At 36.8% G+C, this 72,089-nt stretch overlaps 1 protein-coding gene and 2 pseudogenes across 1 annotated transcript in view; 1 reads left to right on the top strand and 2 right to left on the bottom strand.

The window, feature by feature from the left end:
• LOC149243238 (CBL-interacting protein kinase 18-like) overlaps window positions 1–1,793 on the bottom strand; it is a 6,751-nt gene extending 4,958 nt beyond the window's left edge. The window contains exon 1 of the mRNA XM_089367777.1: window positions 683–1,793. Within this exon, the coding sequence (XP_089223903.1) occupies window positions 683–1,774 (1,092 nt within the window). The 5' untranslated portion in view covers window positions 1,775–1,793. The remainder of the gene's footprint in view (window positions 1–682) is intronic.
• Window positions 1,794–50,770: 48,977 nt separating this feature from the next.
• LOC149243237 (chaperone protein dnaJ 10 pseudogene) lies at window positions 50,771–54,994 on the top strand (annotated as a pseudogene).
• A 4,539-nt stretch (window positions 54,995–59,533) lies between these two features.
• On the bottom strand, window positions 59,534–65,981 carry LOC149243236 (CBL-interacting protein kinase 18-like; annotated as a pseudogene).
• Between the last annotated feature and the right edge of the window lie 6,108 nt (window positions 65,982–72,089).

The following is a 72,089-nucleotide window of genomic DNA, read 5'->3' as shown; positions in this document are numbered from 1 at the left end:
TCAATCTTCATTACTGTCCTAGTTCCGAGCAGATTGCTGACATCTTCACCAAGACTTTCACTGAGTAGAAGTTTCGATTCTTGCGAGATCATCTTGGGGTGAAGGACACGACTGCCTAGCAGTTGTCTTTTCTCTACTTTTGCATTATATTTTGAGGGGGGGTTTTCTTCCCACTGGGTTTTCCCTCTTTCCTCCTTTTTATGCATTGTATATGGGTACCTAAAATGGCCGTGTTGCCGGGACTCATTCATTTTGCATCACACTCACCTAAGTTATGCTTAAGGGGGGGTGTTGGTGTACATGCACTTAGACTAGCTGTGTTGGTGTACATGCACCTAGATTAGCTCCAGTTGGTGTACATGCACTTAGACTAGCTGTGTTGGTGTACATGCACCTAGATTAGCTCCAGTTAACTTATTGCTTGCATGTGGCACATGTACACATAAAGCACACTTAGCTTTAGTTATTGCATGCACAACTAAGCTTAACTTAGTTGCTTTTATGTATTTATTCAAAAACTCATATTGTAGAATTAATTCAATTTTGTCATTCTTTTCTCAATTCTTGCTCGCTTTCTTCCTTCTCTTGCAAGCTTGTTATTGTTTTGCAGATCTAGATCTATCTGTGTTTCTCAAAAATCTTACACAAACGATACGATACACAAATGACCCTTCAGCCCCACCTCCGAACACTGGAACTTGATCTTGCAATCCTCAGTCTTCTCGACGCTGAATCTCAACACTTCGGCGATCTCCTCCAGCTTCGATATTATGCTCGACGCCGGTTGAGCTAATGTGAACCACAACTCCTGCTTCACGATCTTGTTGTTGAAGAGCCCCGACAAATTGAACGCCGACGACAGGGAGATTATGTCGAAGGCGTTGAAGCGGGGCGGCTTGGGAACAAAGAACGCCGACTCGACATCGTCAAGGAGGCCGACATCGACATTGTCGGCTTGTGGGGGTTTGAAGCCCAGCCGGAACCAGGAGACCTCCATGAGCTGCGGAACGGTGATCCTCGTCTGGGGATTGTGGTCCAGCAGTCGGAAGACGAGCCGCCGGAGGTCGGAGGAGAACCAGGGTGGGCACTTGAAGTTGCCCTTGTAGATTTTCTTATACAGTGCCATCAGATTCGCGTCCTGGAACGGCAGGTAACCCGCCCTGAGCACGAACAGTATGATCCCACACGACCAGATGTCGGCCTTGGCGCCGTCGTAGCCCTTCATCGTTATGACCTCCGGCGCCACGTACGCTGGCGTGCCGCATGCCGTGTGGAGAAGGCCTTCCTGTCTAAATTGCTCCGGCAGTGCGCTGAGGCCGAAGTCGCAGACCTTCATGTCACCATTGTCGTCTAATAACAAATTCTCCGACTTCAGGTCCCGGTGGTACACGCCCCGGCTGTGGCAGAAATTCACCGCGCTGATCAACTGTTGAAAATACTTTCTCGCTTCGTCTTCTTTCAATTTTCCCTTTTTGGCAACCCTGTTGAAGAGCTCGCCGCGCTTAACGCACTCCATGACGATATAAATCTTGGACTTGCTCGCCATGACTTCGTAAAGCCGAACGATGTTGGGGTGTCGGACCAATCTCATGACGGAGATTTCCCGTTTAATCTGATTTGTCATCCCGAGCTTCAAGATTTTTTCTTTGTCCATTGCCTTAATGGCGACGCTCTCGCTGGTTTTGAGATTTCTACCTTGGTACACCTTGGCAAACGTCCCCTGCCCCAAGAGGCGCCCTAATTCATACCTCCCCATCAAAATATTGGGCTTCATCTCAATCTCAAAACTAAAATCACAAATCCTTGTGGATTAAAGCTGCTGCTCAGGCGTCTTTGCTGTATAAGGCCTGTGAAGTTGCTCTCCCGCATCCGTTCCATTGCACGTGGCTTAGTCGGGATGTGTTCCTGTCGAGCCCGGCATATCCTGCGTACAGGAGCTCTGATAGCCTGTATTTTATCATGGAAGACAAGTCGCTAGTATAAACCTTTTAGATCCCCTTAATAATCAGGGAAAAGCCTAAATGTGGACGTATCCAAGAGTCATGTTCAGTAGAATTAGTTGAAGGAGGGACAACCTACCATGTTGGGCTCTTTCATTAAATTCACACCAGAGATACTTCATGTCTTTGTGTGTTGCGATTCATACCACCTGTCTTTCTATCGATTTCCTTGCTGTATTCTTTCGTCCCGTATACACAAAATCTCTCCAAGTAACTTGTTTGCCCGGCTTTCCTTTATCTGAATTACCCACGTTGGTGTGGATGTGGTGGCTTGGGAAGAGTTGGCATCGTGCGTAAACACTTTACCTTATCGGGCAATATATTGTTGTAGCCTTGGGCACTACTTCATGTTGTTTCATTTTGAAAATTAGTCCCTGAAATATTTTATTTATTTGAAGTTTAAATTATATTTTAGCTTTGTTTTGAAAATTAATCATTTTATTATTTTTATTTATTTATTAATTAATATATTAAAAATAGTAAAATTATTAAATTATGTTTTGTATCTTATTTTATTTTAACAACTCATTTTATCTTAAATTTAGATTTAGATTAAAAATTGTTTAACTTTATTAATATTATATTTATGTTCACATCGCATGTAAAAATGTAACTTGTTTTTACCTTAGATGCACGCATCATGACTTTCGAATTTGAAACTTTTTAGTGCTGACTTTTAAGGGCTTGAACACGTGATGAAACTTCAAGAGGTTAGAAGTTCATGACTTTAGAATTTTAAACCTTTTAGTTTTGGCTTCTTAATGCTTTGCCCAATTAATTTTTAAAACATGTGGTGAATGGTTTGCCCATTTAAATTTTAGGGGTTCAAGAGGTTAGAAGTTCATGCCTTTCGAATTTTAAACCTTCTAGGGTTGGCTTCTCAAGGCTTTGCCCATTTCATTTTTAAAACATGTGGTGAATGGTTTGTCCATTTAAATTTTAGGGTTCAAGGGGTTAGAAGTTTAAGACAACTTTAAGAGATTAGAAATTTTGAGATAAACTAATATTGGTTTATATAATTATATAGAAAATGATGAAATGTAAGATGGTAAGTGGGGTTGTTTATAATTTTCAGGGATATTATGAATTAATTTATTTGGGAGTTTGGTGAAAGTTTTAACAATTAATTAAGGTTATAAATTTTCATAATAATTTGTAGTTATAATAATTTTTTAGATTATTAAGTTTAGATGTTTAGCTGGGATAGTCGTCATCCTTCTTCTCTATGCTGACGTTATTGTTCTTCTCGCAAGGTGCCCATCTGACCTTGATAAGCAACTTAGGCTTCTTAAGGATTTATGCTCTACCATGGGTATGATTGTTAACACTACAAAACTAAAGTTATGATTATCAAATCCAAGAAGGACACTTACGCTAATTTTAAGTATGACAATAATAACTTGGAGGAAGTGTATTCTTACAAGTACCTAGGAATTGATATTCATCACAAGCTCAATTGGAACCATAGCATCGAGAAAAGGATTAATGGGGGTGGAAAGCTTATTTTGGTCTTGAAAATAATTGTAAAACAGCAAACCTCGTAATGTGGTATAAAAAGAATTTCCTTTTTGAAACTTTAGTCACTCCTGTTATCCTATATGGATGTGAGGTTTGGGGTTGCAGCATCTCTAGAGAATCCTGGAGAAATATCGGGCAAATCCAGAATCGTTTTATAACGTATAACTTGAAAATTAAAAACAATACACCCTATCCTATTCTCCTTATAGAAGTAGGTCTTGCCCCTATCGAGAGCCTAGCTATGATTAGGCTTTTGTTGTACAAGCACAAACTCAATAACATAGGAGATCATAGACTTCCTAAGCTAGCTTTAAATTCCAGCCAAAACCACCTAAGGCTCAAACGGGGGTGGTATAAAGACACAAGGGCCTGGTTAAACTATTGGGAGATCAACGAGAATGATGCATTGCAAAACATTAATAACATTAAAAATATTGTTACTTCTAAGTTCAAAGAAAAAATGTGGTGTGAGAAAGATTTAGCAACTAAAAGAAAATTAAGTTATTATAAGAAGGTCATCAACCCTACCCTAGAAGATCAAAAGTATCTCTCTATTTTAACTAGCTCAAAGAAGAAAATTAATATAGCAAAGATTAGAACAAACTCTCATGAGCTCCATAGTGAAACAGGTCGTTGGGCAGTTCCTAAAACACCATGGATGGAAAGGATCTGCCATCTCTGTGAGAATAGGAACATCGAGGATGAAAACCACATCCTCTTAGAGTGCCCCACGTACAACCACATTAGATCTCAGTTTCATAATCTTTGTCGCAATACTGACCTTCCTAGCCTTTTACGATGTCAAAATTATAGTGAGCTCGGGAGGCTTCTCTCCAAGCTTTTTGAGCATAGGAATAAAATCTTAAATCAAACTAAATAATTTGCTTTTTTAGGTCTGATAAACGAAAGTTTGGTCTCAGTGGACGTTAGCCATCATCATCATCATAGTTTAGTATAAAAGTGATATATGCTTGACATGTGTTATTTTAAAAATAAAAATATATATATTTTAAATGTTCAATATAAAAAACCAAACAAATAGAACTTAATTTCATTCTAACTGTGCTTTCTTTATTGGTTGTTGTTATAAATAAAATTGTTCCGTATCATATGAAATATGATAATTTTATATTAACTTTTAAAATTCTTTTAAAGTAATTAAAAAAAAACTACTAAAGTTCATATTATTTATATTTTCATATTTGAATGGGAAATGTAAATAAATAACTTTATCATGCATACTAACTAATTTAAATTAATATCAACTTTAGAAAAAACATACATATATATGTATGTATATCAAAAACAACAAAATATTTCTATGTGAAAAGAGAAGAAGTAATTGAAAGTAAAAAGATTCAAATTCTTTATAAGAGTAATAAGAAGGATATGTGTAATTAATTCAATTCTTAATATAAAATTAATATGTGACATTTCAAAAATATTAATAGTAATTGAAAATTTTAATGTGCATCATAAATAAAATATTTCAATATATAAAAATTAGTAATTTGAAATATGTTTAAAAATATATTAATAGAAAAAAAACATTGAATATGGACAATATCATCCATAAATAAAAGGTCTCAATGTTCATGTCAACTAAATTATTTCAATGTCAACAATTTACACATTATATATGGTTGAAAATAATAATAATAATAATGTCTATATATTATATAAAGCAATTGAAAAATTAAATTCTTATTGTTATAGCATTTAGCCTACCATTATTTTACATTTTGACTTTTAACCCCAATTCCACTTCAATCTTTAATCTCAACGCTGGTGTTTAGGCCACTGACAAATTTACGTGAATTCGAGGATAGAGCATCAACATCTCACCATATTCCTGCTGCATCGAACAAATGTCCATGTTTTAGGCCTGACCTCACAGATCCACCTAATGTCAAAGGTCAGGAGTCAGTGTTAGTTCACTAGTCGAAGGTCAAAACTTACAATACTCACTCCCAAAATACACAAAGGCTTGACTGCGTCGACTGGGGCCGACTCAATTTCCATGTGCCATTTGTGTTAAAGGTCCACATGCTCGACTATATCGGCCCCCGTGAGGTTGACGTCGACTTATTCTCACTCACCTTAAAGTCAACAGTGCTTGACTAGTTAGAGGCCTCGCTAGGTCCCCACATTGTCAGGCTCGAACTTTTCTCCTGGTCCCGACTACAATGAATAAGGTCTTGGATGCTTCAACGTCGTTCTCAATCCATACACACTTCCATTTGGCCAACATCCCACATTTCTCTACACGAAATTCCCTAATCCCAACTCTAGGTGCAACACAACACTCTCTTTTATTTTGCATACCGATATTCTCACCCTCTCTCATTAAGGTTCTTCAATTGGAAGCTAAAATTTGGACACATGATAATCACAAATATAGAGAGGGTTTGAGGCACACAATAAAACAAGAATACATAGATTCCAACACATCAAAATACTTTGTATTAAAATGAAAATGATTACGTATAACATCTTAGGCCTGACCCAAAATTACCCTAGTCGCTTCCCTAGGATGACCTTTTCAATGATTGGGCACCCCCTGATATCTTGCAGGATTCCTATTTAAAACAAAAACGCTAAAAAATGAGGAATCTCGCCCTCTGCCACAACATGCTTACAAATATTTGGTTAAAATATACAAAAAAATGAGAAAATTGTGTCCTTTGTTTCCAAGTGCCACGAGCTCCTTTTGAAGCTTTTGAGAATCAATTTTGGTTAGGAGTACATTCATGCCCCTGCGTCATACTCTTGTGCTTGAAATTATTCATGATTTCCTAATCATGTGCTTCATTGTTGAATCTCTTTCATCACCATCTTAGTCTTGAGTGTCCACATGTATCTCTAAGTGAGCTACAATCACACCTTACTAACACCTTGCCGACTCTCCTGCTTTGGCTCAGACTTGTTACATCTTGGTTTGCCTCCTCTAGAACCTATCGAGCTTCCTTTGCTCACTTGGATGTTGTACACTTTCTCACACATCCTTGGAAATTCTAACCACAACCCCAGACGTGGAATTTTTTCACAACTTCTACCCAATCACAACTAGAAGTTTTTCTCTACAGGAAATATTCCCTTTCCCTGCTTTGATACCACCTAATGCAAACCTATTTCAGGGTCTACATTTTTCAACCATTGTTGGCTCTAATTTTGAAATCCCTATGGGTTATGTGTCCATGATCATGGATTTTCTTGCATTTTTAATTGCAACAACAAAGATTCCCTCCAATTAAATCCCAATTCCAATCCAATCTTTAATCTCATCCGTGATGTTTAGGCCACCAGCAACTTCACGTGAATTCTAGGACAGACTATTGATGGCTCACCATACTCCTATTGTGCAAAACAAATATCCATGTTTGAGGACCACCTCACATGTCCACCTAACATCATAGGTTGAGGATCAACATTACTTCACTAGTTGGAGGTTAGACCTTACAATACTCCCTGGTGAAATACACAAAGGCCTGACTTTGCCTACTGGGCCTAACTCGATTTCCATGCACCATTTGTATTAAAGGGCCACTCGACCGCCAAAGGTCGCAGTCGAAAACTTCTCCCCCACCTTCAACTCGGAGGTTCCTAACTAGTTGAAGGCCTAACTAGGTCCCCACCAAGTTGGGGTTGTGGTTTGCTGGTTTTTTCCTTGTCTTGACTACACTGAATGAGGTCTTGGTTACTTTGATGCCCTTCTCAGTGCATATGCACTTCCTTTTAGTTGGTATTCCATGTTGTTGTATGTCCACTTCCCAAATCCCATATCTAGGCGTGACTCAATAGCCTCTTTTATTTTGAATATAGATTTTCTCACCCTCTCTGATTATGGTTCTTCGATTGGTAGTCAAGATTTGGACACACATGATAATCAAAAACACATACTGGGGTTTGGGACACAAGAAAAACAAGAACACGTCGACTAAGACACATAGGAATACTTATATTAAAATGGAAATGATTACATATGACCTCTTAGGCCTGACCCAAAATTTCCCTAGCCACTTCCCTCGACCTAATATTTTCAAGGATTTGGCACCCTATGATATCTTGTAGGCTGCTTATTACTTACACTTCAGAGCTATCTCGCATACATCTTCTTTAATTCAACTTTGTCTTATTCCTTCGATTCCTTAACTACTTAGATCTTCTCTCTATTTATACAATCCCATGGTCCATGGACCATGGGTAGATCTTATACAGCCGCCATTACATTATCAAAATAAGGGTGGACAACCCTATGTCTTTTTAACAACTACGCACTCCGTGCCCAAAAAATGCAAAGTATTTTCATTGGAATTACAACATTGGACCAAAATCTGGGCTCTAAACCCCAAAACTACCCTTGGGGGATCTCGCGCCCAACAGCAGGTCAGAGAAGTGTATGTATTGAAGATCGTTATTAATAAAGAATAAGTTTGGCGAAGTATTGAGTATCTTTTTGTGTTCATTATCTATTGTTATATATATCATCATGCATGTTTTTTACTGAATTATGTGAAATAATACATGTTATACATTATGTTTATGCATTAAGTACCAATTTGTGAAGTTAATCATCAACTTGAAGTTATTCATGTATGCGAAGTTGTATATAGATATCATACATAAGTGAACACACGGGCGCCACAACGTAGATATCCCTCTGGCTGTAGAAACTTGATTCTACAAAATCCCATAACCACTTCAGGTGAGACTACAATATGCTTGTAGGTCGTTGTTGAAAAGGCCAGTGGTTGAGGGTTTTGTTGGTGCGCAGTACACTCTAAACTTGGGTCAAGCCCCCTTAAATCAACATGATGGAATGTTATGAGACAACTATAAATAAGTCATATCACTCCCAAGAGGACTTTCGACTAGCGACACCGGTGTGAACATCAACGATGTACCTTCACACACAACAAACACATAGTCAAGTATCATGAGGAGAAATGAATAAATAAATAGGAAATATGCCAGCAAGTCAACTTCCTTAATGCTAATGATATGGTTTAGCTCCAACATGAAAATCCCTGCAACAGTTCAATCATGAGGTAGACACAGGTATGGAAAACTCTTACCTCCTCCCTATGTGTGAATAACGAAAATGTATAAATGTTGAGAGGGGATGTTTTAATAAGTTGGAGGTGGCCAGTTAACTTGGCCACCCTCAGCTAGTTAACTAAAAGTGATGGTAAGCACTCATTTAACATGGAGATGTCACGTCAGCCGAGTTGGGATCACAAATAGTAGATGGTGATTATGAGGGAAGGAGAAATAATTACTTAGAGTGGGGAGAGTGGTCCAAAAGGGAAAACCCCATGTAATGTCAAGTTACCACAATGCTCTAAGTCTTAAATAAAAAATGACATATTATGTACTTGGGCTCTGGTTCTTTTTCATACTTGCTCATTTCAAAAACATTTAGGGAGAGGAAAGGCTTGGTGTACCATTGAGGAGTTTCAAATCTTGTTTTGCAATTGCAATAGGAAGGACCTATAGGTAGGGCTGCAACAACTACAGGAGGTCGTAACCTCCCCAATAACAGTTGAGAAGGAGTACCGAGAGCTCCAAGAGCCTAGTCCACAACCTAGCCTAAGTTCCTACTACAAATTCGTTGAAGTAGGGAGGATTATTTGCCAAAAATTTGTAGTCCCACTTTTTTATGAGATAGAAATAGAAAGAGGAAGAACCCACAGGTGGATGAAAATTGCTAAATATGAGAAGGTATAGGATGTGGGCCTCATGGAAGAAAAGGTCCTTGAAATTAGCAAAGAATTAAGTGAGATGAGAATGAGGGTGTCTACAATGAAGGAGAAGCTAGAAGAAGAAAATATGTGGTTGAGAGAGAAGCTACGGGAGAAGGAAACCCAACTTGTCACCATGGAAAGCCTCTCCATGGAGGCATTATAGTGCAGACAACCATCCAAGTCTTATGCCCTCTTCCTCAAAGATAAGTGTTTGCAATTCCAAATCAAAACCTTAACACAACATGGATCTATTCCCTTTCGGGATTACAAAAAGTTCATTGAATTTTGCATCCAAGCTAACATGGAGTAGAAAGAAAAAATTTCTAAATTTTATCTACACAACCTCACTCTGATAGATCTCAATTTTTGAGATCCCAATGCAATATTGGGGGATACACAATTGATGGCCTTAGCATCCTAGATGACTCACGACGAGGCAAGATTTGAGGAAGTAAAAGGAGTAAAAGGAACCATTGTATATCACAACAGAGCTAGTGAGCCCAATGGTTGTCATTATAAATTATGGCATCATCTCCAAGGATGATAATTTAGCACATAAATACCTTGCCAACCAAGAACAATCCATCCTACATTTTGAAGACACATTCAGGTTGTTGGGAATAAAAATCCTGCAAGCCTTCCAGAGGAGATGGCATGCCTTACCCCATAGCCTCCAGATCAGAGAATATCACTCTCCTAAAAGGTTAAGAATTCCTTGGAGAGAACAACCTTATACAAGAGAATCATGCAAATGTTGATAGTGAAGTGGATAGGACTCAAGCTCAGTCCACCCTTGATTTTAGGCATACAGAAAGGAAGAAATGAAGCAGAAGAGCAGAAGGAGTGGACAAAAATAGAGAAAAATGCAAGTTTCTATCCCCAAGAAGGAAAACCCTCTGACGAGCCTTGGTATGTCAAGGAGGCCACAAGGGCCATGAGAGAGATACACATAGATGATTGAGTTTCTCAGAATATTAGAAACAGTTTTAGTAGGTGGTGATGATAAGGCTCATTAATAGGTACATTATAAGGGTCATGATTCCATCCTCCATCTTTAGAACTATCTCTTTCTCACATATATTTACATTTTTTGTTATATTATGCTTAGTGAGAAGGATAAAAGGAGCAATTTTTGAGATGATTTCTACGCAGGGGCTTGAAGTAGACATCAAGGAGAGAATTTAGGGGGTTGTCCACCTCTTTAACTCCCTCAATCAACCTAAGATCACAACACTCTCTCTCTCATGAGCTCGAGGTCAATGGCAGTGAAGCATGTGAAAGTAGTGAGGTCAATGGAAGCCAAGAGAGTGCAATTAATGAGGAATAGGATCCACCATTCTCGAGTTGTGGGAGAAAAATATTCTTGTTTTCTAAGGAGCTGCTAGTAGCTACCCTCTTGTATAAATAAGCATGTAAAAGTTCTCATTAGGATTGAAGTTTTGTTTTCAGCTAATTATTTATTGAGCTCAACTACTTGGCACTGTTATTTTTTACTGTTATGTGATGTATTAGACATTTATTCAATGATAATGAGAAGTTGCTTATTGATTCATCACTGAGTTAGTTCCAGAGGGCTAAGGCTCTTGGATTTGGGCCTAACCCCAGTGGCTTAGGTCCCTGTTGTGTATTTGTATCTATTTTTAGTTCAAAGTACTTATTATTTTGTTTCATTTTAGTAGAGAATAATCCATTAAAAAAAAAAATTGATTGCAACCTCTACCTCATCTCTCTCATGGGAGTGTGAATAGAAGGATTTACACCCACATTCCAAAAATATTATGTTTATGATTTCTTGGAAGAATATTTTTGTTAGTCATCATATTTTTCATGTGCTCGTTGTAGCTTAGGAGTTGGTTTATTGATTAGATCAAAGTTTTGGCTTAGATTAAGTAACATTTCAATTCAACTCATCTTTTCCACTACTAGTTATTTCATTTTGTAAAATGATAAATGGGTATATGCATGTGATGATTGCATGGTTGTTTGGATATGTAGGCAAGGGCACCTTCACCACCTCCATATTTGACTTCCTCATCTTCTCTTTTGAACCCCAATTTTTTGCCCAAAATCATGTTCATGATATCATTTTCCTAGGGTCACTGAGAGCATCCCTCCTAGTGCAAAATAGGTCTTCAAAAGGCTCTAAGGTTGGCTAGGGGCTTTTTCCACCCTTCAATCATTTACCTCAACCTCCATCCACCTTTCCATACCATAAAACCATCATTTCCACCTCTTCACCCTTCTCGGCAGCCCTCCTATAGCATTACAGGCCTCCCGGTAGCAATACAGGGCACTTGTAGTAGCCTCCTATAACACACCTGTAACCACCTGTTTCTTCACCAATTTTGATCCTTGCTGAAATTTGGACTTAGTTGAGAAGGATGTTGACCCCCAATTGTGACTCCGTGATCAAGGGAAGCTCCTAGGCCACTCCAAAGCCTCCTTTTCCTTCACTATAAAAATAGAATAATGTTAGTTTTCTTATCACAATTTTGGCACTAATAGAGCAATGATTTACATGAAAGTGTGAGCTAGTTAGATGGTATATAGAATATTGAATTATGGTTTGGTAGGTTAGATTATTTTCTGCATGTAGATATGATAACTAGATGAATGATTGCAAGATAATGTAGTTTTCTTTCTGCAAGTAGTTTAGCTCTTACCTTTTCATGAATTGTTTCTATGGAATTTTCAAGTTGAAGTTAATATCATTTCCCTTTTCATAGTTAGAGGTAGCTTCTAAATTGCACCTTCATTAGCTAGATTTCATTCTAATTCAGTAGGAGGAATGGTCTTGGAACACTATTGATCAAATGTCCTAGTTGAGGGTGGCATGAGTAGAATCCCATCTACTGTGCATATAACACGGTCACCTCGAAGCTTGTACGAAACTCGATTTGATAAATAGAGTTGAGGAGTTCTTGGGAGTTGCAGCACTCTTAGCGCAGTACTAAGGCTCACCATCAATCATGATTAACCATGGTAAATCACGGTAAACCATGGTCGAATGTCTCAATGTGATAAAAATTGTATCAATATGAAAAACAACCATGGTCAAGCATGGTCCAACATCGCATTGTGACAAATATTTTATCGATATGAAAATCAATCATGGTTAGCCATGGTCCAAAATCACATTGTGATAAGGATTATCTCAATATAAAAATCATGGTGGAGCATGGTCCAACGATGCATTATGACAAGGATTGTATCAATATTAAAATCAACCATGGTCAACAATGTTTATTTAAGGGTTTATAATATTTAAGGTTTCAACCATGGTCGAGCATGATCCAACGTAGCATTGTGACAAAGATTGTCTCAAAATGAAAATCAACCATGGTCAACCATGTTTATATAAGGGTTAATAATATTTATCTTAGGGTTTATCTACCTTGGGTTTATATTATTCCCTTGGGTTTATAATCCCTTTGGTTTTTAGTATTAATCCCTTGGGCTTATTATTTGCTTGGGTTTATCTTATCAGTTGTCAGGCCAGGCAGTAACTCTCCAAAGGCAGAAAAACTGATTGGTTTATTTCATTAGGTAGCTATTGTTATATACATGAATGTGACTGATCAGTTCATCTTCTTGATGACTGTTCACATTCCAAATTCACCCAATCGCAGAGGATTAGGTGTCAACATTCCCCCCCTTAATCTGAAGGGATGTTGGTGAGTCCAAGCATCGTTCTGAATCTTTCAAGTTTTCCTCTTCCAAGCGCTTTGGTGAAGATGTCTGTAATTTGCTCATTTGTGGAATAATGACGGAGATGGATTGTTTTGGCCTCAACATGATGTCGGATCAGATGATATTTAGTATTGATGTGCTTTGTACGATCATGGAACTTTGGGTTCTTGGCCAACTTTATTGCAGAGGTGTTGTCAATCATGAGTGGAGTCGATTGTACTTGTTTTACCTGCAAATCTTCAAGAATTTTCCTGAGCCACACAATTTCTTTCGTTGCTTCAGCTGTTGCCACGTATTCTGCTTTTGTTGTGGAATCTGTTGGAACTGATTGTTTGCGTGATCTCCAAGAGACAGCTCCTGATCCAAGACTCATAGCATATCCTGAAGTAGATACTCCAGTTTCTTTGTCTCCATCGAAGTCTGAATCAGAGTATCCAATCAAGCTGAAGTCGTCCACCTGTGTATACTTGATTCCAAGGTCTTGAGTTCCCTTCAAGTACCTTAGAACTCTTTTTGCAGCAGACCAATGTCCCTCACAAGGCTTTTGCATGAACCTGGAGAGGATTCCAACAGTAAATGAAATGTCTGGTCTGGTAGTAGTGAGGTAGATGAGACTTCCTACAAGCTGTCTATACTTTGTTGCATCCTCAAATTCCTTTCCTTCAATAGATGTGAGCTTTAAGTTTTGTTCCATTGGAGTAGAAAGAGAATTGCACTCTGTCATGCCAAATCTGTTTAACAAATCTCCAATGTATTTCTTTTGAGAAAGAAATATGGATTTTGGATGTTGGGTTACTTCAATGCCAAGATAGTAATGAACATAGCCCAAATCAGTCATTTCAAAACTTTTTCCTAATTCTTTCTTTATGGATGCAATATAGCTTTCATTGTTCCCTGTCATTAATAGATCATCTACATATACCACAAGATATACAACTGTTTTGCCAACTTTCTTGACAAATAAAGTTGCATCATCAAGATCAAAATGATTGAAGTTGAGTTTCAGAAGGTGCTCAGTTAGTTTTTCATACCAGGCTCGTGGTGCTTGTTTGAGGCCATACAAGGACTTCACAAGTTTTCATACTTTATGTTCATGTCCTTTCACAGCAAATCCTTCAGGCTGGGACATAAAAACATTTTCTTTTAGATCTCCATTCAAGAAGGCAGTTTTTACATCCATTTGATGGACTTTCCAACCGTTCTGAGCAACTAGTGCAAAGAGTGTCCGGATGGTGGCCCATTTTGCTCTGGGGGCAAAAGTTTCCTCATAATCGACCCCTTCCTTCTGTGCAAAGCCTTTTGCCAAAAGCCTAGCTTTGTGCTTGTCAAGTGAGACATCAGCTTTGTATTTGTTCTTGTAGACCCACTTGCAGCGAATTGGTTTGGTTCCAAATGGAGGATCAACCAGCTTCCAAGTGCCATTCTTTATGAGGGCATCATACTCCTTTTTCATCGCTTCTTTCCATTCATCATGAGAAGCAGCTTCTTTGAAGGAGTTGGTTCAAAATCTGTAGACAAGTTCAATTCACAATCATAAGTAACATCCATATCAACAGGTGAATTAGAGTCATCTACATCACCTCCATTTTGTCGGTTTGAATTTCTGGTTCCTGTTTTTCCAATTTCATCAGGATGAACACTTTCAAGTGTCTTTGTCAGCCACTTTGGGGGACCTTTCTGAGATGGTCCAGGCTGCTCTGTTGATTGAGTTGGGACTGAATCAAGATTGAGTCTCCCAATTCTATCAATTACATCACTTAAAGCATCATCCGTTGTTGGAGTTTCATGCAGGGGATATTGTTCCTCAGAAGAAGATTCCACATGTTGATCTAGTATAGGAATCCCCCTTCAAGATGTGGAATCTGATTATCAAATTCTTGAAATGATTTCGTTTTTGCGAATCTATCCAAGCGATCAAGTTGCCGCTCAACAACATTGTCAGATTTGGATGATTCAAGAAAAATAACATCTCTAGATACAACAAACTTTTTATTTACTTCATCATAGAGGCGGTATGCTTTAGAGGTGTTTGAATACCCCAGGAAGATACACTTACGACTTCTAGCACCAAGTTTGTTTCTATGTACCTTTGGTGTCAAAGCATAACAGGTGGAACCAAAGATCCTGAGATGTTTTACCGAAGGAACATGTCCATACCACAATTCATAAGGAGTCTTGTTTCTTATAGCATTTGATGGACATCTATTCTTTATATATGCAGCACATAGAACAGCATCAGCCCAAAACATTATCTTTACATTTTTGAAGAAAAGCATGGATCGTACCATATTCAAGATTGTTCTATTGATTCTTTCAGCTACACCATTCTGTTGGGGATTATAAGGCACAGTTGTTTGATGTTTGATCCCATGTTGGCGAAGATAGTTTTCAAATTCATTTGATGTATATTCTTTTCCATTATCAGTGCGAATATACCCAATATGAGATTGTGCATCATTTTCAATCCATTTATGAAAATTATTGAATGTTTGAAAAGCATCAGATTTGTTCTTCAATAAATAAAACCAACACATTCTAGTGTAATCATCAACAAATGTCATGATATATTTATTTCCATTTGCAGAAGGAAGAGGCATTGGACCACATAAATCTGAATGAATGAGTTCAAGCTTCCTATGTGCTCTTGAATGTGAATCATGAAAAGACTGTTTGCTATGCTTTCCTCGAATGCAAGCATCACATTGCTTATGTTTCCTAGGAATTGTAGGCAAACCAGCAACACCATTTTTCTTCAATAAGCGGAGACTGTCATAGTTTAAATGTCCAAATCTAGCATGCCATAATAAACTTGATGGAAGTGTACCTTCTTCATGATGAGAAATATATGAGAAATGTTGTGCATGAGCAGAGGTTCCTTGCAGTTTGAGAAGCCTTTCTTCTTCTATTCCCCTCATGACAAGTGAGTGGTCAGAAGCTTTTCTTACCTCAAGCTTGCCATCAAACATATGAATGGAGTGACCTTGCTGGCGGATGTGGACCAAGGACAACAAGTTTCTCTTGAGCTGTGGGAGATATAGAACATGATCCAAAAGAAAGTCTGGAAGACCAGGCAGTTTAAGCCTGATTGTGCCAAGCCTTGATGGCTTGATTTTTGACTGATCTGCAAAGTATACTTCTCCATCAACATTGTCAGTGAAATCTTCAAAAAAATCTTTTCTATGAGTCATATGACAGGTTGCTCCTAAATCAAGCAACCAATCATTTTTCGAAGAAGCAAGTGAAGCATTAAACAAATCTTCATTTACTCCAATGTTACATTGTGCCTCAATATAGTGAGCGGATTCAGGTGCTTTACCTTTGTCTGTATCATCAGTTTTACCTTTCTACTGGTTTCTTTTCTGCTCAATTTTGTCCCATGGTAGCTTGCATGTAGAAGCATCATGTGATCCATTTCGTTTGCAGCGAATGCAATGCAGATCTGCCTTTTCTCCTTGAGAATGTCTGCCCCCCTGCCTCTGAAATATCTTCCTCTTTCTCTTGAATGCATACTGTAACAAAAAACTTCTGCTAATAGAAAGAATACTTCTGCTGGGAAAATGTGCTTCAAAAACAGCCTTATTCTTCCTTCTTGAATTAATATACAAAGATCAAAATTATATTCTATGCATATAGAATATCACCAATTTTTTTTTTTTTTTTTACAATGTGGTTGCAATTCAAGAGAAATAGTATCGACTGCTTAAAGCGAATCAGAAATCTGATGCAAATCAGAATTTGCCAAACACTTGGACATAAATATAATTCCCTATGCTCGAATCCTATTCTTTATACTTTGACTGCATACTTTCTTATTGGAAAATACATCTCTTTCTTTTTCTATCTTTCAGTCTTCAATGATGCCTAATGCTTGGTAAGGGTGGCCTGATAGCACGAGTCTTTTGGGGACGCAAATAAAAAAGGCAGGTACTTCCCTTTTTTTTTATACCAGCTAAACTTATGTGAAAACAATGTTATATATACCAGGAACAGCGTATATATGACATATATGAAACAACGTATATATGGAGGGAGCAGCGTATATATAACGTATATGAAACAACGTATATATGATATCCAGAGCAGCGTATATATGAAGCAGCGTTTACCAAGAATTTCATACAAGGATTGAACCTGGAGCACTGTGAATGGAGAGAGGCCGACTAGCGTGGAGAGAGCAACAGCATATGGAGGGAGGTACAAATCAGTCTCGGCCTTTATATTGATGCGATCATGATACGCACTGGTTCCATGAACCTGCTCTGTGAAAAGCACGAGTCTTCAAGGATTTCATACAAAGATTGAGCGTGGACACCAACAGCGACAACCTTCCCTTCGCCTATATCTCAATACTCACTGATTTGGATGAATCAAACCTATTGAATAATCTCTGTCAATTCAGTTCAGCCATTGAAGGCAAAACCACCATCATAAATTCGGAATTGGCATTTTCAATGCTGCTTAGGCTCGTAGCAGGTTTCCCTGTGTCTTCTCATCATAATGTGTCTGAATGGGTGCAAATCTCTGTGGGCATGCTAGCTAAAGCCGACAACATCCGAAAGGGAGGCCGGCTGGCGTGCAACAGGTCTGGCAATGGAGCGCTGATACAACAGTGTGGTGACAGTTATGGGAAGAGCAGCAACATAGGTTTTTTTTTGGTTTGGTGATCAGCGTGGAAAGAGCAGCAGTGTATGAAGGGAGGCCAGCTAGCGATATTTACCAAGCATAACGGTTGGAGGGCGGTTTATTGAGAGAAAATGTCAGGCAACTGACACCAACAAATATATGGGCAGTGTACTGTATGGAGAAGGGCATAGGTAATCAGTCAGACAAGGGAGTTACAAGGCACAAGAGCTAAAAAAAGGAGCTGGCTCTGATACCATGTCAGGCCAGGCAGTAACTCTCCAAAGGTAGAAAAACTGATTGGTTTATTTCATTAGGTAGCTATTGTTATATACATGAATGTGACTGATCAGTTCATCTTCTTGATGACTGTTCACATTCCAAATTCACCCAATCGCAGAGGATTAGGTGTCAACATCAGTCATGGTCAACCATGGTCGACCATGAGCAATCATGGTCCAACATCGCATTGTGACAAAGATTGCCCCAATATGAAAATCAACCACGGTCAACCAGGGTCCAATGTCACATTGTGACAAGGATTGTCTCAATATGAATCCAACCATGGTCAACCATGTTTATTTTAGGATTTATAATATTTATCTTAGGGTTTATATACATTGGGTTTTTAATATTAATCCCTTGGGTTTAATATTATTCCCTTTGGTTCATAATCCATTGGGGTCTTTGTATTAATCCCTTGGGTTTATTAATTCAAGGTTTCATATTCGGAGGCTATAATATTAATTATAGGTTTATAATATTAATATTAAGGTTAAATATAAATCCCTTGAGTTTATAATCATGGGAAATCATGGTCAACCATGGTCCACCATTCTACTTTGACAAAGATTGTATCAATATGAAAATCAACAATGCTCAACCATTGTCAACTATCGTCAACCATTGTCAACTATCGTCAACCATTGTCAATCAAGGTCAACCATTTTCCAATGTCACATTGTGACAAAGATTATCTCAATATGAAAATCAACCATGGTCAACCATGGTCAACCATTGTCCAATGTCACATTAGAACAAAGATTTTCTCAATATGAAAATGAATCATGGTCAACCATGGTAAACCATGGTCCAACGTCACATTGTGACAAAGATTGTCTCAAAATGAAAATCAATCATGTTCAACCATGTTTATTTTATCGTTTATAATATTTATCATAGGGTTTATATACCTTGGTTTATATTATTTATCTTACGGTTTATCATAGGATTTTCTCCATATGAAAATCAAACATGGTCAACTATGGCTTTCATGGTCTATTATGGTCAACATTGGTCAGACATTTTATACCATTGTCAATTATGGTGAATCATGGTTAGCCATCGTAAAAAATGATCTAACATCAAGTTGTGGAAAATATTGTCTCAAGGTCAAAATCAATGATGGTCCAATGTTGCATTGTGACAAAGCTTATCTCAATATGAAAATCAACCATGGTCAATCATGGTCAACCATTGATAGACATGGTTAATAATCGTGGTCACATTGAGACAAAGATTATCTATTGGTGCAATGTCACATTGTGACAAACATGGTCATCGATGGTCAACCATGGTCCAATGTCGCGTTGTGACAAAGACTGTCTCAATATGAAAATCAATCATGGTCAACCATGGTTCAACGTCGCATTGTGATAAAGATTGTGTCAATATAAAAATCAATCATGGAAAACCATGGTCATGCTTATTTATTTTAGTGTATATAATATTTATCTTAGTGTTTATATATCTTGGGTTTATGATATTAATCCCTTAGGTTTACAATATTAATCCATTGTGTTTACTAATATTCCCTTGGGTTTTGGGTATTAATCACATGTGTTTATTAACGTAAGGGTTCATATTCCTAGGGTATAATATTATTTATAGTGTTTATAATATTAATCCTATAGTTTAATATAAATCCCTTGGGTTTATAATATAAATTCCTTGGGTTTATTAATCGCTTGGATTTATAATATTGATAATCGCTTACATTTTGGGGTGGTAGGAGAGGGAGGGATTCTCATTAATCCTGAAGGAAACATCGAAGAAAGATATGCTTAGGGCCTGGGTAGGAAGACAAAAAATGAAGTTGAAGCTTATGGTTTGTTTCTTAGTCTATCCTTTGCACAAAAAAATGTCATCAGAAAGATCCAAGTCCTAGGAGACTCAATGTTGGTCATAAATCATATGAATTATAATTGATCAGGTGATCATGTCCTAAGTGGAAAAAATGCTCGAATATTGAATTGCTCAGAATTGGTTGAAACTATAATGACTGGATAGATCTCATCTTCTTGATTCCGGCACCGTGAATGGTTCGAAAAACTGACACTGTATGGAGGAGTTATCGCATTTTAAAAATGCCCAGTATACTGCAATTTTTGAATTTTGGAAAAATTAAAAAAAAGAATATTCAGAGGAATATTCCTTAGAATATTCCCTAAAATATTTCCTAGAATATTCTCCAAAATATTCCCCAGAATACACCGTTTGGTTGACCAATCTATGAGTGCCACGTGGCCTACCCGGAGGTCGCCACATGGCCCCAAGACTGCAGATTTTTTCATTGGAAAATTTTTATGGAGCTCGCAGGATTCGATCGTGTGTCTCCGTGCTACCAGACCACAGGCCCGAATGACCCACATACATGTTAGTTCTTACCAATCTATGGTCACATTGCCTATTTGAATTTTCAATATGGTGCGGGCGGCGGTAAAGGGGGCCAGCCCCCTTATAATAGAACCTTGGTGCGAACCCAAAGGCTTAGATTCGGCGGATAAACATTAACCCTGACAGTTAAGGGTCAGTTCCCGTGGTCACATGCACCATTACCGCCGGTAGTTACGATCAACTAGTGGTCAATTTGGTGAAGTCCGCCATTTTAGGCATGGTTGCCAAAATTAGCGGGGTTAACTGCAGTTAACCCACATTTAGTGGAGTTTCATTAGGGGAGACTGGACAAAACTTCTGGAGGTCATGACTCTCACTAGGGAGAACCTTTTGGAGCAAATGTTTTTTATTTTTATTTTGGGTATTCTGAGCATTCCAGAGCCATTGGTATAGGTTTCAGAGCCAATAGAGCTCATATTCAGGTGTTTTTCAGCAAAGAAGCTTGGAGAGCCATCAGGGCCTAGGGAGTGTTGGAGCTGTATTGGGCTATGGTTAACCATTAGAGGTGAAACGAAAGTCATTCTTGACTTTTTTCTGTGTTCTCAACTCATTTTCATAGCTTATTTTGCATGTTTAGGCTTTCTTATCACTGTATAACCATTTTGAGCATCTAATAAGAGCAAGGACATGCCCATTTGGGGGTGCTTGGACACGGAAAATGTAGCCCAGGAGGGGTGAATTGCCTTATCAGCCGTTGTGTTATATTATGTGAATTTATCTTGGTGTGTTTTTCAGATTTGATATGATAAAGAGTAAATTGAAAAAATCCTCCTTCACATATAAGACTCGGAAATTTACCAAAAACACTTTGTTTCTATTGCAAGACATCAGTAACAATTTGCACATATAATTTAATGGAAATGAATACCTTCAACAGCAAAAAAAAGTAGTTTCATTTTCAGATCGGTTGGTATCAGAGCTCAGTTTTGAGTATTAGTTTTGTGCAAAGATATTTTTGACTATTTTGCAAGTTTTAATGCTTACCAGGCTTAAGCTTCAAAGAGGGAAAGGACAATTGGTTAGAGCACAAGATAATCCTCAACCAAGGAGGGCCAGGGTGCCATTATCTCCACCTTCTGATTCACCCTCAATAGCCTTAGAAGAAGCTTCAAGTATGTCTGAAAGGGGAGGAGAAGTTCCTCAAGACATGGATCCAAGAGAAGAAGAATGGGTATTCAGAAAAACTTTTTTGGACATGACTAAGATGGTAAGAATATTATACCAGGAAAGGAATGATAGGTTGGTTGGAGAAGGGTCTAAGCATCAAAAAGAAGGAGAGGGCTCTTCAGGAGGAAAGAAAGGTGATGATAATTCAAAGAAAGGACATGGAGGAAATGGCGATCCACCATCTCCATCATCATCCTCTTCCTATACATTGTCATCCTCTACCTCGGTAAATCAACCTCATAAGCCTAAATCTTCTGGGAAAAGTTCATTTTTAAAGCTAGATGTTAAATTTGAATTACCCATTTTTAACGATGAAGTCAATGCAGAGAAACTTGACAACTGGATAAGACAGTTGGAAGTTTATTTAAGGATTCAGAACTTACATGATGATGACACCAAGATTCAGTTAGCCTCATTAAGGATGGAAGGAGCAGCATTGGTATGGTGGGAAGCCAAGACCAAGGATGAAATTCGAAAACATGGTAAGCTTACTTTATCATGGGCTGAATTTATTTCCGCAATTAAGAAGCAATTTTATCCTCTTGCTCATTTACAAAAGGCTATAATGAATTGGCAAAGTTTTAGACAACTTAAAGGACAAAGTGTTCAAGAATACACTCAAGAGTTTAGGAGAAGAGCACTCTTATTAGGGGTAGACTTACAAAGTCAAGACACTTTGCTGAAATATATAGGTGGTTTGCATAGCTACCTTAAACACACTATCCTTATGTTCAATCCTACTAGTCTAGACGAAGTTTGTGTACAAGCTACGCATTTAGAGACTAGAGGGAAAAACACTTTTGATGGAAATGAGGGTAGTGATTTTAAAGGCAAAGGAAGAAAAAGGATTGCAAACTCTAGAAAGGAAAAAGGGAAATTCTTTTGCAAGAACTATTCAAAAACAAGCCACGATGAAGACCACTGTTGGAAGCTTCATCCAGAGCTGAAACCAGAGAAATATAAAACCAAAGACAAAACCAAAGAAAAGGGAAAAATTGTAGCAACTGTTGAACAGGACTTAGGGTCTGAATCAGGTGATGAGACAAAAAGTATCACCATGGTATTAAAGAACATAAAGGGGAAAGAGGTTATACAAGAAACAAATCCCAGTTCTAGCACATTAAACTATCACAAAGAAACTCAAAATGAAAAGAGGAGGATAGAGCTATTTCATGTGAGGATAATCTCAAACCACACAAAGATAGACACACTTTTTGATAGTGGGTCTCAAGCTAATCTCATCTCAAAATACTTGGTCAAACAGCTGAAACTTGAGACAATTCCACATCCAAAGCCTTATCCACTTGGGTGGATATGCAACGATGCAAACTCACAAGTCTTAAAGAAGTGCATCTTGCGCTTTGCCATAACAGCTCATTATGTTGATTGGGTTGAACTGGATGTAGTACCGCTTGACATTATAGGTGTTGTGTTGGGTAGCCCATATTTATTTGATAGAAAGGCAATCTTCGATCGCCATGAGAATAAGTATCACTTGTTCAAGGATGGAAAAGAGTACATTGTGAGAGCACATAAGAAGAAGCTAGAATCTTCTTTAGTCCATGCAGGGCTATTGAAAAGGCTAGTTAATGCAAGTCAAAATCTGACTTTGTTGATGGTTAAACAAGAAGATTTTGCACAATTTCCTTTTCATATTATTGTTGATATAAATGATGATATGTTTCAGTCTGATAATCGTTCGTCCTTGAAAGAAGATGACAAAAGGTTGCACAAGATACCTTTGGTGTCGATCGGTGCAGAGAACGAAGTGTCGGTGCAATGCGATGCAAGATTCCATGAGAAGGAAAGGCATGCAAGCAAAGAGGGCACATAGTTCAGAATATTTCAAGGAATATTCCTTAGAATATTCCCTAAAATATTCCTTGGAATACTCTCCAAAATACTCCCCAAAATATGTTGTTTGGTTGACCAATCTATGAGCGCCACGTGGCCTGCCCAGAGGCCACCACGTGGCCTATCCAGAGGCACCACGTGGCCCCAAGACTGTATATTTTTTCATTGGCAAAATTTTATGGAGCTCGCAGGATTTAATCATGGGTCTCTGTGCTACCAGCCCACAGGCCTGACTGGCCGGCCTACACGTTGGTTCTTACCACTCTATGGTCACATTGCCTATTTGAATTTTCAATATGGTGCGGGCGCTAGTAATGGGGGCCAGCCCCCTTATAATAGAACCCTGGCACGGAACCAAATGCTTAGAATCAGTGGATAAACATTAACCCTAACAGTTAAGGGTCAATTCCCATGGTCACATGCATCATTACGATCGGCAGTTACGGTCAACTGGCGATCAATTTGGCAGAGTCTGCCATTTTAGGTGTGGTTGCCGAAATTAGCAGGGTTAACTGTAGTTAACCCACATTTAGTGGAGTTTCTTTAGGGGAGATTGAACAAAACTTTTGGAGGACATAACTTTCACTAGGGAGATGCTTTTGGAGCAAATGTTTTTTTGGATTTTGGGTATTCTAAGCATTCCAGAGCCATTGGTATAGGTTTCAGAGCCAACAGAGCTCATCTTCAGATGTTTTTTAAGCAAAGAAACTTGGAGAGCCATCAGGGCCTAGGGAGTGTTGGAGCTATATTGGGCTATGGTTAACCATTGGAGGTGAAACAAAAGTCATTCTTAACTCTTTTCTATGTTATAAACTCATTTTCATAGCTTATTTTGCCTATTTAGGCTTTCTTATAACTGTATAACCATTTTGAGCATCTAATATGAGCAAGGAAATGCCCATTTGGGGGCCTTGGACCTGGCAGATGTAGCCTAGGAGGGGTGAACTACCTTATCAGTTGCTATGTTATATTATGTGAATTTATCTTACTGTGTTTTTCAGATTTGATATGATAAAGACTAAATTGAAAAAATCCTCCTTCACACATAAGACTCAGAAATTTACCAAAAACACTTTGTTTCTATTGTAAGACATCAGTAACAGTTTGCAGATATAATTTAATGGAAATGAATACCTTAAACAACAAAAACAAGTAGTTTCATTTTCAGATCAATAATTCATCAGTGAAAAACATGAACCTAAATCAAGTTATTAAGAAATCCCAAGGGATGATTCCCTTATTTGATTTGGTGTCATTTTTTCATATCCTGAGAGGGAATAACTAGGAAGAAGATAAGCAAGCAAATTTGGCTTGTCAATTGAATGCAGAAAGAAGTATAATGAATGAGGTAGAGGAAATGATATGCATTCCCTAATCTTAGTCATGGATTTCAATTATTAGTCTGAGGATGGAATTCTTGGCTCATCGAAGAGGTTACAAAGGAAAAAAAATTTGGATATTTCAAGGTTAGTCGCTAATTATCTTACCTCGCCCCCCACCCCGCACCCCTTCCTCCCCCTCCACTCTTTTCCTTTATCACCTCTTATCCCTAACCCTCGTCACCCATCTTCCTCTCACCATGTTAAACCTCCCATCCTTATCGTCCTCCTGCTCTCCATTTAGTTATGGCCCCCTTATCCTTTTCATTCAACCTCTTGCTCCTTGTTCCCTATTGCATTGCACTTTGCTTGGCCTAGCTTTTCCTTGCGCCTCGTGGCAATGGTTAGCTCGCTGCAACAACGTGTCTGCATCCTTGACAATGGTACTCCACTTAGCTCAAGGAGATCTCACAACGTGAGAACCCAACCCCAATGACATAGAATCTATTGCAAAGGCTAGGGATCCAGCATAAGAGATGGCAAGTTATTGGGAGAGCGTAAGAAAGATTTAGTCCCTTTGCTCAGAATTTCTCTGGCCATGCCCGGGAGGAAGGCATGGGTGAAGATGAAGGATGAGGAGAAGAGCTTGGAAATTATGGTGGATAGATAGGAAATTAAGGAGGAGCATTAGGATCTCAGCTCCATGAGTACCAATATCCAGTACAACATCAATATCCAAACTTGAACCTTCTATTTAAGGAGTAATGGTTTGATATGCTATTATGGTTTATGGTTAATCTTTGCTAAGGTGGTCTCCGCAAATGCCTGGCGGCTGAAGCTGGGGTCACGAAGCATCTGTTGCAGGTTTTGGGTCAAAGCATCGGCCTTTAGGGGTGTGTCTACAGGAGTTTATTGTCGCAAGGGAACTTGTGTGTTGATTTACAAAGTGTTGGTTGCGTGAGAGAGGTCAAGAATTGTGCGGATAAGCAGAGTTGGGTGGGGGAGTTGCAGTAGAACATTGCGGGCATTTTGGAGTTTGGGGTCTATGGCATACTAGAAAAGGTCATAACCGTGAACAAAAATTCAACAAAGGAAAACTTTTTGTTTGGTTCCTGGGGCCGTCACGTGGCTAGGATAGGGGGTCGAGGGAGGGCAAAGCTCGGGAAGGTGGGAACAATAGGAATTCCTGTAAAGACTATGTGCAGGAACATTTCGAGATTTAGGAAGGTTATGCTATTCTGCATCAATGTATCCATCAACAACAAAAGGAGGCTCTAGCCATGCGGGAGCAACAACTCGAAAAGAAGGAGCGCATCCAACAATTGGAAGATGAGGTGGATGTGTTGCGTTAACAAATTGAGCTATTGAAGCCCAATATGGAGGAGAACAACCAAAGCAATCAAGAAGAATTCATTGTACTGGATCTGAATATTCCAACACCAATAGAGGAGTAGTATGTTCTCTCACTCAGTTTTTAAAAAATGTTTTTCTATGGAAAACCATAAATGTATATATCTACTGCTACAGTTTTGTCGAATGTATAGCCATATGCTACCAGAAATGAGAATTTTTTGTAGGAAGCATGTGGAAAACTCTCTAGCAAGGGATGGGGAACAATTGATGTCTCAAAAGCTCTTAGTAGACTCGAAAATATGATGTAAAATCCCAATTTTACATGGGAATGAGAGCGATTTATATATATATAAACACTACTCATTCTGGTTAAAAAAACAATCGCTTACATTTGTAATATTAATCCAAATGGTTTATAATATTAATAATCACATTTATTAGTAATATCAATAATTATTATATGATTGATAATATCAATAATATTATCATATTATTCTAATATAATAATAATTATTATAAATTGTCATTATAATTGTTATAATTATTATCATATTTATAATATAATGATAATAATATTTATTATATATTTATTATTATTGTATTATTATTTTATTTATATATTTATTAATATCAATATTAATATTAAAATTAAGATTAAATCCATAAACGTATATCAACCACATGTATTACTTGTACAACCACATTATAAATATTAATATGGTTGATATAACTGAAGGCTTCATACATATAACCAAATAGACTATTGCAACATGAAGAATGCTTTACTAATGTACACATTTAAGTCATTACCTATGTATAAAAAAGTTATGGGTCAGCGTTAGCTTAAGAAAAAAAAGGAATTATAAATGAATGTTATAAATAATAATGAAGAACTGATCATGGAGGAACTTATTAAAATTGGAATAATCTCAAATCCCTAGGAAATTGGTGGGCAGTGAGTCATATGGCACGAATCTAATTTTAATTTATTAAAAGTAACAGAGAATTTTGCTAAATAAAATTTCATTATATATAAATGAATGTTATAAATAATAATGATGAACTTATAGAGGAACTTATTAGAATTGGAATAATCTCAAATCCCTAGGGAATTGGTAGGCCCGATCAAGAATATAATTTTTTAAATTTATTAAAAGTCAATGCAACCTAACAAACTCTTTAATACACTACAACTATTAATAAGTATTAAGACTAAGGATATGGTGAGCATATTCCCTTGAGAATCAATCTAAACCCTCAATTAAAAAGTAAAATAAAAAATCAACAAATTTTCATCCATCTTAATTTGAAATAAAACACTTTTGATAAATATGATTGTGGTAGTGATACAAATTATTTGGAATGATAAATGTTCTAACAATTTTTTGTTACCGTTAAAATTTTAATCAATATAAATCTTAAATGAATATTTGCGAAAGGCACGCAACTCTTGCAATTGCTTATTTTTCTATTTTCCTTCCGTGTGCAATTGCTTATTTTTCTATTTTCCTTCCGTGTGAAAGAGATTGAAAGTTCTGTTTTTCCAATTTCTTGATATTTAATTTATCGCCTGCGTTTTGAATAAATAATTCGTAACAAAATATACCTCAATTATTGCAAATTTCCAGAAGGTTCTGAAGATCTTGTTCTCCCATGAGAAGTAGATATCTGTCGTTCTCAAGAACGTTTTTTATTTGTTTAGATGTTATAATTCTTTCAGGGTAAAAATAATTAATATAATTATGCAATTTAAAATTATTGTTAAGTGGTTAGATGATTTACGTTGGAAAAGTAGTTGATATGATTATATAACTTAAAATTAATGTTAATTAATCAAACATGTTAGTTTAAAGTTACATACATCGTTTAACTAATATATTATAATATATTTATTTTAATATTTTATATATAATTCAGAGATAAAAGATTAATATAAAATAAAATAAACATTTATTTATATATTTTATATTACTAATGTAAATTATTTTATTAAAATTAAAAAATTAAAAAATTAAAAAATTATGTTATAATGTTATTTTAACGTGTTATAAAAAAATTAATATATAAATTAAATATATATATTTACATAATATATAAAAAGTTTTCTAAGTATGGAGATTTATTCTAACTTTATCATGAAGATTTTTAACAGACTTTGTTACAATAAATGGGTTCTCATAAATCTAGAGCTCAAAAACTAACTACCCTAGCAATTTCCCCTCAAGCTCGCCTCTAGAACATTAGCCTAGTACCAATCACTTTGTGGAAGTCCATATAAAGAGGTTACCATTTAGCTCAGTACATGAATTATATACACTAGTTACATACGACACATTTTCACATGCATGGTTCATAAAGCATCTCACGCTCTCACAAATCCCCACTTAAGTTGGGATACCAGTTCCCTATCCAAGTGGTCCATTACATAGCTTGATAACTCATGTACCACTACACTCCATGTGTTCCACCTATCGTCTTTAATGGACTTTGTTTTGTCAAGATCAACATGCCCCTTTAGCTTGTTGATTTTCTTATTTCGAACCCCCTTACCGCAAACTGGATGGAATTTCTACACAATGCTACTTGTCACCTATTATACCTTGGAGGATTTTCTTCCTTCGTGATGGTAGCAAATGTACGCTAACACCAATTTCATGAATCCACTCCATACACATCTATGTATTTACATTCATTTCACAATATTTCGTGAAGCATTCACCATGCACACTCGATATAAAAATATAATTCATGAGCACTCATTATCTTTCTTTCCATTAAGCATATTGAATAATTATTCTTCATAAAATAATACCACTCTCCACCATTTAGCACATGCCCTAAATATAATTTCATTAAATTTTCAATAAGGTTTCTCTGCCCAATTCACACACATAAGGAATTAATTCTACTGATTCCAAATTTTAAGAATTCTTCAATGATTGTACACAGAGACACTTCATGCACAAAAGATATGAAATTTTATTTTATTAACAAAACCAACATTTGTTTCTCTCTATGAGCTTCATTAAACATTAATTTGGTCATTAGTTCTCATTTTTCATAGGCTTACAATAAGTAGAATTAAGAAATGCAATATCTTTTGTAAATCCTAAAAGCACTCCATAAATCACCCATAAACCACTCCATAAATCTCATTTTCTTGCATAAATCACTCTATAAATCACATTTTTCTAAATTCTAAAGTCACTCAATCCATCCCTAGAATCTCTCATGCTTCTCATGCTAAAATCTTATCTATTTTGTCTTATCTCTATCCATAGTTGCTTTAGAAATAAAGAAATTAAAATTATTTACAATAAGGAAATAAAATTCCTTTTCCATGTTGAAGCCTAGTTTGGAGCTTTATCTCCAAAAAGCTTGATGACATCGAAGCTCTAATGCTCCTGCATCACTTCATCTCCTATTCGTTGGATTCTCAAGTTCTCATTTTAATGCCTTCAAACAAGGCATATCTCATGATCACATTCTTCTAAGGGTTTCATTTTGGTCACATCCATGACCTCCAATCCATCATTGAAAGTCATAGTGTATGCACCTATGTTTGGCCACAATGATGCGTGACTTGCATGTGTCACAGACCTCTCTTTAGGTTCATGAACCTTGCCTCCTTCTTTGGTCAAGCTTTGATGTTGTGTTCTTACAAACCTTCAGGTTTTATGTGCATATCGACCTTTTCTTCTTCATTTCTTCTCCATATTTCTCAAAGAACATTGGTCATTCATAACCATGCTGTAATCAATAGACAATAACTTTGACCACAACTTTGATACTAGTTGTTAGGATCATGAAACCAAGAGATGTGGTGGTGTCTAAAGACACTATTGTTTGGGATCCAAATTTCCTCAAGGAAAAATTTACCTCCCGTCTTCTACCTTTAAATAGGCTATATATTAATTGAATAATATGGATCAATACCATAGGATATCATAATCTTAGAGCTTTTAAACCATTAGTTTACTTGAACTACCCTAACAATGTTCTTATAACACATGTTGATATGATTTTTTAATTTAATTAAAAACTATGAATTGCATAATTATTTTTGAAATAAATTTAAACTTTTAATTATAATTACTATTAAAAATATTTTAAAATATTCTATCAAAATTAAATTCTTACTATTTTAATAATTGATAAATAAATTAAAACTCTAAAAATATTATTCCAAAATAAATACACCTATCCATATCAATATAAAATATATATAAAATATATCCGTGGAAATTAAATTATATACTTAAATCATCCTGAAAAATGTTAAAAATAAATAGGCCCTAAACTGAAAAAGTGAAAAATAACTGCCATAATCTATGGGCTTAAAGTTTCAAAGTTCGTGAAAGTTCCTCCCTGCAATATTCTCCACCGTAATTCCACTCTGTCACCTTTGTGAAAGCCATCGTTAAAGCCTTAAATCGTCTACTTGTGATTTTGCAGGATTACACTCCTTTACATCAAAAGGACTACACTCTTCTTTGGCTACTTTTTTGTTTCCTGGTTTATCACATTAAAAATATTTAATAAAAAATTATCAATATATTTAATTGTAAATTACCAATATCTATTATATTTTTCACTATGTTAAAATTTTTAAATTTTAAAAATATTATTGAAATTTTTTATATTTATAAGAAGATTATATATAATTTAATTTGGATTATCAAAAATTATAATTATAAGTTTTCTATATTATTATGTATATTAATTTAGATCTATTTTAAGAAGATTAAATTTATAATTTTTTATTAGCATTTGATAAATCTGAAATTAAAATAGAATTAAGTTGATTTATAATATATTCTTTAATTATTTATTTTAGTTTTTATGTAATTTAACCAAGTCAAAATATTTAACATGACATAAAATTACAACATCTTTTCTACAGAAAAAGTTTCAAAAAAACTTTTTGGCATAATAATCTTTTCTAAATATGTTAAAAAATATAAAAGTTATTAATATTATTAACTTTCTCTTCATTTATTAAAATACTATATATCCTACTAACTTCGGTGTATTAATACTATATATTCTATTTAATTTAAAAAGAGAAAACACAGCTATAAATACATGGCCAAATAATATATCATTATAAGATTTCCACATCTTTATTTTAGAAAATAAAATATCATTATTATAAGATGTCTACATCTTTATTTTAGAAAATCATATTCGTGCATGTGTCCCTAGTTATAAATTTAGTAATTATGTTTCTACAAATTAAGGAGTCCCATCCATATTATCTAAGTTTTGTTCAATCAAATTCTGAGTGGTTCATATTGTGATCTCTCTCATTATAAATTTAGTAACTATATTGTATTATGTTTTCTGCAAAACAAGAAATCACATCCATATTATCTAAAACTTTGATCAATCAAATTCTTGGTGGTTGGTATTATGATCATTCTGTAAAGGAGGGAGTTAGACCCATCATAGCTGAAGATATATTCAATTAATTTCTGAAGCACGGAAAGTTCGACGACAGATATTGGGTAAAAGAATTCTACGCCTACAGCTCCTTCCCACCTTTGCTCTGCTCTGCCCCGTCTTCTTAGCGCTGCTTCCCTCTAACCCTAACACACCAATCGAATAGAATTTGACCGAAAATTCAGCCGGGTCGAACAAATTTTCCAACCAATGCGGTTGAATTTGGTCACTATGTGTTGTTTTCCGAATGTCATACTCACAATAAAAAAAATGTTAGAAATATTTGAGAGAGGCAGAGTGTTATGACTTTCGCGAAGCTACTTTCGTGAAACTAGGTTCGCGCACCGCGAAACAGATTTTGCGGAGCTACCTTCGCAAATCGTGAGGCAAATTTACCAGATTTGGATTTCACGCACCTCGGAACTATTTCAGAGACTTAATGAATACTCACAGTAAAAATAACAAGATAGGTTTGGAGCAACACACTAAACTTAGTATTCATTTCTTAAACATGAAAATACATCTACATGAGACTGCGGCGCATTTACAACATAAAATAAAATAAAATTTTACGGAGATTTAAACTTACGTGAGTAACACACAGTAAAACATAGTAATTGTTGTTTTCAAGCGCCCACCAAAAATTGCTCCACCATTTTCTCGGCAGAGACTTGCGCTCTTTTCTTACTTCTTACTCTCTAACCTCTCTACACAGTCTAACACTCACAAAATGACTTTTACATTCGTGTATAACTCAACATACAATTTTACATTTAATTCATAACAGAGCTAAATTAATTTTGATGTTGTTGTTGAGTGTGATCAGAGTCGCGCAAGTCTTTCTAGAGTGTGGGCAAAGTTGTTGAATTAATGCTTGCCCATATCTGTTTACCTAAGTACATAAATTCTTTAAATGCCTTTTCTAGGTTTCTGAATGGTTCGCGTTTGACTTTAGACCTTCTATCTTCACGCTGAGACGCAACCTGCAAAATGTCTTCAAGCACAGACGCAACTTGCAAAAGTGTCTGACGTGTATGGTTGTTGTTGGGCTATTTATTGCGGTGGTTGGGATTATTATTTCCAACAATCCCCCTTAATCACAACTATCACCATTGACAATTCTCAAATAGTTTCTAAGATAAACAAAATTTTCTCCTGCCAATGGCTTTGTGAAAATATCAGCAAGTTGTTCCTGTGACCTGCAGTGCTGCAACACAATTTCATCATTGTTAATCAACTCTCTAATAAAATGATATTTAGCATCAATATGCTTGGTCCTTTTGTGGAAGACAGAATTCTTTGACAATGCAATTATTGAGGTGTTGTCGCAGAAAATAGTTGTTGCGCCCTCTTGGTCATGACGAAGATCCCTCAACATCCTTCTCATCCAAACTGCCTGACACGCTGCTGCTGTTGTTGCGACATATTCAACTTCTGTTGTTGATAGTGACACTATTAGTTGCTTCTTGGAGGCCCATGAAATGGCTTCGGAACCCAAATGAAAAACATATCTTGACGTGCTCTTTCTGTCATCAACACTGCCTGCCCAATCACTGTCAGTGTAACCAACCAGCCTGAAATCACTGGTTGCTGTGTACAAAACGCCATACTGTTTTGTCCCATTAACATACCTCAAAATCCTTTTCGCTGCTTGCCAATGTGTCTCCTTGGGTGTTTCCATGAACCTTGACACCAAACTTACTACATATATTATATCTGGCCTAGTTGCAGTCAAATACATGAGGCTACCTATCATGCTTTTGTATAGTGTCGGATTGACATTGCTGCTATAATCTTCTTTGCTCAACTTCAACACTATGACAGTTGGAGTTGGTGCAGACTTGTTGTTTTGCATTTTAAACCTCTCCAAAATTTCTGCCACATACTTTGCTTGAGAGATAAAAATGCCATTTTCTGTTTGCTTCACTTCTATGCACAAAAAATATCTTAGCAATCCCAAGTTAGTGATTTCAAACTCACTCTTCATTACTTGTTTAAAATCAGCGATGAAGAAATCATCACTGCTTGTAAAGATCAAATCATCTACATATAAGACGAAAATGAGAATCTTACCTTCGCTCTCTTTGATGTAGAGTGTAGGCTCACCGCCACATTTGTCGAAGCCATTGTCCAACAAGTAAGCATCTATCCTGCTATACCATGCGTGTAGTGCTTGCTTCAATCCATAAAGAGCTTTCCTCAACCGATACACTTTGTCTTCTTGGCTTTCAATCTCATAACCAGGTGGTTGCACGACATACACTTCCTCTTTTAGCACTCCATTCAAGAATGCTGACTTTATGTCCATCTGATACACTGTCCATTCATGCTGTGTGACAATCGCCACAACTGTGCGCACTGTCTCCATCTGCGCGACTGGCACGAACGTCTTCGCTTAATCTCTTCCGTGCTTCTGCTTGTATCCTTTGGCAACTAGCCTTTCTTTGTGCCTTTCAATCTTTTCCTCAATGTTGCTTTTGGTCTTATAGACTCACTTTACCCCAATAACATGTTTTCCTTTCGGAAGGCTCACTAACTCCCATGTGTCATTCCTTTCTATTGCTTCTATTTCTTCCTCCATTGCCACAACCCATTTTTCTTCTTTGACTGCATCTTCAAAGTGAATTGGGTCATCTACATGACAAAATAATGCAAATAAGGAATTCAGACCTGCGCTATTATCAACTTCATCTTGCTCATAAATTTCATTTAAATTTCTGAATTTTGGCCTTCTTGTGCTTGCTGAAGATGGACTTGATATGTCGCTTGGTGTTGCACTTCGCGGTGTGCTTGGAGAAGCACTTGCTTGGCTGCGCAAAACTGTCTTATTATTTGTTGATGACATTGCTTGCTGCCTACTGTGATGTGCTTGAATAGGAGTAGAGGGTGTCACTGTTGAGGAATTACTTGCTGTTGTTAATTCCTCTCTATTCTCTTGTGGTATGCATTCTTTGACATTAATTGTCTTTTCTAAACTTCTATCCCATGCTTCCTCTTCTATGAACTGCACATCTCTGCTGATTATGACCTTCTTCGCTAATGGATTGAAGAGTTGTATGCCTTTGATTCATCACTGTATCCAACAATATGCATTTCTCCCCCTTGCTGTCCAACTTCTTTCTCAACTCATCCGGGACATGTGCATAAGCCACACATCCAAAAACTCTCATGTGAGTGACACTATGCTTTCTTCCACTCCATGCTTCTTCAGGAACAATGTTCTGGACGCTTTTGGTTGGACATCTATTCAAGATATATGCTGCACAAACGAAAACTTCAGCCCAATAGTCATTTGGAAAATGCTTTGCCTTCAACGTACTCCTTGCCATCTCCATAATGGTCCTATTCTTCCTTTCTGCCACACCATTTTGCTGCGATGTATATCTTGTTGTAAACTGCTTATGAATTCCATGTTCCTTGCAAAATCGAAGGAAGTAATTTGAGATGTATTCTCCACCTCTGTCTGTCCTAAGGACTTTGATGAAGTGTTCGCTTTTTTTTTTCAACAAGAGCCTTGTATTGTCGAAAGCATTCAAACACTTCACTTTTCTGTTTTAGGAGAAAGACCCATGTCTTCCTTGTGTAGTCATCTACGAAGGTCAGTGCATAGTGACTACCACCAATTGATGGTGTCTGCATTAGTCCACATAAATCTGAGTGGACAATCTCCAAGGGTGCCTTTGCCCTCATTGACTTTCCTATTGGAAATGTCTCTCTATGTTGCTTACCCAAGATACATCCTTCACATATGTTGTCTGGTTTTTCTATGAGTGGTAAACCCTTCACCATGCCTTTTCTATGCAACAAATTCAAACCTCCAAAGTTGAGATGTCCAAATCTCAAGTGCCATCACCAGTTTTCATCTTTTACCTCCGCTTGAAAGTTTACTTGTGTGACAGCTGCCCCTTTTCTTCCATTTTCTTGTGAGTTCATAGATAGTTTTTCTTAGGCACCTTCTTTCCACAAATCTCATATTATTTTCAGGGGAAACATTCTATTGTCTGTCATATGAACCTTTGCAATCAACTGTTTACTTGAAGGCCTATCCAAAATTGTGCACACATCATTTTTGAAGAAGACAGTGTAGCCTTTCTGCATGAGCTCTCCAATACTCATGAGATTATGTTTCAGACCAGGAACAAAGTAAACATCAGAGATGTATTTCTTCTACCCCTTCTTTGTTAGGATATTAACTCTTCCTTTTCCTATGACAAAGACTTTGCTATCAGTCCCTAATGTCACTTTAGATTTCACACTTTCATCTAGATCAGAAAACATTTCTATGTTTCCTGACATGTTGTTGCTACACCCTGAGTCTAGATACCATATATCATCTTGTTTTTCTTGTGCTACATTACAAGCTAGAAACATGATATCATGGTTCTGATTTTCTCTTGTGAAATTTACACTTGGTTTGTTACTAATATCATATTCCTTCTTTCTACATTCATTTGCATAATGACCATACTTCTTACAGTAATGACATTGAACTTGAGATTTATTGTACCTTTGACCTTGTGCTTGATTTTGGCTTGGGCCTTGACTTGGATTTTGATTGCTACGTCTTCCATTTGAGCTTGAAGGGCTGCTTCTTCCACCTCTGTGTGAGCTTTTTCCTCTTCCTCTAGCATATGATCTTCCTCTGCCTCGACCTTGACCAAATGATACTTGTGTCTTGAAGGCATGCTCCAATGAGGAGCTTGCTACTCTATTCAGTCTATGTTCATGAGAAATCAATGATGCATTAAGCTCATCCACTGAGAACTGTGAGAGATCCTTTGTCTCTTTTATGGCCACAACAATGGCCTCAAACCTTTCTGGCAGACTTCTCAAAACTTTCTCAACTATTCTTCTTTCCTCAAGTGTCTCACCATGAGACCTAATTTGAGTAACCAGCCCGCTTACATGTGTAAAAAACGAGTCTATATTATCAGATTATTTCATACCAAGTGTTTCAAAATCTCTCCTCAACATTTGCAGCTTTGCTGTCTTGACTTTTGCCATGCCTTGGTAGGTTGTCTGGAGGGTGTCCCATGCTTGCTTGGACATCGTTGCCGCTGCAACCCTTGGGAAAATACTTTCATGAACTACTTGGAAAATATAAAACAGGGCTTTTGAATCCTTCTTCCTGTTGTCTCTTAACACATCTTTTTCTTGTTGAGATAGGACATTGTACGCTGCTGCATCTGCTGGTTCTTGAAAACTATTATCCACCAAATCCCAAATGTCTTGAGAAGAAAACAAGGCCTTCATTGTAATAGCCCAATAATCATAATTTTTGCCATTAAACTGAGGTATTTGAGGATTAGTCAAGCTTGTGCTTGATGTTCAATATGTTAACTTTCTACCTACTGGTAAATATGCTAAAAAACAATTCGCACTCAAAAACAATTTTCACTGTTAATAAAAACACTTGTTTTTACATTGATATAGTTTAACCCACTCTGATACCATGTTAGAAATATTTGGCAAATTTAATTTTCGTTTTCGTAGAGGGGAGAGAGTTATGACTGTTTAACCCACTCTGATACCATGTTAGAAATATTTGGCGAATTTAATTTTTGTTTTTGCAAAGGGGAGAGGGAGAGAGTTATGACTTGCGAAATTAGGTTTGCGCACCGCGAAGCAGATTTCGCAGAGCTACCTTCATGAACTACGAGGCTAATTTCCCAGACTTGGATTTCGCGCACCTCAGAACTATTCCAAAGACTTAATGAATATTCACAGTAAAAATAACAAGATAGGTTTGGAGCAACACACTAAAACTTAGTATTCATTTCTTAAACATGCAAATACATCTACATGAGACTGCAGCTCATTTACAAAATAAAATAAAATTTTACAGAGATTTAAACTTACGCAGAGTAACACACAGTAAAACAGAGTAACTGTTGTTTTCACACACCCACCAAAAATTGCTACACCATTTTCTCTGACAATGAACCACACTGGTTGGTTCGAAACGCGTCGACAAAAGATTGATTAATTGATTATGTGATTTTGCCAAAGATTATCTAAACAATGTTATGGATCACAGAAGTCTAAATTCCTTAACCATTTTCTCTACAGAGACTTGCGCTCTTTTCTTACTTCTTACTCTCTAACCTCTTTACACAGTCTAACACTCACAAAATGACTTTTACATTCATATATAATTCAACATACAATTTTACATTTAATTCATGACAGAGCGAAATTAATTTTGATGTTGTTGTTGAGTGTGATCAAAGTCATGCAGGTGTTTCTGAAGTGTGGGCAAGGTTGTTGAATTAATGCTTGCCCATATCTGTTTACCTAAGTACATAAATTCTCTAAATGCCTTTACTGGTTTTCTGAATGGTTCGCGTTTATCTTCAAGCTGAGACACAGCCTACAAAAATGTCTTCAAGCAAACACGCAACCTGTAAAAGTGCCTAACATGTATGGCTGTTGTCAGGCTATTTATTGGGGTGGTTGGGATTATTATTTCCAACAAAAAACAATTAAATGTCTTTAAACAATGGACCTTGCAAAAAAATTAGGATGTTTAGTTTCTATTTCAACTTGGACAAGTGGTGAATTACTAGCCTTCATTTGACAATGCCTACTTGGTGAAAGACATTAAACTTCTACTTTTTCTCCTTTAGATTTGTCAAAACAAATGATCAATGAATTCTTCCCTCCTATCCTCCATGTGTCTGATAACACTGTTTTGGAAGCATAATCATTCACAAAAACAATAATTAATATGAAAAGTAAAACTTTGTGTGTACCATGTTACAATCTTGGAAATTTTTTATATTTTTAAACTTATTTGTTAACTATTGTTTATAAAGATCAGATAGATTTGGCCTGTGTCAAAAATGCTATGTTGTGACCGGGTAGGCCTTGTGCAAGTTCGTACAGTCCATTTGCTCAAAAGAGCCTTCCTTGGAACAAGGTGTGTGAACAACGCACTTAATATTCCAAGGGTAAAGTTGATTTTATAAATTCCGTTGCACAATAGTATGAGAAATTTGGTATGAGCAAAACAAAGTTAAGGGTTTTTGGTTTTAGTCTTAGAGCTGATTTTATAAATTCCGTTGCACACTAGTATGAGAAATTTGGTATGAGAAAAACAAAGTTAAGATTTTTTTGTTATACTTGGAATTAAATTGATAATTACTTGGAGCTAAGTGAATATTTTACATACTGGGGCTATTTACCATAAAATAAGTTTATGAATTTTGGCTATTGTTATTGTTAATACAAAGGGCTAAGTTTATGCAATGTTCTAAGTTTGAACTAAAAATAAACTTGCCGTGGTTGTTTTCAGATTGTGCTCCTAGGTCCATGGAAGTTTCCAATTAAGTGAAAGGTGGTTTGTGGTGTTGATTAATGATTGGCTTCCTAACTTGTGAAAATTGGTGTTTTCATTTTAGAAAAACTCTTCAAAGATTGGTGAATGAAATTGATCTGGTGCGTGTGGAGTCACAAATTGTAATTTGAAATCCAGCGTTGCGTGTTGTATTGTGACTTGTGAAATGTGGTTGGATGCCATCAGAAGATAGCCATTGCGTGTGGCCGATTGTGCGGACCGGGCTGGTGTTGACTATAAAGTAAAAGCTTGCGGCTTGGCATAGCGTGGTAGTTGAATTTTCTCAAAAGGCAGTATAATGTTTTTTAAATCTGGTGAATGTCTTTTAAATGCCCTTTTCTTTTCATAGCGTTGCATGAAACGAAAAAGGAAGAAAGGTCGATTTAAATAAAGGAAAGAATTTAATACATTTACATAGTGTCATTAAAGTTGTGGAGAAGTATTTATGTTATTTCTTAAAAAAATATAATGGATTTGTTGACCGTGAATGCCTCATGGTTTGAAGTGAGAATATGAAGGCACGATTGTTGTTTGGGGTACCAGCCCTATGTTGTCAACCTGAGTTTGTTATTATGGTTGTTGAGTACGCTGATAAAGGTATACAGATTTTAGCTTTGCACTGTGTGAGTTGTGAAGCGGTTGGTGATGATTGGTATGTGATGCTATTTATTTTTTTCGAAATTGTGTTTGCTGTGAATTGAAGTGTGATGAGAATCAGAGTTCATTGTTTGTTGCAGCTGTGGTTATGTGATAGAATGATGGGTCAGCAACAGAGATTTGGTTCTGTGATAGAGTGACAGGTCAGCAAAAGAGATTCAAATAATCACCGAGAAAATTGAAATATTTGAGGAGAAAGAATGAAATGGCAACAGAAGAATTAGAAATGTTTTCAGTTATAAAATCTATGTCTAATAAAAATATGAATCAACATGAGGACTTTGAAGATAATGATGCAATATTGAAGCGATTAATATTAGTTTTGCCAATTTTCTCAGTTAAAAACTTTAAGCTTTGAGCAATTAAAATTGAAGGATCGCTTGATTCAGTAGATTTATGGAAATTTGTCCAAAAAACTTTTATGAATTCTGATGATAAGAGAAGTGCAGTGGCATTACTTCTTATTATATCAGCTCTGGATGAAAATATTTTATCTAGTATTTTACATGAATTTGGTGAAATGAATAATGCAAAAATATTTTGGAATGTTGTTAAAAAGAAATACAATATGGAGGGGAGTGGAAAAGTTGGTGGTGTTAAAAATGGTGATTGTGTTGAAAACATCATAACTTAGATCGAGACTGAAATATATCTGTAGTTGACAATAGAGAAGCATGTTATAGTGAAGAAATTCCCTCTCATGCAGAGACGTATGAAGTGAAATTTGATGAGAATTATGTATCTCATGAAGAGTGGTTCAATCTCATGCAAGAAAAACATCTTATTGATGAGTTGTTGTTTGGTGAAAAGAGTTGCCTACCTCCATACACAAATCAAATGCAGGACAACATGTTTGCAGGAACAAAGTTGATTAAAGAGGTTGAAGACATGAATCAACCAACTATGTCAGCGAAGAAACATGATGGAAGCAAAACTCTCTTAAAAGAGCAAGATGACAATGGTTTTTTTAATCATCTTTTATATAAATGTAACATTGCTTTTAAGTGTGCAGATATTCACAGCCAAAAAGAAGCAATAAAAAAAGAAATTGCAAGTATTAATGAGAAACATAAACTCTCTTAAAAGAGCAAGATGACAATCGTTTTTTTAATCATCTTTTATATAAATGTAACATTGCTTTTAAGTGTGCAGATATTCACAGCCAAAAAGAAGCAATAAAAAAAGAAATTGCAAGTATTAATGAGAAACATAATCCAAGAACCTGCAGCAATATTGAACACAAAGAATGTTAATCCGCAATCAAGAAAGGAGAAGCTCCATCACTATCTTATGGCAAGAAAGGTGAAGATGAAACCTTACCAGCAAATGCATAAGCATGGACCCTTTAGCAAGAAGGAAAAAATGAAAGATGTGTTATCAAGTTCTATGTTGTAGAAAATCAAGATTATGTTGTAAGCCTAGCTAAAACTTAGACCAGCAGACATGTCAATTAAGAATATATCTATGTCGTATGTATTGTGCTATAGTTTATTTTTTGTGTTTATCTTACGGGTAGTCTAACGAGACCGAGGAGTTGTCCAGAAAGTTATAGAAATTCTCGTAATATTTAGAGAAAATCCGGCAAAGATTTTTGTAAATCCAAGTTATAGTTGTTAAACTTCAAAGTTTTAAGTGTTCTAGAAGTTTTTGATGGTGCTCAATCTATTTCCACCATAAAAAACACAATTCAAACACTGTCTCTACAAGATTTTTTGAAATTTTTTTGCCGGGATTCCAGCCACATTCAGCCGTCTGGGCAATTCCTCCGCCTCGTTAGACTCCTTTATCTTATGGTTGGAATTAAGAGAGAATATTGGAAAGCATTAATTCCAACCACCTACATTAAATGTGTTGAGTCTAGTTCCTTCTCCAACATTCAACAATTTTTTTTGAAAATTAAATTGCTTCCCAAAAAAACCACCATCACCCATTTCACTTCTCCATGGTGTATAAAAACTGTTCTTTGGTAATCGAATGAGTAAGCTCTGTGTTCAGTTTTGTTTCTGCGTTTTCTGATACCGCGAAAATTTGGGTGCTTCGGATTATTTTAATAGCGGCAACTGGAAGCTTCCCACATTTGAAACAGTGGAGTCGATGACCAGGGCTGATATTGACAGAAATATTTTTCTTGAATGGATACGAGGAAACCCATTTTAATCCGACACGGATTTATGTAAAGTCAAGGGACACCAGATCATTCCGAATTTCCTATTAAAAGTTCGTTTGCGGAGAAGAGTTGGCCTCGTCGTTTCGTTTACACACAAAATTCTATTATTTTGTCTTTCGAAAAAAAAGCATTCCTCATTTTCGATGAGCTCCAACGTTTGTCATTTAGACTATATTTTAATATAAAAATATTTTATCAAAGAAAAAAGAACTAATCTAATTTCTTTTTCATACAATATATATACCTTTTAATCATAAAAAGAATTCCATTAGAAAAATTGTATATATGTAAGTGAATTTACTTCTAAATATAAAAGTATTTCATTAAAAAAATCTTAATGTCAATTTAGTTCGTTTCTTTTAGGCACAAAATATACGTCCACCTTAATTCGTTTCTTTACATAGAGAATCATCAAAAGAATTCATTGAAAAACTCGTATATGTGTAAGTGAATGAGATGGTCAAATAAGCTAAAAACATTTCAAAAGAACTTGCATATGTCTCGAGAACGAGATGGCAAAATCATTTTTTCCTTTTTCTTTTTCTCTTTAATTGATGTTTTCAATTCCAAATATTAAAAGTTTAAGTTTAAATGTACGTTTTTTTAACAAGTGGATGATTTAGTTTTTATTTGATTATGGTGGTTGTTTTTCTTTTATTTTAAATGTAATGTTTGGTGGTCGGTTATAAATGGCAAGATACAAGATAGAAAATCAAGTCTAATTTTATAACCCAAAGAAAATTACTTTTAGATTTAATTTTAATTGGTATTTTTTATATTTAATATATATTTTTATTTTTATTTTTATTTTTTACATAAAAATTTGTTAATGAAATGGAATTTGGAAATAGATTTACTTTTATATAATTCAACTTCTATGCATCTTATATTATATCTAAATGTTTATAATTAAAGTTTAAAATTTTAATTTGAATGTTAACATGATTGATTATCAATTTCAACATGTTAAATTGTCAATTTTATTACCATTAATATAACTATATAAATTAAATGATTGATAAACTTTGATAGACATCAATCTATACTAAACATCAAAACACTTATTTCATTTTACAACTCATGTTACTAAAATTAAAAATTTCCTAATAACTAACAAAGATAAATAGGTCGAAAATCATGCAATTATTAATTTTAATCTAAACTGATGAAGAATAAACTCTAAATTTGATCATGGTCGATTTAAATTAAGTAACAATTAAAAACGAATCCAACTTAATATCACCCTTAACAACTCAATGTGCATCCTACAATGAAGAATGGATCCCCTCTCTGAATCAGTGCACACATAATTTCGTGCTCAACTTTAAGTAATTAATAGTCAGACATGAATTCATCTCAATATTTATACAACTCATATTGTCTCCCTCCCAAAAAAAGGAACAACAAAGATAAATAGCTCTAAAATCACACAATTATTACTTTTAATCTAAAGTGACGAATGGACCTCCTCTCTGAATCAGTGCACACATAATTATGTGCTCAACTTTAACTAATTAACAGTTAAACGTGAATTCATCTCAATATTTATACAACTCAAAAATCATGCAATTATTAATTTTAATCTAAAATGATGAGGAATGAACTCTAACTTTGATAATGGTCAACTTAAATTAAGTAACAGTTACAAATGAATCCAACTCAATATTCACCCTTACCAACTCAAATTGCATCCTGCAATGAAGAATGGAACTCCTCTCTCAATCAGTGCACACATAATTTCATGCTCAACTTTAATTAATTAAGAGTTAGATGTGAATTCATCTCAATATTTATATAACTTATGTTACTAAAATTTAAAAATTCCTAATAACTAACTAAATATAATTTTATTTTAAATTATTTTATTAAAAATTTGAAGGTGAATTAATATATAAGTTAGACATATATATACATTTAAAAGAACATGATTCTTAACCCCATTTTATCATGTATATTTTTAATCTATAAATATGTATTGTTACCACAGCATGGGTCAATATCATGAATTATCAATACTACATTCCCAAAAAAACATACATTATTTCAATTGACAAAATGAAATAATATAAAATCCCTTCAAAATCACACAAAAAATAACTATATGTTACAATTAGTTATAGAAATAATTTTTCTTTTTATATGATACATGCATTAATTACCACTTTAACAAGTTAACCTCTTAAAATTTTTTACTTGCAAAAATAACCTTTCAGATTTCCAACCTACCTTTTGTACCTCCTGCATCAACATTATATTATCTTTACATTCTTCTTTATAAAATTTGGGTTCACACCCAAACTTAGTTAAACATGGTATTGAACTTTACTTGTGTATTACCTTGTTATACAAATTCATGGTCATGGCTATACTAGATTGTTAATACACCACCATTCACCTCGTAATATATATATATATATATATATATATATATATATATATCCAACTCTCGTACAATTATGACAACGCTTATTATATTGGTGTGGTGGTGATTACCTTCTACGCATTATATATGAATATATACCTATCCTTGACACTACTTCTCTTTGTTGGCCTTGTTTATATTGATGTGCGACGAATGTTCTAGACTGTTGAAGCCTTTGTGGCACCCTATTCATCCATGGAGGTCTTATGTAACTTAGTTCACATGATGCAACTACGTGGACGAGGGGCCGGCGATGTCAGATCAAACCGTAGACTGTTGGGAATTTCTGATAATTCCAAACAAAACTGAACAAAACAGAACAATACTCTGTTTTAACACAACGGAAATAAAAATCGTTTGTGGAATACGGTGTTTCAGCAACGCAGTTTCGTCAATTGCTGAATGCAGTGTTTCAGCAACGGTGTTTCAGCAACACTCTGTTTTGACGCCTCGTAACAAAAAAAAATATTTTCTGATAACAAAGTTTCAACAACGCACAACAAAAGGGACTTTGTATTCATTAACGATACTTCCTCTAACAGAGGGATTACAACAAGACTGCTTTAAAGACAGTTCAAAAACTTCAAAAAAACTTCACACTGTAAAGAAAAATTACATTACTGTGTCTGCACTGGTGTACATTACAGAAAGCAAAATACTCTGTCTCCTCTGAAAATAAACACATTGTTTTTGCACTGCTATGTCTGCACTTTTCACTGGTGTGTCTGCACTCCTGTGCATCTACAAAACACTCTGTTTCTGCTCAAAATTAACGCTGCTGTAACACTCTGTTTCTTTCTTGAAAAATTTTACACTGTTGTGTGTAAATTTTTCATTCTTTCATACGTGCTGCTGCGTATTAAAAAAAACTTCTGCACTGCTGTGCATTACAAAGAAAACTCTCTATATTTTCTACACTGTTGTGTCTACGTTTTATAGTGCATTACATTTTCTGCCTTTTACAGTGCGGGAAGGGATCATAACTTATCCAGTAATCGCTTTAACTCGCTGATGAAATATCTACTACAATCTGCTGCTCGTGATGAACAAATCTGATCTTTTGCTGTATTTCTTGAGTCGGTGGTGTTGAAACTCATGGCTGATAAATGCTGCGATGACTCGAGGCTAGTTCTTTTCACTTTCGGCCATTCTTCTCTTTAATGCGATTGTTTAGAAGTAATGAGACAACGCTGGATCTGATCTTCCTCCTTCGGGAACACAAAAACAATTAAAGGGTGAAAATACAGTAATGGCGGTGACTTCTTTTTTTTAAAGTAAAATAGTTGTTGCTGTTCAACTATTCACTGCAGTTGAAATTATAATTTCAACACTCCCCTTTAATTTCAACTGCTGGGTTATCAGTCATACCCAGACGTTTCCTTAAAAACTCAAAACTTTTCTGGTCCAATGGCTTGGTCAGAATATCCGCAACTTGTTCCTGAGTCCTACAATGTTGTAAAACGATTTCTCCATTGTTCACCAATTCTCTGATGTAGTGAAACTTTGTGTCTATGTGTTTCATTCTCTTGTGGAACACAGAATTCTTGGACAATGCAATAGCTGAGCTATTGTCACAAAAAATAATTGTTGTTGTTGCCTACTCTTGGCATAGACTTCTTAACATTCTCCTCATCCAAACCGCTTGACACGCTGCTGCTGTAGCTGCCACATACTCTGCTTTTGCTGTAGACAAAGCCACAATTGGCTGTTTCTTGGAAGCCCATGAAATGGCTCCTGAACCTATGTGAAAAACGTAACGAGATGTGCTTTTCTGGTCATCTACACTTCCAGCCCAATCACTATCTGTGTATCCAACTAAATCTGAACATTCTGAAACAGTATAAAAAATGCCATACCTTTTTGTACCTTTAACATACCTCAGAATTCTCTTTGCTGCCTGCCAATGTGTTTCTTTTGGCCTCTCCATGAATCTGGAAATTAAACTAACAACATGCATTATGTCCGGCCTAGTTGCAGTTAAATACATAAGGCTGCCAACTATGCTCTTGTACACGCTAGGGTCAAAATCCTTGCTGATGTCCTCTTTGCTGAGTTTTAATCCCATCACTATGGGAGTGATTGCTGCCTTGCTGTCCTGCATGTTAAATCTACCCAACACTTCATTTACATATTTTTCCTGCGAAATAAAAATTCCATTTTTATTTTGATCTACTTCTATTCCTAACAAGTATCTCAGCAAACCCATGTCAGTCATCTCAAATTCTTCTTTCATGACTGATTTGAAATTTTCAATGAGGTTGTCATCATTACCTGTGAAAATAACATCATCAACATATAACACAATAATTAAAATTTTACCGTCCTTTTCTTTGATGTAAACGGTGGGTTCTCCCTCACACTTCTCAAATCCGTTCTCCAGTAGATAGGAATCTATCCTACTGTACCACGCTCTTGGCATTTGCTTCAGCCCATAAAGAGCTTTCTTCAATCTACAAACTTTGTGCTCTTGGCCTTTCTTCTCATAGCCTAGAGGTTGCTCAACATAAACCTCTTCCATTAACACTCCATTCAAGAATGCTGACTTCACGTCCATTTGGTAAACTTTCCATTTGTTTTGTGCTGCTATGGACAACACTGCTCTCACGGTTTCCATTCTTGCAACCGGTGCGAAAGTCTCCTCATAATCTCTCCCATACTGCTGCTTGTATCCCTTGACAACAAGTCTTGCTTTGTGCCTTTCTATCTTGCCTTCAGCATTACTCTTGGTCTTGTAGACCCATTTAACTCCAATGACTTCTTTACCTTTTGGTAGCTCAACTAAATCCCATGTCTTGTTTCTTTCTATGGCATTCATCTCCTCATCCATAGCTTCTATCCATTTCTTATCTTTAATTGCATCTTCGAAATGAACAGGGTCATCAACATGACAATACAAAGAAAACAAAGAATTCATTCTTTCATCATAAATGTCACTTAAATTTCTGAATTTCTTACCTCTTTCATTTGGTGTGCAAGTGCTTGAAGAAGCACTTGAATTTCCTCCTTGTGGTGTGCTTGGAGAAGCACTTTCATTTCTCCTCAAGGGTGTCTCTTGTTGTCCTTGTGTTGGCGCTGCTGTTTGGGGTGTTTCAGCCATCTCCTTATCATCTTCATCATGAGACAAACAATTTTTAACATTCACTTTTTTCTCTATGCTTCCATCCCAACCTTCCTCCTCAATGAACTGAACATCTCTGCTCACAAAAAACTTCCTGGTGGATGGGATATACAACCTGTAAGCTTTGGATTCCTCACTGTATCCAATGAAAATACATTTTTCCCCTTTGCTGTCCAATTTCTTCCTTAGCTGATCTGGAATGTGTGCATAAGCCACACAACCAAAAACTTTCATGTGGGTGACTCCTTGCTTTCTCCCACTCCATGCTTCTTCCGGTACTTTGTTCATCACTACTTTTGTAGGACACCTATTCAAAATATATACTGCACAGTGTACAGTTTCAACCCAATAATCATTTGGCAAATGCTTTGCCTTCAACATGCTCCTCGCCATATCTATGATTGTTCTGTTCTTCCTTTTAGCAACTCCATTTTGCTGCGAGGTGTACCTTGCTGTAAATTGCTTATGAATTCCATTTTCTCTGCAAAAACATAAAAATTATTTGGAGATATACTCACCTCCTCTGTCAGTTCTCAAAACCTTGATACGCAGCCCACTTTGATTTTCTACAAGTGCTTTGAAATTTTGAAAATTTTCAAACACTTCACTCTTATTCTTCAGGAAATAAACCCAAGTCTTTCTGGTAAAGTCATCAATAAATGTTAGAAAATATTGGTTGCCTGCTAATGATGGGGTTTGCATCGGTCCACATAAATCTGAGTGGACAATCTCTAAGGGTGCCTTTGCCCTTATGCATTTCCCAGTTGGAAAACTTTCTCTGTGTTGTTTTCCCAATATACAACCATCACAAAGGCTGTCTGGTTTCTCTATCAATGGTAATCCTCTTACCATTCCTTTTCTACTCAACAAATTAAGACCTCCAAAGTTGAGATGTCCAAATCTCAAATGCCACAACCAATTTTCATCCTTTGGTACGCTTTGGAGAGCCTCTTGTGTCACTGCTGCAATTACTTGTTTATTTTTCAAATCTGCCCTTATTCTGAGAGGGAACATCCTGTTCCTTGTCATCTTCACTTCAGAAATACATCTTTTGCTGGGTTTTCTATCCATGATGGTGCATACATCATTCTCAAAGAAAACATTGTAACCCTTTTGAACAAGCTGTCCAATACTCAAGAGGTTACACTTCATTCTGGGAACATAATAGACATCTGCTATGGTTTTCTTTTCACCTTTCTTTGTAAATATTTTAACTTCTCCTTTTCCCATAACAAAAATTTTACTATCAGTCCCAAGTGTGACTTGTAACTACACACTTTGATCTAAAGCTAAAAACAGGGCTATGTTTCCTGTCATATGGTTGCTGCAACCAGAATCTAGAAACCATATATCTTCACTATTTGTTTCAGCCATATTACAAACTAACAACACATTATCTTGGCTGATATTTTCTCTAGTGATATTTGCACTAGATCTATTACTCATATCATGCTGCTTTTTCCTACATTCATTTGCATAGTGCCCATATTTTTTACAGTAATAACATTGGACATTGGATTTTTCATACCTTTGTCCTTGAGCATGATGTTGTCCACTTTGTTGGCTGCTGCCATGGCCTTGGTTCTGATTTGGATTGCTGCCTCTTCCTTGAACGTTTGCTGAACTATTTCTTCCACCTCTGTATTGGCTTCTGCCTCTTCCTCTCTTGTTTCCTCTGCCTTGGCCTCTTCCTCTTCCAAATGACATTTGGGTCTTGAAGGCTTGCTCTAGAGATGAGTTTTCATTTCTACTCAACCTCTACTCATGTGTTATCAGTGATGCATGAAGTTCATCAACTAAAAAATTTGAGAGATCCTTTATCTCTTCTATGGTGGTGACAATCACATCAAACTTTGAGGGTAGGCACCTCAATAGTTTCTCCACAATCCTCCTTTCTTCAAGAGTTTCTCCATGAGACCTTATCTGTGTGACCAGACCAATTGCTTGTGTGAAGAATGAGTCAATATTGTCTGACTCCTTCATGCGCAGGTTCTCAAAATCTTTCCTCAGCAACTATAGTTTTGTTGTCTTCACTCTCTCCATGCCTTGATAGGTTGTCTTGAGAGTTTGCCATGCTTCTCTGAATGTCTTGGCTGCTGCTATCCTTGGAAACAAATTCGCATGCACTTCTTGATATAAAAATACAAGGGCTTTTGAATCATTCTTCTTATTGCTCTTCAACAGCTCTTTCTCTGCCTGAGTTAATCCATTAAACTCATTTTCATTTGCTGGCTCTTCAAATCCATATTCAACAAATTCCCATAAGTCTTGTGAGGCAAACAGGGCTTTCATGGTTATTGCCCAGTAGTCATAGTTTTTCCCATTGAACTGTGGGAGCTGGGTATTAAACATACCCACGCTGGTGCTGGTGCTGGCCATTCTTGCAATACTTGACTGTGTATTAAAAATCACTTAATTGTCTTCAATAGCTACACAAAAACTAATCTGAAAAAGACCTTGACAGCATTTTCACTCTGCTGGATAATTTGCTGCAGCAAGAAACCTTCCTTCAGCTTCTTTGATGTCTTCAAAGAGCCTGGACAAGCTCTGATACCATGATGGGAATTTCTGATAATTCCAAACAAAACTGAACAAAACAAAACAATACTCTGTTTTAACACAGCGGAAATAAAAATCGTTTGCGGAATACGGTGTTTCAGCAATGCAGTTTCGTCAATTGCTAAATGCAGTGTTTCAGCAATGGTGTTTCAGCAGCGTTGAAACTGGTGTTTCAGCAACACTCTGTTTTGACGCTTCGTAACAAAAAAAATATTTTCTGATAACAAAGTTTCAACAACGCACAACAAAAGGGACTTTGTATTCATTAATGATACTTCCTCTAACAAAGGGATTACTACAAGATTGCTTTAAAGACAGTTCAAAAACTTCAAAAAAAAATTCACGCTGTAAAGAAAAATTACATTACTGTGTCTGCACTACTGTACATTACAGAAAGCAAAATACTCTGTCTCCTCTGAAAATCAACACACTGTTTTTGCACTGTTGTGTCTGCACTTTTCACTGGTGTGTATGCACTCCTGTGCATCTACAAAACACTCTGTTTCTACTCAAAATTAACGCTACTGCAACACTCTGTTTCTTTCTTGAAAAATTTTACACTACTGTGTGTAAATTTTCCATTCTTTCATACGTGCTGCTACGTATTAAAAAAAAACTTCTGCACTGCTGTGCATTACAAAGAAAACTCTCTATATTTTCTACACTATTGTGTCTACGTTTTATAGTGCATTACATTTTCTGCCTTTTACAGTGCGGGAAGGGATCATAACTTATCCAGTAATCGCTTTAACTCGCTGATGAAATATCTACTACAATCTGCTGCTCGTGATGAACAAATCTGATCTTTTGCTGTATTTCTTGAGTCGGTGGTGTTGAAACTCATGGCTGATAAATGCTGCGATGACTCGAGGCTAGTTCTTTTCACTTTCGGCCATTCTTCTCTTTAATGCGGTTGTTTAGAAGTAATGAGACAACGCTGGATCTGATCTTCCTCCTTCGGGAACACAAAAACAATTAAAGGGTGAAAATACAGTAATGGCGGTGACTTCTTTTTTTTAAAGTAAAATAGCTGCTGTTGTTCAACTGTTCACTGCAGTTGAAATTATAATTTCAACAAAGACAAATGTCTCTACCCGACGGTGGTGATTGAATTGGGGTTGATCGACGATGAGGTTTATTCTGTCACCGTTAAGGTAACTATCTACCGTCAACCTCTCCAACGTATGGGGTCATTTGTTGTTGATCCGGTTGAGAACCGAGCTCTACAATCTCATGGTTATCTTGGTAAAAAACGAGGGTTTTACCCTACATTTGAAAGGTTTACTATTGTGATTTCAATTGTCTTCATGAGTACTCTGTCCAGAACAAATGAGAATACCAGTCCTACTTCGACCTTATATAATTGTAATTTCTTCTCTCTTTGTGGTTATATGTATATTTGTGCATCTTTGACAACATTTTCATAGATTACATCCACTAATTATTTGGTTTGTGGTATATTTGCAAGTCAAACCCTAGCAACCATCTTCCACAAGGATTCTGGAAATGCTACACATTTCTTATGGCTTTCTCACGGTAATTTCTCTGAATTTAAATCTAAATCAAAACCCTAACTTAATTATTTCCAAAAATATTTTATTTATATGTATATTCGATATCGATACATTCTTTTCACTGTAGCGTAGTATCAGAGCGGAGATTTCGCCCTCTTTTGTCCAAATAACATACTATCTACCCTGAATTCTTTTTATATATTTTTACGAAGAACTTCTAAGTATTTTGAGACCGGGCTAAGAGAATTATTTTCGTTGTTTCTCTGGTTAGTCCATGGTCGTGCTTGGGTCTTGGTTTTGTGGCATCTCTGGGGTTAAATACTTGCAAATATTCTTCTTTCTATTAGGACCACTAGAGATGCTCACTTACCATTATCCCTTTAAACGTTATTGACGCCATATTCAAGCTTCAATTTTCCGCCAACTAAATACTTGCAAATATTCTTCTTTCTAATATGACCACTAGAGATGCTCACTTACTATTATCCCTTTACAGGTCCTGGATGCCATATTGAAGCTTCAATTTTTCCGCCAACTACATATAATGTGGTTATAGTTAGGTTATTTATACAAAATGGCCTGTAGCTGGCTACATTTTTCTTGTATGATCATTTTGAGGGTTTATTAGAACTCTGTCGGGCAGAAAGCCCCGTCGTCGTAACTATAATGTCCACATATATTTATGTGAGGGGTTTTGCACCCTTTGTTAGCTCACAACTCTGTGTTGTATTATTGAAAATACGGCCCCGTCGTGGTAACTATAATGTCCACATATATTTATGTGAGGGGTTTTGCACCCTTTGTTAGCTCAAAACTCTGTATTCTATTATTTAAATGACGGCCGTAGTTTGCACGGCCAGAATTGAGATTTTTCTTCTTTGTTTGGGGAAGACAAACTGAATGTTTCTTTCTTTGAGATCTTACATGCTAATATACAATATTTTTACACCCTTGATAGCTTTGTTTTCATTATGTTCTCCATGCATGCGTATAACGAAAACATTTACGTTATTGCACATGTGTATCATGGTATTCTTGAAATTTATGGCACTGGTAATTTTATTTGTCTTCCTGTAACCATACATTCAGTAACCATACATGCATATAGCGTATTTTGTACTTGCATATAGGGTATTTTTCTACTAAGCATATGATTGGAATTATAATCAATCTAAATTAGATAGGTAATTGTTATATAGTTTAGTTGAGAAGCTACAAATTAGTCCAGAGACCTGGTGGACCAGTTATGGTTTTTTCTCAGTATTAATATTCTTTTATTTAGGACTTTTTGTCTTTTGGCCAGCCAACCAAGTCCTCATGCTTGTTGTGGCCTATAACAATTAACTTAGACATAAAACTTTATACGTTCCATTCATCTATATTGCTCACTGCCTTATAATCTCTCTCATATATATATATATATATATTTATTTATTTATTTATTTCAACATATATTAAGAATATAGTTTTTAATGCCAGTGAAATGGTAATATTTAAAAGTAGATTTTTTCGATACGGTCATTTCTTTTACAACCTAGGTATTTTTTCTACCTCAATCAAACTCTATACCTGTAATATCAGTTTTTTTGCAAAAACAAATAATATAAATACATATATATACACACATACATATATTCCACTCGCAAAACTTTAGTAGGGCTATCCATTCATTTTTCTAAAAATACCCATAGACAATTAAAATCATAAGAAAACTCTATTCATTCTTCCATCACCTTGAAAACCCATAAAGTGATATAAATAACACATAATTATCTAGACATTCATATACTTATCTAAAGAATTCTTGAAAATGGAAATGGATTAAAGGTAGCCACATTCCTCACAATCGTGAACTCCAACTAACTTCAACTCCTCCCTCCTAGGAGAACAAATCAACAGTTCTTTCTTGATTCACACCTCTCCCAATTGTGAACTCCAACTCACTCCAACTCCTCCCTCCTAGGAGAAGAAATCAATAGTTCTTTCTCAATTCACACCTCCTTAAAGCCTCTGTTAATTTATGGGTTTAGGTACAACCTTTCTCTCCCAGTGTCCCTTTCTTTTAATCTGGCTTCCTTAAATTAGCTTGGACCTATGACATTTATCTCTAGTCATGCTTTCTCTTGGTTGGCCTTGCCTACAATTCCCACTCTAGAGATAAAAAAAGGATTTTTTTTCTTTGTTCATGCCCCTAGTTGGGCATAACCAATTCCAACTATTTTCCTGGGAGGTATAAGTCTAATCTCACACATGGTAGCTTTTAATATTGTTTCAAGAATAATCATTCACAAAACAATATTCTTTCTATTAATCAAAATAAATATTTACATTGCACATCATATTACTTGTCTTACTTTGACTTTTCAACCACATGTCCAATATTAAAACCATAAAAAGAAACAAATTTACTAAAAATATCACATATAACTAATTTACAGATAAATCTTAACTTTTGCTTTCCATAAAATTTAAATCTATACCATTTATCTAATAGTTATTGACATTTCAATTAAAATTCTATAAATTCTATTTCAAAATAAACATTTCTATCTATATAATAAAAAAGATTACATCAAAATTAATTTACTTCCAAACCATAAATAAAAATTTATAAAATTAATAAAAGAAATATCAGAGAAAAACAAAGCATTCCTCATAAAACGTTAAAACGTTATATATAAAGTTGATAACATTTTATTTTTTTCAATAACCTATTATACAGATATATTTTTTGTTAACTTGTAATTAGCTAAACGATTGTAGACCAAACTAAATAATGTAAGTTAATTTTGCTGCAAGCGGATTGCAGTCCTCCCGAAAAAGTAAGTGGAATATTGCGGAAATTAGGTGAGAACGGAAAATTAAGAAAGCACGAAAAGTCAAGAAAGCACAAAAGAATTTCGATCGGAAAGAAAGCACAAAAAGCCGGGGTGCTCGTTTTAGCAAAACTCAAGATTTTCTGGATGCCATGCACCGAACAACCAGATCTCCCGGTGGACATCGATTTGTCTTCTGATTCTGCCAGAACTCTGGAATCTGCTGCAGACTTTTAGCACTGGTTAAGGAAACTGGTTACTACGACATACTCGCAGTGAGTGCGACGGCCACTGAAGCAGAGATCAAGAATACTTATTACATGAAGGCCAGGCAGGTTTTTCCTCGTAAAAATCCAAATGATCCTCCGGCGGCACAAAATTTTCAGGTATTAGGAGAAGCTTACCATGTTCCGAGCGATCTAGCACAGCGGGCATCGTATGATGCACATGGAAATGCAGGTGTATCAATGGAAACAATAATAGAGGCAGAGCGGTCTTTGCGATGCTATTTGGAAGCAAGTTATTTGAAGACTATATAGGCCACCTCACAATTGCTTCTATGGCTTCTTTCGAGAAGATCTTCACTGAAGTATATTGCAGACAATTGGTTACATGTATGAAAGAGAAGCAGCGAAGGAACTTGGAAAGAACGGAGACTTATATTTGGGTTTGTCATTTATAGCCGAATGGCTCAGAAACAGCGGGAACAGGTGCTTTTGCTCTGTTGCAGTTATTTATTAGAAGATATCAAAGAGCAGCGGAGTACGGAGGAGAATTATAGTGAAGCCGATTTGGGAGCATTTTTACAGTCCAACAAAGAATTGATTGTCAACTCACTTTGGAAAGTAAATGTGCCTGACATTGAACGCACTCTCTCGCACGTTTGCCAGATCGTGTTGCAAGATAAGACCCTCTCACATGTGTGCCACACGGTGTTGCAAGATAAGAGTGCAAAGAAAGAAGATCTTCAAGCTCGCGCGGAAGGTTTAAACATTCTAGGAAAGATTTTCGCAAAACCATAAAACGAAGATCGCATTTCAGAAAAAGACACTTCTCGTGGATTTTATTTTTGTTCAAAGACATATCTGATGTTATGAAGAAACATTTTCTCACATTTTCATTAAATCTTTATCACCGTTACTCAATTGTTCACATGACGAAAAATGTAATGGAACACAGAGATCTCCTCCTCCGGCTGGTGGAATTGAATGGCATATATGAAGTAATAAAAAATATTCGCGTGGTTTGTTTCTCACACATTCTCATAAATCCAACGCGTTTGTCCATGGTATTTAGCTCTTTATGAGGCTTTTGTAAATTGAGGAAACAAATTTGGTGAAATACTTGAATAAGGTCACGTGAATCTATTGTATATGTTCTTGCAATTAAATCAAGAAAACAAATTCTTGTAGCTTTTTAGCTAATTGTTCTTTACTTCATTTTTTTTTTATATTTAGTATACGCTTCCTTTGCATCGAATTTTATCACATATCTTTGATTAGAAGTCGGAATTCAGGTGCACAAATTTATAACTGTCTATGCATAATAAACTAGCCCAAGCTTCAGTCTTATCATAATTAAGTCTGATGCAAGAGCATCAACCCACTGACGAAAATGATCTCTAGAAGAAATCACATGGAAGGTACAAGTGTTAAAAGGAAATACGAATTATTAATTTGCAATTTAAAAGCATGGTGAAAATCAAATATGGATCTTGGGGTTATGTTGGTAGTCAATCTTCAACCAAACTTGAAAAAAAAATGTCATATTTAAAATCACAACGCTGTGCGGCCTTGTTTGACGTTTCAGACATCAAATCATCATGCTAATTTGAAATATTTCCGCAAAGTTCATGAGGCTTGCAATACGTTTGTCATTCTCTTCATCCCCTTTTTCATAGATGTCTCTTTTTTTTTATAAGAATTTCATTTACAATTACATTGATTGGAATTTCCTCGTTATTACCTCATGAGGAAACTCTCTATCATCTACAACTACATGATTTGTATTCACAAACATTTCACTAGTTTTAAAATCACAATATCTTTGGATCTCATCAACTTCTTCATCCTCATCTTTACTAAGGATTGGTCCGTGTTTAAGTTCACAAAAGTAAACTTCCACCTAGGTTGTTGTGAGCTCTTCATCATTCAATTAAGAATTAAACCTATGCTCCAGCTTCACTTGTAACCTATGCCACTTTAATTTCTTCCACATAATCCATTAAACATTTGGTCTTATTTACCTTCTTGTTACATTAGTACATTTAGGTGCACTTTTATCTCAACAACTTCTCAGTGAACTTCCTCTGGAATCATCCTTCTTCTTATGTCATTTACTCTGGCATCTTATTTTCATCTATTATGACTTCTCCTTGAACACATGTCATGACTATCAATAGTTTCTTTGTGAACTTTCCCTTGTCCACTTGTACACTGCAATAACAAGTTACTCCTTAACTTGTTTCAGTGCCTAACCAAGCTATCTCTAAGCTCGTCCTTTTGGTATAGTTGGTTCTCTCTTGTAGGACCTCTTGAGCTTCTCTAAAGAATATGAGTTTTATCCAAAAGGAAACATAAGAAACACTTACACATGTCTTGAAATATCTTCTTAATCGTTACTTACAAGGTGACAAGGTAGTGTTTATGCAAGAAGCTAAATCGGAGATTCAGTTACTCGGTGGTGCAACTTATGGAAGTAATTGTTAAAAAATGGAAGAAAAAGAATTTATACATTAAACATGGCAAATCTCAGATGAGGAGCTTCACAGGGAGACTACCTCTAGTGGAACGATCTACGATCTTCTCACTAACAATCAAGAATATATAGTTTACAATCAAATAGGGAAGTTAGAATAGCCACCTGGAATGTAGGAACAAATTCCTAATCTAAGTCTCACATGAAACTAATGAACAAACTCTCTCCAAGAATACATTTCTCCATTAATTTTAACGCTGTCTTTTAATGGAGAAAGGGTTCCGTAGCACTCTTAACATCTCCCTAAATAACTCAAATTTTAATTCTTACAAGAGGCTTAGTAAAAATGTCTACAACATCATCACAAGTATTACAATATTCAATATGGATTTCCTTTTACTGAACCTTCTCACTAACAAGGTGAAACTATGTATCAATATGCTTGGTGTTTTTATGAAACACTCAATTATTTGCATGTTTGATTGAGCTCTGGTTGTCACACCTGATAATTGTTGCATCCTTTTGTTCTACTTTAACATCCTGGAAAAGTCTGTTCAATGAAACTGCTGCACATGTTGCTCCTCACATTGCTTGATACTCTGCTTCAACTGAAGACAAGGATACATTGCTCTGCTTGTTGCTGCTCAATTCAATGACCCCGAATCCAATGTTGAATGCATAACTTGTTATGGATTGTTGGTCATCTATATTTCCGACCCAATCTGAGTCTGAGAATCCTGTCAATCTAACATCAAACAAATTAGTATATTTAATACCAAAGTCTAAGGTTCCTTGAAGATACCTTAAGAAGCCTTTCACTACAACCCAATGATTCTCAAGAGGCTTTGACATGAATTGGCTCAATAAACTGACTGCAAAAGCCAAATCAAGCCTACTTGTAGTCAAGTAAATTAGACTTTCAACCAGTTGTCTATACAATGTTGCATCGACCTCTTAGAACCATAATTATTTCGAAGTCTAGTATTCTGTTGTAAAGGCACCGATGCATCTTTGCACTGACCCTTTCTGAACGCTTTCAAAAATCTCCTGACATACTTTCCTTGAGACATAAAAGTTTGAGCAGAATCACTGCAGACTTCAAGACCCAAACAATAGTGTAATTAGAAGGCCTTTAGCCAGCTCAAATTGCTCATCCGTTATGCTTGAACCAACATCAATTCTAGAAAAATTCAACAATTCTAATTTAATAATCCTATCGGCCTCTCTTTGTACCTTTTGGGACAATTGCTAGTATAACTATTGCAAAATGCAAGACAGAGACATTTATGTAGCAAAAAATTAGATATATAATAAAAATAAAAAGATGGATAATAAAAATAATAAGATGAGTAAGATTCAAAACTAAGATTTCCAAATGTATATATTAATATATAATGAATTTAGAGATATTTTTTAATATTTTATGAATATATTAAAATATTATAAACCAAATCAAATTAAATTAATTAATTTTATAATAAATAAATTTTATTTTTAAAAATATAATTAAAAAAATAATAATAAATTTCAAAAATAATTTAAATTTAATACGATCTAAATTCTATACATTATAGTATTTTTTTGGTTACATAAAGCTATATATTAACAAAATTAACTTACAATATTAAAAAAAATTAATAATCTAAAGGAAATTTGAAAAATTATCATGTTTCTGTCCAAGCTTTAAGTGGAAAAGTCACAAAGTAACCAAATTATCATGCCAGTAAAATACTCACAACCACAACTTTAAAGAAAGGAGAAAGGAAAAAGTGAAAATAAACATGTAAACAAAAATTCATATATGATTATTTTCTTTGTTTCATAATTCTTCTTTTAATATGATATTTTTTTAATTTATATATATATATATATATATATATATATATATAAAATATGAGTTTTATTGATATTGGTGATAGTTATGTTTATTGAATATTTGTATTAAACAAATTCATATTTGTATTACACAGATTCACTTAAAATGATCACTATTTTTGGACTTAATTACAAAAGAATCACTCACTAAAGTGTGAAGAGAATTGAACCAATAACCTCTGTATAATAATAACTAAAACTCAAGCAATCCAACTAAACCTCAGAGCTAATATTTTTTTAATATATACAATTATTTTTGGAGTTGTATTTAGTGTGATTTTTTAGACTTTCCAGTACTGGAATCCAGTGAAAATATTTGAGATGAAATCTTGATTTGTGTTATTTAAACTAGTTTTTTGATTGTATATATGGATTCAACACCCTGGAAAACCCCTAAGGCACTTCGATTGCATAGGATTACCCATCAATCTTGTGATTTCAATAAATTTCTGCCAGATTTTAAAGAAATTACACCAAAAAACCTCACTGTAAATACTTCCAAAAAAATCACAGTCAAAACAACTCCATTATTTTTTATTATTTGATGTAAAAGGTAAAGTTCACATTTATTTTGAATTGAATTTCAATTGAATGATCAATTTCAGAAGATATGAATCGGCTCCTGACCGATGTGAAAGGCAATCCCCTTCAATGTATCACTTTTTCATAGAATCTGCTTTTCAAGAGAACACTCACGTTTGAAAGATTCGAAAATTCAAACAATTTAATGTTCACCTTTAATGTTTGTCCCAAGGAAATCCACCATCTGGGAATCTCTCTGATGGAAAGATTCGAAAACTCAAACAATTTAAGGTTCAACTTTGTCTGTGTGAAGGACCTACAGTATTCGGGGATCTCTCCAAATTACAGTAAATGAAGAATGAGTTTTGAACCATATCATTTGGAAAATTCCCACTTAAATGTCGAGGCACCACCAAAAGACACCATCCCTATGTAATAAGACCATAGCTCAAACGATATTCGTTATTCTATTGGCCGTTACCATCCCAAATCCAGACAATGTCTTTGAGAGCCAGTCTCAGCTCTTGGTTGCACAACTTACTGTACTCTAGCGTATCTCGCTCGGTCTTGTGAAGCTGCACCATGAAGAGTGAGGGTGTGATTTAAAAAATCTCGGCTTCGATACACAAATGACCCTTCAGCCCCACCTCCGAACCCTAGAACTTGATCTTGCAATCCTTAGTCTTCTTGACGCTAAATCTCAACACTTCGGCGATCTCCTCCAGCTTCGATATAATGCAAAATGCCGGTTGAGTTGATGTGAACCACAACTCCTTCTTCATGATCTTGTCGTCGAATAGCCCCGACCAATTGAACGCCGATGACAGGGAGATTTTAAGGACTTGCAATCCGGGTCACCTTCACTGTGCGAAGGATGAGCGAGGAGCTCGTGTGAAATGTGAAGTGAAACAACCAAGAGACGAGTTTATACGATGTTGGGCGAGTTAAGAGGGCGGTCCCACGAGCTGGGTGGGCTGACCCTCCACTCGGGTGAAGGAAACATGTTAAACGAGTCAGCTTGGGTGTTGGGCATGTGTCGACCGTGTGACACAACCCGCCACCCGCCCATATATATTGGTGGAGCGTTTGTGGAGACGAGCCATCAATCATTCGATCAACACAAGTTCAATCAAGGAGTTCTACGGTGCGTGAATGAGCCCGCACGACGGGCAGAACTCGGGTGAGCAACTTGTGTAGGAAAGTTAGGTGAGAAACTCGGGCGAAAAACTCGTGCAGGAAAGTCAGGCAAGGTCGTTCAGGCAGAACTTGAGTGAGGTCATTCAGGCAGAACTCGGGAGAGGTCGTCGGGCAGAAAACTCGGGCGAGCTCGTTGGGCAGAAAACTCGGGTGAGGTCGTTCGGGTGAACTTGGCGAAGTCGTCGGGCGACCCAGGTGAAGTTGTTCGGGTGACCAGGGTGAGGTCGTCGAGCGACCTAGGTGAAGTCGTTCGGGTGAGCCGGGTGAGGTCGTCGGGCAACCCAGGTGAAGTCGTTCTGGTGAGCCAGGTGAGGTCGTCGGGTGACTTGGGTGAAGTCGTTCGGGCAAGCCGGGTGAGGTTGTCGGAAGACCCGGGTGAACGAGTTTGGGTGAAGGCGTTCAGGCAGAGTCGGGTGAGTCGTGTAAAGGCAACTCGGGTGAGTCCTGCGAAGGCGCGAGTGAAAGTGCGGACGGGCGGCCGGGAAAGGGTGTGCCATGCATGCTGAAACAAAGGTTGGAACTGAAGGTTGTGAACGAGATTTGGGCAAGTGGGACTGTGTGTGGTCCACCGAACGGAGGTTGGGCAGGATAGCACGATTTGGGCGTTTGCTGAACAAACGGAGAGCGAGTCAGGTGAAGAAGTGCGACGAGGTGAATGAAGGGTTGGTGAGTCATGCGGCGACCATGCAGAGGCACCGATGAGCTGGGCAACCAAGTTTGCCGAAGTTGGAAATTTGGCTAAGTGTAAATTTGGGGTTTCCCAAGATTTAGCTTATACTTTGTAAAAGTGGAAAATTATATATATTGATTCGGGTAGACTCATATTGTAGGGAGTTGCCCCTCCCTTTATACTGTTGTGCATTTCTCTTGTATAATGTTGTTGATGATGAATATGTATGGGTTTTCATCTGTATAAAGGACAAAGATAATACTTGGTAATGAAAAATAAACTAAGTATGAATGGTTAGGCGTAGTCCATGAACATAATTATTGGTGAAAATAAAGTGTTCGGTGGTGCCGCACCTCGCTATAGTGCGGTTGGAAGATTACCGCCAGTGTAGGGGCGTGACAGGTGGTATCAGAGCTGGTGTGTTGAATCAGGGAGCTGATTCTACGAAGACCGAAGACTTGAAAGGGAGTTCAAGTTTTGCAGGTGACAGGTGGAATATCAGGGTGATTCAAGTGAATGGTGAAGCAGGTTTAGTAGAGGTGAAGCCTTGTGCTTGGGCTAAGCTGAACGACAAGGAATGGCAGGTTTGGAAGAATGCAAGAGCTTCCCTTATACAGGTTGAAGCGGATGAAAGAAGAGAACCCATGGATTCGGGATAAACTTGAAGTCTTGGAAAAGAATGTTGAAGACAAACTTCTTCAACTTGGTTGGACAATAGAGTAGGATGAAGTTGCAGAATGTGCTGACAAGGAAGAGGAAGATGTGATGATTGAGGATGTTGCAGATATGACAACAATGGAGGATGAACTTGAGATTGATCAATTTGGATTAGGATCGTGCAGTTTGCAAACATGGGTGGATGAGGATACTCACATGGAGGAGCCTCATGATGATGGTGAAGTAAGTATTATTGATACTTGTGTTTCACTTGAGCATTTGGTAAATGAACCATATGTAGGGTAGAGCAAAGTCAGTTTGTCGATGCAAGGGAGCATCTTACCATGGATGTCTACGATGAGACCTTGTATGGAGAAGCAAGGATTGTTGATTGTTGCAGGACTTGTTGGGGTTGTTTGTGACCTTATGGTAGAAGGTGCAAAGGCTCGTGACAAGGGAGGAACATGATGATCATTAAAGAGGATTGGGTCATGCTTTAGCCACATGGAGAAATTGGCTAAGTGCTTGGCATGACTCATGGACAAACTGGAGAAGGGCACACACTTTAGTTGCTTGGGTGGACTTCTCATGGCCGAGACCAAGAGCGATTCTTGGTGGAACCTTTAAGTGGGGGAGCTATGGTGAAGAGACTCATGTGATGATGATATGGTTGGGTGACCGAGTTCACTAGACCGATTTGTAGACTTGGATGGGGATGACCAACTGTTGTGATGGGTTTACTTAGTTGGACACATGGGAAACTTAGTCATGGACATCAGGTTGGAGACATGGAACATGGCAGTCTATGCAGGGAAATTGTGTAGGAGCACTTGTAGAGGTGTCACTTATGAGCATCCAATGAGAAGTGCCAAGGCAGGGATGTTGTGCAGGTAGATTTGCTGATGTGACATGGAGATGTTTTACTTATGAGCCGATGGAGAGGTTGTGCACTCTTGTACAACAAGGCCATGGACTTGGATGGATTTGTGAGCAGACTATGGAGCATTCCTACTACATGGAGAGCTGAGGCATCTTGCAGAGACCTTTGGGCCAAGAATTGTATGCTTGATGAGATGTTGGTTGGAGATGACTCATGGAACTCATGATGACATGAGGTTGTGACTTTTGGGGACATCATATATAGTGGACTTGGAGGATCTGATGCACTGAGGAGCTGAGGTCAGAGACTTTGATGCAGAATGGGGTGCATACTTTCGAGTACATGTATGGGTGTGGCTTGGAAGAGTGACTTGATGTGGAGGATCGATATGAGACACTTTGGAGTGATAGAGTTGCAGCGATGATGATGCCTTGGTGGCAACACTTGGGCATGGGTTGAGCAAGGACTCAACCACTTTTGACACATGGGAGTTGATTGATCTATGATCATGGGCAGAAAATGGATACATGAGACAAGTGCATACTTGTTTCTATCGCAGACTTGAGGGATGGGCACATAGCAGAGATGATGGAGGTTTCTTCATGGACCTGGATGTGGCCCATCGAGAGTTGGGTTCGATGAGATGATCTCTTCACTTTGAGGAGATGGATGTTTTGCAGATGGATGATGATGTTGGGATAGATGCGGCTGATTTCATGCAGCGCATTGGTACCAAACTTCATGGACAACATGTTGCAGATGAGGTGGAGAGTACTTCATGGACTTGAGCATGGCTTACTAGTATGGAGATGGATTCTCGATCGAGTTGAGGATGTGACAGGATGTTCTGAGAAACAACTGATCATGGCATGAGGATGTGCATTCTCGTGGTTTGGGCGTGACAGTTGGATTAGCTACCCAACTAGTTCAAGTCATGAGGAGATCCAGTGTGCAGAGATGTGTTAGCATTATGTTTGAGTATCATGGCAACAGTTCACATGATGACGATACATGATGAGGTCGACACGATATGTTGCAGGAAGCATGTAGCTTGGGATGGAGGGGCGAGCCTTCCACGATGGGAGCAGCATGTGGAGATTGTGACGAGATGGTTGATGATCATGGATTAAGATGATTTTCCGATGTATGACATACTGATGGGGTGTATGCACCTTGGTATGGATATCTTGGTAACAGATGGTTGTCGGGACGAGATATTGTCGAGGACGACAATGACTTCAAGTGGGGGAGGATGTAAAGACCTGCGGTCCGGGTTACCTTCACCGTGCGAAGGATGAGCAAGGAGCTCATGTGAAATGTAAAGTGAAACAACTAAGAGACGAGTTTATACAATGTTGGGCGAGTTGAGTTGGGCGAGCCAACCCTCCACTCAGGCGAAGGCAATATGTTGAACGAGTTGGTTTTGGCGTTGGGCGTGGGTCCGCTGGGTGACACAACCCACCACCCGCTCGTATATATTGGTGGAGTGTTTGTGGAGACGAGCCATCAATCATTTGATCAACACAAGTTCGATCAAGGAGTTCTACGATGCGTGGATGAGCCCACACGATGGGCAAAACTTGGGTGAGAAACTCATGCAGGAAAGTGGGTGAGAAACTCGGGCGAAAAATGCGTGCAGGAAATTCAGGCGAGGTCATTCAAGCAGAGCTTGGGCGAGGTTGTTTGGGTAGAACTCGGGCGAGGTCATCAGGCAAAAAACTCGGGTGAGGTCGTTCAGGCGAACTGGGCGAGGTCATCGGGTGACCCGGGCGAAGTCGTTCAGGCAAGCCGGGTGAGGTCGTCGGGCGACCTAGGTGAAGTCGTTTAGGTGAGCTAGGTGAGGTCGTCGGGCAACTCGGGTGAAGTCATTTTGGTGAGCTGAGTGAGGTTGTTGGGCAACCCAAGTGAACGAGTTCGAGTGAAGGCGTTCGGGCAGACTCAAGTGAGTTGTGCGAAGGTGACTCGGGTGAGTCGTGCGAAGGCACGGGTGAACGTATGGACGGGTGGCTGGGTGAGGCCACGCTATGCACGCGGAAATGAAGGTTGGAACTGAAGGTCGTGAACGAGAGTTGCGCAGGTGGGACTGTGTGTGTTCCACCGAATGGAGGTCGGGCAGGATAGCACGATTTGGGCATTTGCTGAAAAAATGAAGAGTGAGTCAGGGGAAGACACGTGACGAGGTGAACGAAGGGTTGGTGAGTCATGCGGCAACCGTGCAGAGGTGCCGACGAGCTAGGCAACCGAGTTTGCTGAAGTTGGAAATTTGGTTAAGTGTAAATTTGGGGTTTCCCAAGATTTAGCTTATACTTTGTAAAAGTGGAAAATTATATATATTGATTCGGGCGGACTCATATTGCAGGGATTTGCCCCTCCCTTTATATTGTTGTGCATTTCTCTTGTATAATGTTGTTGATGATGAATATGTATGTGTTTTCATTTGTATAAAGGACAAAGATAATACTTGGTATTGAAAAATAAACTAAGTATGAAAGGTTAGGCGTAGTTCATGAACACAAGTATTGGTGAAAAGAAAGTGTTTGGTGGTGCCACACCTTGCTATAGTGCGGTTGGAAGATTACCGCTAGTATAGGGGCATGACAGAGATTATGTCGAAGGCATTGAAGTAGGGCAGCTTCGGAACAAAGAACGTCATCTTGACATCATCAAGGAAGGCAATATCGACATTGTCAGCTTGTGGGGGTTTGAAGCCCAGCCAGAACCAGGAGACCTCCATGCGTTGCGGAATGGTGATCCTTGTCTAGGGATTGTGGTCTAGCAGTCGGAAGACGAGCCGCCGGAGGTCAGAGGAGAACTAGGGTGGGCACTTGAAGTCGCCCTTGTAGATTTTCTTATACGGTGCCATCAAATTCGCATCCTGGAATGGTAGGTAACCCACCCTTGAGCATGAACAGTGTGATCCCACACGACCAGATGTTAGCCTTCGCGCTGTCGTAGCCCTTCATTGTTATGACCTCTGGCGCCACGTACGCCAACGTGCCGCAGGCCGTGCAAAGAAGTCCGTCTTGTCTAAATTGCTCCGTAAGTGCACTGAGGCTAAAGTCGTAGACCTTCATGTCGCTATTGTCATCTAATAACAAATTCTCCGGCTTCAGGTCCCAGTGGTACACGCCCCAGCTGTGACAGAAATTCACCGCGCTAATCAACTGTTGAAAATATGTTCTCGCTTCATCTTCTTTCAATTTCCCCTTTTTGGCAACCCTGTTGAAGAGCTCGATGTGCTTAACACACTCCATGACGATATAAATCTTAGACTTGCTCGCCATGACTTCGTAAAGCTGAACGATGTTGGGGTGTCGAACCAATCTCATGACTGAGATTCTCGTTTAATCTGATTTGTCATCGTGAGCTTCAAGATTTTTTCTTTTTCCATTACCTTAATGACGACAGTCACGCTGGTTTTGAGATTTCTACCTTGGTACACCTTGGAAAACGTTCCCTGCCCCAACAGGCGCCCTAATTCATACCTCTCCATCAAAATATTGGGCTTCATCTCAATCTCAAAAGTAAAATCAGAAATCCTTGTGGATTAAAGTTGCTGCTCAGGTGTCTTTGCTGTATAAGGCCTGTGAAGTTGCTCTCTAGCATCCGTTCCATTGCACGTGGCGTTGTTGGGATGTGTTCCGGTCGAGCCGGGCATAGCCTACGTACAGGAGCTCTAATAACCTGTATTTTATCATGGAAGACAAGTCGCTAGTATACAACTTTTATATCCCGTTAATAATCAGGGAAAAGCCTAAGTGTGGACGTATCGAAGAGTCATGTTCAATAGAATTAGTTGAAGGAGGGACGACCTATCATGGTGGGCTCTTTCAATAAATTCACACCAGATATACTTCATGCCTTTGTGTGTTGCGATTCAACCACCTGTCTTTCTATCGATTTCCTTGCTGTAATCTTTCATTCCGTATGTACAAGCTTTTCCAAGTAACTTGTTCTCCCGGCTTTCTTTATCAGAATTACCCACGTTGGTGCGGATGTGGTGGCTTGGGAAGAGTTGGCATCCTGCGGAAACACTTTACCTTATCGGGCAATAAATTGTTGTATCCTTAGGCAATACTTAATGTTGTTTCATTTTATTTTGTCTTTCATTTTGAAAATTAGATGCTTTTTTAATATATTAATGAAACATTTTGTTTATTAGAAATTGAAATTATATTTTAGCTTTATTTTTAAAATTAATTATTTTATAAATTTTATTTATTAATTAATTAATATATTAATACTACAAAAATATTAAATTATGTTTTGTATTTTTTTAATTTTACACCTCATTTTATCTTAAATTTAAATTAAGATTAAACATTCATTAATTTTATTATATTTCGGTTCACATAGCAAGTAAAAATGTAACTTGTTTTTACCTTAGATGCATGCGAATTTGAAACCTTGTAGTGTTGACTTCTAATGGGTTGAACACGTGATGAAATGGTTTGCCCATTTAATTTTTAAAACCTGTGGTGAATGGTTTGCATTTAATTTTTGGGGCTTCAAAAGGTTAGAAGTTTAAGACAACTTCAAGAGCTTAGAAATTTTGAGATCAACTAATATAGTTTTATATAATTATATAGAGAAGGATGAAATGTAAAATATATAATTATATAGAGAAGATGAAATGTAAAATGATAACTAGGGTTCTTTATAATTTGAGAGATAATGTGAATTAATTTATTTGAGAGTGTGGTGAAAGTTTTAATCATTAATTAAGGTTAAAAAATTTCATAATAATTAGTAATTATAATAATAATTATTATTAAGTTTAGAGGTTTATTTTATAGTTTAGTATAAGAATGGTGTATGATTTATTTTATGTTTAATAAGGAGTTTACAGGTGTGATTTTAAAAATAAAAATAAAATATATTTTAAATGATTAAAATCCCTATGGGTTATGTGTCCACGATTATGGCTTTTCTTGCATTTTTAACTGCGACAATGAAGTTTCCTTCCAATCAAGCCCTAGTTCCAATCCAATCTTCAATCTCGGCATTGATGTTTAGGCCACCAGCAACTTCACGTGAATTTGAGGACAAAGTGTTGATGGCTCACCATACTCCTATTGTGCGAAACAAATATCCATGTTCCAGGACTGCCTCACAGGTCCACCTAGCATCATAGGTCGAGCATCGACGTTAGTTCACTAGTCAGAGGTTAGAACTTACAATACTCCCTGTCGAAATACACAAGGGCCTAACTTCGTCTACTGGGGTTAACTCGAATTCCATGCACCATTTTTATTGAAGGGTCACCAGCCCGCCAAAGGTTGGGTTAGAAACTTCTCGCCCACCTTCAACTCGAAGGTGCCTAACTAGTTGAACGTCTAATTGGGTCCCCAACAAGTCGGCGTTATGGTTTGCTAGTTCGCTCCTTGTCTTTACTACATTGAATGAGGTCTTGGTTACTTTGACACCCTTCTTAGTGCATGTACGTACTTCCTTTTGGTCAACATTCCTTGTTGCTCTACATGAACTTCCCGAATCCCATATCTAGGCGTGACTCAACACCCTCTTTTATTCTAAATACTAATTTTCTCACCCTCTCTGATTAAGGTTCTTCGATTGGCAGTCAAGATTTGGACACACGTGATAATCACAAACAGAGACAGGGGTTTCCCAAATCCCATATCTAAGTGTGACTCAACGCCCTCTTTTATTCTGAATACTGATTTTCTCACCCTCTCTAATTAAGGTTCTTCTATTGGCAGTCAAGATTTGGATACACATGATAATCACAAACAGAGACAGGGGTTGAGGCACAAGAAAAACAAGAACACGTAGATTAAAACACATAGGAATACTTATATTGAAACAGAAATGATTACATATGATGTCTTAGGCCTGACCTAAAAATTCCCTAGCCTCTTCCAACGACCTAATATTTTCAAGGATTTGGTGCCCCTTAATATCTCTTAGGTTGCTTATTTAAAAGAAAAACCATAGAATGAGGAATGTCATCCTCTACCATGACATGCATACAAATATTTGGCTAAAATTTACAAAAAGATCATAAATTCATATCCTTTGTTGTCGAGTGCCACAGACTCCTTCTGGAAGCTTCTCGGAGTCAATTTTGGTTAGGAGTGGGCTCCATGCTCCGACGTCAACCATCATCTATCAAGTCCCTAGAGATGCAATATTTGGAGGTGCATTTTTCAAAGTTTGCACTGTAAAAAGGGTTTTCACATTAAGAGATTTGTTCCCTCCCACCACTTGCTAGATCCATGGTTAAGATGGATTTATATTAGTCTATTGACATGGATTGGATTGCTTTATTATAATTATATTACAATGGGTTGAAACGCCATAGGCTAAAAAACACAAAAAACATGATGATGAGAGTATTTAGATGTCTGGCTTATGCACATGTCCCAGATGAGTTAAGAAAGAAGTTGGATAGAAAGTGGGAGAAATGTATATTGTTTGACTAGAGTGATGAATCCAAGGCATATAAAGCCTACAATCCAATAACCAAAAACTTTAGAATTAGTAGAGTTGTGCAGTTCATAGAAGAGGAAGCATGGGATGAAAGTTTGGAGAATATAATTAATGTAGCAACAAGTCTATCACAAGAAGACAAAGAGGAATTAGAAATAGCAAGTAATTCTTCAATGGTGACTCCTCCTACACCTATTCAAGCTCAACAAGGTAGTGCTCAAGAGACATTGTCAACAATTAATAGGACAGTGTAACACATTCAAGCAAATACGCAAGTGCACAAGGATCAACAACTGAACATGTTCCAAGTATAACTTGAAGTGACAGATCAAATCCATCTTTGGAAAGCTTGAGAAGACAAAAATTTAGAAATTTGATTGACATTTATGAGAAAAATGAAGGTGAAAGCAGCACATGTTTGAATTCTTTGTTTTCTTTATTTTCTCATGTACATGATCCAATTAAGTTTTAATATGAAATCAAGGAAGAAAAATAGGTAGCAACAATGGACAAAGAAATAGAGGTAGTAGAATATAATGATGCATGGGACTTAGTGAATCCCCACAAGGAAAAGAAGTGATAGGTTTCAAGTGGCTCTATAAGACCAAAAGCAATGTTGAAGGAAAAATTGAAAGACACAAAGCAAGGTTGGTCGTTAAGGGATACAAACAACAAAACGAAAGACATTATGCTGAAGCATTTCCATCAGTTGCAAGAATGGAGATATTGAGGATAATTTTTGAAATATCAGTGCAACATAAACGGAAGGTATATCAATGGACATGAAATCAAACCTTTTGGATGGAGTATTGAAATGGAAAGTGTGTGTGGAGAAGCCACCTGGTTATGAGGTTCGAGGCCAAGAAGAAAAAGTGTACAGACTAAAGAAATATTTTCATGGGCTGAATCAAGCACCACACACATGGTAAAACATGATAGCTTCATATTTGTTGTACAATGGCTATGACAGTGAGCCTACAATCTACATCAAAGAAAGTGATGGTAAGATTGTAATTGTGGTTTTATATGCAGATGATTTGCTTTTCGTAGGGAGTGATGATCTCCTATTTTTTCTTTCAAAGAGGTCATGAAAAGTGAGTTTGAAATGACAGATTTGGGATTGTTAAGATATTTTCTAGGAATAGATGTGAAGAAAATGGAAGATGGAATTTCTATTTCTTAATCAAAGCATGTTTTAGACATCTTAAAGAGGTTTAAAATGCAGAACAACAATCCTGCAATAACTTCAATAGCCACGGGTTTTAAATTGAGAAAAGAAGATTGTAGCAACAATGTAAATCCATCACTATACAAAAATATGGTTGGTTGTCTTTGATTTCAACTAGGCCTGATTTAATATATGTAATGAGTTTAGTTTCAAGATTCGTTGAGATACACTAGCAAGAAGCTAAAAGAATTTTAAGGTATGTTAATGGAACTAATGATATGGCATTATGTATACTGTAGCAAATGATTTTAGGACGTTGAATACACTAACAGTGATTGGGTACAATGTGTAGATGAGAGACAAAGCACATTAGTCTATGTTTTTCATTTTGGTTCAAGAGTCATCTCATGGGACTCCAAGAAACAACCAATAGTATCATTGTCCATAGCTAAAGCTAAGTATGTCATAGCAAAAGAGGAAACATGCTAGGAAAGTTCGATGTGAAGAATGTTGAAACATTTATGGCATGGACAATAAGAAACAACAAAAAATTATTGTGACAATGTTTTTGCAATTTTGTTGTCCAAAAATTCAGTTTTTCACAAAAGAAGTAAGCACATTGACACAAAGTATCATTTCATTAGGGAGTTGATCAACAATGGAAAATTCTTTTGTAGCATTACAGGTCGCAAGAGCAGTTTGCATACATCTTCACCAACCCATTGGAAAAGGACAGTTTAATCTGTCTAAGAGATATCTTGGGAATTATGAGTATCAGAAGTCTTGATTAAGGGGAATTCTTGGAAATTAATCCCAACTACTGCATTAACTGAACATGATAGTGCAACATTCATGGAAGTACAAGACAAATCGTGTTTCAAATTTTCCCTCAAGCTTAAGAAATATGGAAGTAAATGAACTTTTAATCAAGTGTACCAATTTTCACCTCTACGAGAAATTAATAATAGTTAGTTAACATCAGTAAACCAATGTAACATCCCTTGGTTAAAATTTCATGTAATAAAGTTAAAAAAAGAAAAATAATGAGACGAAGGCCATGGAACATGTATTCCAAGCTTAATATTGGCCAAAATATCCTAGTGGGTTTTCACTCTAGTTTATTATGGCTATGGAAATTGGCAAAGGCATTGGCAAAGGAAAAGGGGAATTAATTGGCATTTTATTTATCAAAATAAAGGAAAATAGGAAAAAAGGGAGATGAAAGGTTAGAGGTTTGCATGAGAGGGAAATTGAAGAAAGTAGAGGCCTCAATAATAAAAAGGCTTATGAGGACCAATTCACAACTTTTGTCAGTGTGTGAGACATTTGTCAGTTCAGTTTGGAGCTCTCTTCTATTCTATCATTCTCTCATTCTCTTGCACACTTAGCGTATTCTTGGACAATTATTGGAGCACTTTGGCATACATTGGATTTGGAGAAAGAAGGAAAAGGAAAGTAGAAAAGCGTAAAGGAATATTTGGATTAGCAACTACAACAAGATTGCTTTGCATGTATTGAGTTGCATGTATGATTTCCTTGCTGATTTATGGATGCATGGTATATGCATGTGATTATTTGCTTATGATTTTTCATTGGCATGGAGGATTTCCTAGATTTACAGTGGTTTTAGCCTAGCCTTGCCATTTCCTTGATAGCCATGGCATTGTGGGTTTTTTTCCATGATTTGTTTTCTAGTTGGTGATCATAATTACTTATGGTTGTGGGTTGGAACAAATGCTTTGGAAACCCTGGAACAACTTGGGTTTAGTTACTAGTCTTAGAGCCTAGGTTCGATAAATGGTCTGGAGCCCTTGGTGGGTTGAGTTACTAGTCCTAGAGCCCGGTCAAACAAGCGCTCTAGAGCCCTGCAAGGATATGGGTTGAGTTATTAGTTCATGGAGCCCTAGAGAGCTTGTGTGGAGACCGATCTAGTTTGTGTTAGTGACGTTAGACCCTGAGTTGGAATCACTGGTTGAGGGTTGAGGTGGTTTGGCCTTTGGA

This window comes from Pinus tabuliformis, chromosome 8 (assembly GCF_031772625.1).
Source record: "Pinus tabuliformis cultivar Carrire ecotype Pingquan chromosome 8, CPIR1, whole genome shotgun sequence".
Classification (NCBI taxonomy): domain Eukaryota; kingdom Viridiplantae; phylum Streptophyta; class Pinopsida; order Pinales; family Pinaceae; genus Pinus; species Pinus tabuliformis.
Note: the sequence above shows the minus strand (reverse complement) of the source record. Positions and strands in the feature narration are given on the sequence as shown.